At 33.0% G+C, this 71170-nt stretch overlaps 7 protein-coding genes and 1 non-coding gene across 8 annotated transcripts; 6 read left to right on the top strand and 2 right to left on the bottom strand.

The window, feature by feature from the left end:
• Nucleotides 1–10259: 10259 nt before the first annotated feature.
• Nucleotides 10260–17548, top strand: LOC125814979 (eukaryotic translation initiation factor 4B1-like). The gene is made up of 3 exons (XM_049494411.1): nt 10260–11487; nt 15354–15857; nt 17094–17548. Exons 1-3 carry the CDS (start codon nt 10307–10309, stop codon nt 17116–17118), a joined length of 1710 nt encoding a protein of 569 aa, XP_049350368.1. The 5' UTR covers nt 10260–10306; the 3' UTR covers nt 17119–17548.
• A 3602-nt stretch (nt 17549–21150) lies between these two features.
• On the bottom strand, nt 21151–21223 carry TRNAR-ACG (transfer RNA arginine (anticodon ACG)). Its single transcript has one exon. It is a non-coding gene; the product is annotated as a tRNA-Arg (tRNA).
• A 7642-nt stretch (nt 21224–28865) lies between these two features.
• LOC125815204 (GDSL esterase/lipase At3g26430-like) lies at nt 28866–32004 on the top strand. Its single transcript, XM_049494621.1, has 5 exons — nt 28866–29184; nt 30789–30998; nt 31080–31249; nt 31359–31629; nt 31725–32004. Exons 1-5 carry the CDS (start codon nt 28938–28940, stop codon nt 31982–31984), a joined length of 1158 nt encoding a protein of 385 aa, XP_049350578.1. The 5' UTR covers nt 28866–28937; the 3' UTR covers nt 31985–32004.
• Nucleotides 32005–33444: 1440 nt separating this feature from the next.
• On the top strand, nt 33445–36068 carry LOC125815492 (GDSL esterase/lipase At3g26430-like). Its single transcript, XM_049494975.1, has 5 exons — nt 33445–33758; nt 34602–34827; nt 34875–35064; nt 35145–35415; nt 35763–36068. The coding sequence occupies exons 1-5, from the start codon at nt 33536–33538 to the stop codon at nt 36026–36028; spliced, it is 1176 nt and encodes a 391-aa protein (XP_049350932.1). The 5' UTR covers nt 33445–33535; the 3' UTR covers nt 36029–36068.
• A 1661-nt stretch (nt 36069–37729) lies between these two features.
• Nucleotides 37730–44387, top strand: LOC125814928 (chloroplast sensor kinase, chloroplastic). The gene is made up of 9 exons (XM_049494368.1): nt 37730–38186; nt 40197–40358; nt 40437–40733; nt 41171–41236; nt 41349–41417; nt 41566–41658; nt 42094–42287; nt 43324–43597; nt 43785–44387. The coding sequence occupies exons 1-9, from the start codon at nt 37755–37757 to the stop codon at nt 44037–44039; spliced, it is 1842 nt and encodes a 613-aa protein (XP_049350325.1). The 5' UTR covers nt 37730–37754; the 3' UTR covers nt 44040–44387.
• Nucleotides 44388–53910: 9523 nt separating this feature from the next.
• Nucleotides 53911–59795, top strand: LOC125815183 (uncharacterized). Its single transcript, XM_049494601.1, has 15 exons — nt 53911–54168; nt 55435–55607; nt 55716–55827; nt 55929–56051; nt 57223–57327; nt 57904–57987; nt 58075–58190; nt 58291–58392; nt 58475–58588; nt 58724–58780; nt 58859–58925; nt 59014–59067; nt 59177–59251; nt 59382–59417; nt 59538–59795. Exons 2-15 carry the CDS (start codon nt 55588–55590, stop codon nt 59649–59651), a joined length of 1179 nt encoding a protein of 392 aa, XP_049350558.1. The 5' UTR covers nt 53911–54168; nt 55435–55587; the 3' UTR covers nt 59652–59795.
• Nucleotides 59796–59832: 37 nt separating this feature from the next.
• On the bottom strand, nt 59833–60391 carry LOC125814418 (B3 domain-containing protein REM5-like). The gene is made up of 2 exons (XM_049493868.1): nt 60326–60391; nt 59833–60153 (listed from the first exon to the last, which is right to left on the bottom strand). The coding sequence occupies exons 1-2, from the start codon at nt 60389–60391 to the stop codon at nt 59833–59835; spliced, it is 387 nt and encodes a 128-aa protein (XP_049349825.1).
• A 1631-nt stretch (nt 60392–62022) lies between these two features.
• Nucleotides 62023–64470, top strand: LOC125815502 (uncharacterized). Its single transcript, XM_049494986.1, has 14 exons — nt 62023–62084; nt 62177–62288; nt 62389–62511; nt 62628–62732; nt 62826–62909; nt 62977–63092; nt 63172–63273; nt 63362–63475; nt 63558–63614; nt 63700–63766; nt 63852–63905; nt 64013–64087; nt 64183–64218; nt 64302–64470. Exons 1-14 carry the CDS (start codon nt 62065–62067, stop codon nt 64449–64451), a joined length of 1215 nt encoding a protein of 404 aa, XP_049350943.1. The 5' UTR covers nt 62023–62064; the 3' UTR covers nt 64452–64470.
• Nucleotides 64471–71170: the final 6700 nt, after the last annotated feature.

Here is a 71170-nt window from a genome sequence, read left to right as displayed (position 1 = left end):
AATTGACTCTCATATGAAATAGGCAAACCTATTATTGGAACTTAAAGAGATGAAGTAAATATGCTATGATAAAATTACGAGTGTTACAAGTTTTATAATTTAAGTAACTTTAAAAAAATGAGGTGGGTGTAACATTCCGGAAACTAGTAGACTAAACTAAAGTTTTACGTGAAGGTTTTAGAGTTTGACGTGGATCGTAAATATAACTTCTCGTACTTAGAGTGAAGGTTTTAGGGTTAGGGCGTCAAGGTACGACCTCCCAAGGACCAACCATGGGTCCTTGAGGGGGACCCAAAACGGTCCCTAGAAACTGCCCAAAAAGGGGCCACCTACGGTTGGGACTCCCGCCCCGTGGGAAGGGTTCGTGAGTCAAGACCTCTAAAGTAGACCCTTAGTACCCCACCCGCGAAGGAACATTATGGTCCGTAGACCCACCCACGGTCCGTGGGTCGGAGTCTCGTGAGTTGGGACAGTTTTGGTGTTAAGTTGTTTAAGTTAGGGACTTAAGGAATATTCTAGAATTAGTTAGTGGTTAAGTAGGGTCAGTTTATTAGTAATTAGGACACCTATATAAAGCTAATAGACCCTTAATTAGATGATTCCAAAATCATTATTTTAGATTCACCAAAGAACCCAAATTCCCTCAAGAAATTCTCTCTCTAGAAGTAAAGAAAAAGAAGAGAAGAAAACTAGGGCAAATTCCTCCATTGACGCAAGCTTTGTGAGGGATTTATTATAAATATATGATAGCTTATTCATCCTTGGATTCTTCCATCCATGGATCCTTCTAGATTTCCCCCAATTGTGAAGAAAAAAACCCCAATTCTAACTAGGGTTTCTTTATATATTGTGGGTAGTGTTGAGTATGATTCCAATTGAGTGGATAATACTTGTTTATCATTGATTTAACATTGAATTATGTTATTATGAAGATATTATATGTTTTCCATGGCTAACCCTAGTTTAATTGATGAAATTGATATCTTGTGGATTTGTGCCATGAAAGTGAAATTGAGAATTCATAGATGATCTTCTAGAATTGATGACTTGCATAGAAATTGTTCATGAATGAAAGCTTGTACACATGAATTGAATAAGATTATAGTATATATGATGGATCATGACTAGTAAAGCTTGATGTTGAACCATTATGATGGATTATGACTAGAATCACTTAATAATGAAGAATGTGATTAGAATGCCTTGAAATCTGGGTATGAAAGATGATGGTAAGAAGTAAAGCTTTGTGGGTAAGGCTAGTAGTCATGAGTATTGATTGTTAAGGCTTTGAGAGTAAAGCTAATATGTTGAATTAAGAGTGTTTAAATGCACAAAGTGATGGAATCACTAGAATCTTGGATTGGTTGTCAAGGGCATCCCTCCAAGAGTCATGCATCAAGTAAGAACTTAATAAACTATCTTGTGGGATGTATGCCTAGCACCGAGTGGATATTATAATGAGATGGAAGTTTTAACCTAGTTGAGTCCGATTTCCAAGATGGGAACTCTCACAAGTAAAGTCTGGGTTTCCCTCAAAGTATATCTCATGAGATGGAGTTCCTCACAAGTTGAGTTCGGGTTTCCTAGTAGAATCTCGTTATCCCATAACTACATGCCTTGTAGGAAAGTTAGATAGTGGGTCCAACTAAGGTAACAAACTAGTTCTACCCTAGGCAAGTAGACCAACCTTTCTTGGTGTGGGTAACATCGGAAGGGATCATGTGAAAGCTCATATGGTCCCATGTCAGTTAAGGCTATTTTCCCAATTAGTACAAGATTAGTATAGAACTAAGACATATTTCAAGGAAGTATCTCAAATTGTTCCAAGTTAATAATGAACTTATACATGCTTAAGAAAGTATCTCATAGTGTTCAAAAGTAAAGAAGAAGGGCTAAGATGTACTTAAAGAAGTATCTCCTAGAGTTCTAATGTCTTAAAGAGAGGGATGAGTTTCCAAATCAAGAAGTATGAGTACGAGGACTTAAAAGTGACACTTAGCATGGGTAGGATTATGTGGTCTTATTCATACATTGCACAAGTATAAATTAAGGTTATTCAAGAAAGTGTTCTCTTATATGATGTATGTTTAGATATGATTGTGCTATAGTTGCCTTCCTTGTTATGATTGACTAAAGATGGGAGATTCCCTTGGTTATGAGAATTAAACTAAGGATGAGATCTTAAGATAGTAAGTATGTATGATGGCCTAAGGGGCTACTTAATGTGATTGGAATTATGGGGTCTTACTCATACATTGCACAAGTATGACTTGAAACTACTTATGAAAGTCTAAGACTTGACTATGTATATGGACTATGTTTATGATGACCAAAAGAGATACTTAGCTTGGATGGGATTATTGGGTCTTGTCCATGCCTTGCACAAGTATGTTTTGAGGTTACTTGAAATGGTTCTCTTATGATATGAAGGACTAAGGGTTGAATAATGTTTATATTACGCTTATGTTAGAGACTTTGCTTATGATTATGATATTGTCTCTTATGCTGATGTTTTGTGAAGTATTTCTTATGTTTATGGATTATGTCTTATGTTGACTAACCCTTATGATATTATGCTCGTATGATGTTAATATAATGAATTCGATAAGGGTAGAATAGGCCCTATGGTCGATCAAAGGTGTTGTGTCACTTGAACTCAAATTTATCTGACCTTCAATCCATTTTTGTCTAGCCAACTCATAACAAAATGTTAGACCAAGACTGACACAATCGAATTGGTTGAGAATAGGGCTTCGATGAGCCCTAGATGTAAAGAGGTTCTTGAACCCTTCTACTTCTAAGCAATTAGAAGAGCGCAGAATTAGACCTTCCTCAAATAGATGGATCTGGGATTGATTGTGGAACCGAGCATAGGTTACTGAGGGGGGCAGGAAGATAGGCTAGGCGGAGTAGTTGCTCTGGAGCAGGTTCTTCGATTGGATCCATGCATGTATGAACCGAGTAATTCATGTATCACTTGATACATACGACTTCTATTTTTTCGCCGAACCACAGTCTTGACCTCCGATCGAGCTACGAACACGAGTAGATAGGCGGTTAGGGGGGAGAGGGTCGACTAGGCCTGCCTTTTCAATCAACCTCCGGTCGCTCAGTGCTGCGATTGGTGCGAGTTGTAAGGAGTCTTGGTCTCGAGTCAAGCTGGGGCGTCATTTCATTCTCTTAACGGGAATGAGTGCACCGCAAGACCATACATGTTGCTCCTTCGACTCGCAGCGGTGACATCTGTCTTTTAAGTTAAGTCATTTCCTAACACGGCTCCTCTTATTCTATGATAATCCAAGTTGCAGCGGCATCTCACAAACTTCTTACTGGGAAAATAGATTTTATGGTATAAACACTTATGATCTCCCCCTCTATGCCTTGCGATAATGATTACTCTGGCATTACGACCTCTCCGACCGCCCGAAGAGTCATCTACTTAAAATGACCCTTCTCGTAGTCCGCCCTTCCTTGAATTATTCGGTCATGCAATACTTATTGAATACAAAGAAGAAATACATTTTGACCCCGTCGTAGTTCTCAATCATTTCGTGGCACTAGGCGTGGCTGAACCATCTATGATGGGGGGAGCTAATGCACAGGGAAGAAACTTAGATAAAATAATACGTTCTTGCATCGCTTTTTTTTGTAGAAAGCTCGACCAACGAGAAAAAGTGTTTGGCCAAAGCCAAAAAGATAGCTATCATATTTAGTAATTTTGTACTAACTCATACTTTGCCTACATTCTCATCAAATGTAGGGTTCAGAGATTTCAGTTCTATTCTTGAGGAAGGGTTTCTAAGGAGCAAAAAGTTGAAGATTTGGTGAGTCCTGTTGGATATTATTTGTTTGGAAGACGACGGGCACAATTCATTTCTCACAACTTGAATTTTATTATATCAAAGTAAGGACCCGCTTCGGTCTTACAATCTTGATCACACTTGTTGCTTGCTTCAGCAACACTCTTTATTTGAGCACTCACTCTTGTTTGCTCTCTTACTTTCTTACTTACTTGGTTGCCTTTTTTTTTTAGTTACTTACTTTGTTTCTTGGTTACGTAAAACTCAAATAGACCACCTCTATTTATAGGAGGTGATGGAAAAATCTAAAGAGATACATACTACTCTATTCTAGAATATTCCTAACTATCTTTTTCTAGAACTATTCTTTCTAGAACATTTCTAGACTATTCTTTCTAGAATACTCATTCTAGAGATATTCTTTCAATTCTCTACACTTTCGGAATATTCTAGATTTTTCTTGATTTATCTTAAGTAAATAATTAAGTTGGTGATGAATTCTTAACACTCCCCCTCAACACCAACTTAATTTTTTTCTTTGCATATGTTATGAGAGATTCCTAAAACTTTGTAAGCATCATGTTGTCCATACCTTTGAGGATCTCCACCTTCGTCGAATTATTTCGATCCCTACTCTTTGAAGCTTTTTCAAAGGTAGTAGCCTCTTTGATGCTAACCACCTCGGTTAATGTTGCATCTATGTACTTGGTATTTGGACGCTTCAGTCGTGTAGACTTCCTCAGTTGCGATTGTGACTCTTCTTGGACTTCTTCTGGCAACTCATTTGGTGTTTCACAAACTCTAGTTTGCCATAAGTTTTTCTTTTCCTTTTGTGGAGATACCTCCTAGTTAGATTATATCTTGTTCCCTTGTTATACTTCGTTGAGCTTATCTTGTAGCTTTTGCTCAAGAGTTATTGAGTCCGATAGGGAGACTTCTTTTGGACCACCAAGATGACGCTTCGTCAAATACGACATTTGACACATATGTCCGATTTGTGATAGGGTCACAACACTTCCATCCTTTTCTTTGTTCATCGTATCCAACAAAGATACAAAGAACAACTTTCTTATCAGACTTGCTGCAGAGATGATCTGGCACGAACATATAGCAAGCACACAACCAAAAACTCGAAAGTGGCTTACGGTAGGAATTATCTCTTTAAGTTTCTCAAATGGTGAGATGAACCTCAATCTTGCTTGCGGCAGCCTGTTGGTGATGTGGACAACAGTCTTCATGCATTATGCCCAAAACCTTGCTGGTACATTCATACTATGCAACATACTTTTGCATATCTGATGTCTATTTTTTCTTTCAGCCACTCCATTTTGTTGTGGCGTATTTGGACAAGTTAGTTGTCGTCTTATCAACTTCTCTTTAAGATATTCATTGAACTCTCGTGATGTCTATTCTCCCCCATTGTCCTACGGAGACATTTGATTTTTCTTCCAATATCATTTTCCACTAGGACTGGGTATAAACACCGAAAAATCGAACCGAACCAAATTATTTTGGTATTTCGGTTTTCGGTTCGGTATTCGGTATATGTTTTTGTATTTTTCGGTATTTCGGTTCAATTTTTTATATGTAATTTTTGTCTTATTCGGTATTTTGATTTACCGAAATATATTATATTATTAATATATATTAATATTATATTAATTTTTAATATTAAATAATAAATATTATAATTTAAAATTAAAAACATATTAGGTCAAAAAGTTAATCTTTTCAGTTTTCAAACTTTTCTTACTTTTTCACTGACCAGTCCGTCACTTCCGTCGTTCCCACTTCCCAAAGGTCAAAAGTGACCGTTCCCAGTTTTCACGTCTACAGCAGCAGCGACCATTCCCACTTCTGAGTTTCGGCGACCGGCGTTGACCAACAACAGCACGCAGCGGCCACCAGTCGACCAGTAGGCAGCCGCAGCACAGCAGCGACCGGCGTCAATCAGCATGCAGCAGCACGCAGCAGCCTCTAGTCGACCTGGCGTCAGCTGACCTTTCCAGTTTCCACATAGCCAGATGTCGACCACCGACCTCTTTCCACTTCCAACAACCACCATCAGGTATAAATAAAATAAACAAACAAAAAAATTACAAAATTTTAAAAAATCCATAACAAAAAACCGAACTAACAAAAATCGAACCAAATTAACAAAAACCGAACCAAAATAATAAAAACCGAACTGAACCAAATTATTTCGGTTCGATGTTCGGTACACGTACAAAAATCGAAAAAACCAAAAAAAAAATCCAAAACCGAACCGAAATATCGAATGCCCACCCCTATTCTCCACAGTATATTGGAACTCTTTAAACTTCTCAAATACTTAAAATTTTTCTTTTAAGAAGTAAATCCATACGTACCTTGAGAAGTCATCAATGAATGTTACCATGTAAAGATAACCGCTGATGGAGGACTGCTTCACTGGTCCAAACACGTCTGAGTGTACTAGCTTAAATGGCTCCTTCGCTTGATACTTTGATTCTCCATAGGGAAGTTGATGTGCTTTCCCATATTGACATCCAACACATGTAGTGTCTCATCTTATCTCAAGCTTGGGAAGACCTTTTAATTTTGATTGTTGCATCATGATTTTTAGTTTGCTATAGCTCACGTGCCCAAGACGTGCATGCCATAGATCAACTGTTTTATTACTCCGCATTTTCTCAACATAAGTTGTCTCTGCTGACATGACGTAGATTGATTCTAATCTTCTCCCTTCCATGATTGGTGTGCTTGTAACTTTTAAGTTTCGATATAATTTTACGTCATTTGGTCCAAACAAGACATAGTTACCAGAATCTGTTAGTTGCGATACAGATACTAAGTTTTTCTTCATACCTGGAACATGGTAGATATTTTGAAGTTCCACTTGTCTTGAGCTGTGATGAGGCACAAACACCGTCTTGCCAATATGAACTATTGGCATTTTTGAATTATTTGCAGTCACCACAACTCGACCCCCTTTATATTCACTCATGTTAATGAGCTTTTTCTCATCACCAGTCATGTGATTGGAGCATCCTGAATCAACGATCCAATCATGTTCATAATCGACCAATTTCTCGATCACACTTCCAAGTGCGATTTCCTCTTCTTTGTTAGAGTGACAGGTGACAAGCTCCTTTTGTTGATTAGTTTCTTCAACTGCATAAGAGGTCTCAAAATTCCAAACTTCGTCTTCATCTTTCTTATTTTGAGTAGAAGTAGCTACATTACCTTCAGTTTTCTTGTACCAGCAGTCTCTCGCATAGTGTCCTTTCTTTCCACAATTGTAGCACTTCTGCATTTGCCGGTTGTTGAAGCCTTTCGCCTGTTTGTTTTGTCGTTGAGTTCTTTGATGTTGATTCTCTTGGTCTCCCCCTGGCCATAAGCTTCTCTCCGTTTCTCATTTTTGATAGGTTTGCCTTTTGCCGAAGAGCGTCTTATTTTTGTCTTTTATAATAAGACTTGATAATGGCTTCTCCAAATCTTCTTCATTGGCCAACAGATTTTCCAACTCAGATAAAGTTGGCTCTGTGGCCCACCCTCGCGTGGCTGTAATTATGCCTCTGTACTCCGGCCTCAGACCATGAACAATGATTCTTCTCATTCTTGTCTCTGTGATAACATTCTCTGGATCTAATTTTGATATTTCATCAGATAAAGATTTTACCTTTGAGAAGTATTGACTAATTGTCATATTCCGTTGAGAGATTGACAAAAGCTCATTTTCAAGCCTTTGCAATCTCGCATAATTCTTCTTTGTAAAAATCGTTGTCAATATGTCCCAAGCTTCTTTGGGTGTCTTGGCATTCTTAATTCGTTGTAGGAACTCATCCTCGATGGTTACAGTAAGAGGATACATGGCCTTTCCAGCTTTGACCTTTCACCTTTTTGCTGCTTCAGCATCTGTTGGTGGTGTGGTGTTTGATCCACCGATGATATCCCATAATTCTTGGCCGAGAAAGTAATATTGCATTCTCGTGCTCCATGATCCGTAGTTGTTTGCGTTGAGCTTCTCAACACTATTGAGAGTGCTTGCAAAATCCATCATTAATTAGTGCCTCACGATTTGTAGCCTCTGACGGTAGCTTGTAGGATCTTCTTTGAGTTACTACCTCGCTCTTATCCACCAGGCTCTGATACCACTTGTTGGATATTATTTGTTTGGAAGACGACGGGCACAATTGATTTCTCACAACTTGAATTTTATTATATCAAAGTAAGAACCCGATTCGGTCTTACAATCTTAATCACACTTGTTGTTTGCTTCAGCAACACTCTTTACTTGAGCACTCACTCTTGTTTGCTCTCTTACTTTCTTACTTACTTGGTTACTTGCTTGGTTGCTTTCTTGGTTACTTTTTTTTTTTTTTTGGTTACTTACTTTGTTTCTTGGTTACATACAACTCAAATGGACCATCTCTATTTATAAGAGGTGATGGAAGAATCTAGAGAGATACATACTACTCTATTCTAGAATATTCCTAACTAACTTTTTCTAGAACTATTCTTTCTAGAACATTTCTAGACTATTCTTTCTAGAATACTCATTCTAGAGATATTCCTTTAATTCTCTATACTTTCGGAATATTCTATATTTTTCTTGATTTATCTTAAGTAAATAATAAGTTGGTGATGAAGTCTTAACAAGTCCTCATAGCTTCGGGGACAAAGCCAGCATTTCCTTTATGTCTTTTATTTTCATGTCATGAGACTATTGTATGGGCTGTGTCCCAAAGATTCTATTCAAAGTTGAGTTTAGATGGTTTGAGACAAAGTGTAGTAAGACTTCCGCTTGCTTTTATAAAGATTTCGATTGTATGGATAAAGTTTTAAAATTTCCGTACTTTTCTATTATCTTATGTTATGATATGCTAAGGACTTGTATGAGACCCCCTTCGGGGTTAAGTACGCCATGTTACTTCTAGGTTATACCCCTGGGTCGTGACAGTAGGAGACCTCCAAATAGTCCTACTCGGCTACTCTTATAGATATATATTTGAGATTGGGTTTCATCCTCTTGAAAGACTCAAAGATGTTGTCTTTGTTTCTTTTATTAGATGTGCATATTAATGGTAAACTTCATCTGTCGATATTCTCGAGGTCTTTAATTATTCATGACAAATTTGCAAACACGCTAAAGGGCTGAGGTTGCTCAAAAGTGTGACTTAAGTAAGTAAATTTGTCCGCTGCTTGATTTGTTTTTCTAAAACAATGGTTAAGATCAAAATTGGTTTTTTTTTTTAAGCTTTTTCACTTCATCCCAAATATTCCATGGGGATTTGGAAACTCCATTGATAGTATCGACGAACAGTTTTGAGTCACTTTCAGCTTGAAATTTGTCATCTTTTACTGTTTTGATTTATACATATTCATACCACAAAAAAACCATTTCATTTTGTCCATATTAAAGGAGTTCAAACGTGAAAATGATGAATTTTTTACCTATTCAAATTCTTCGACAAAAAGGTCCTAACATACTTCTCAATTTGTTATTGCGAGTTTAAATTATTTTCATGTTTGAGTTCCATTAGGGGTCATTGGTAGCTAGATAGAGTTATGCAAGTATTAATAATGTGTGTATTAGTTATACATATATTAGTTATGCAGGGTTTAGTTATACATGTATTAGTTATGCAATGTTTAGTTATACATGTATTAGTTATGTAGAGATTACAATATATTAGTAAGCTAATTTTTATTTTTTAATTTCAAATGTAATTAGTGAGCTAACAGTTATTATAACCATTACAATAAGCAATTATATAAATAACACATTAAAATTAAATACATACCAATAGCTAAAAATAACAAATAACTAAAAGTAATGATAAGTAATTTGTATTAGATATGATTAAGCGATTAAGTAATATGTAATTTAAAATAAAATAAATAACAGATAACTAAAAAAAACTATTTTTAAGCAAAAAACATTAACCTTATTTTTAACTAAAAAGAAAACAATTAACAAGAATTCAAACAAAAAAAAAAAAAAGTAATTAAGCAATTAACAAGACAAAAAACTCAAAGAAAAAAATTGATAGTGATTTTTTTAACATGTATTAATTATTTGATTTGTTGTAAATTAATATACATTTAAGAGTAAATTAATAGGAGTGAATGTGTAATTTACCATATTAATACATGTATAACTAATACTCACATAACTAATATCCACTTTCTATCCCGCATAATTATACATAGATTCCTCATAAATTATACAAGTATTGTTATGTAGGATTACAACAAAGGTAAGCAAACACCGTATAAAAATAATATATCAATAACTTTTATACAATATTTGAAAACCTAGCAACTAAAAATTATATAAAATTAATACAGAAATATTGAGGTAATAAGAAAAGAAAAAATGAATTATAATAAAGTGGGTGGTCCGGATATCTCAATTGGTGCCCCGACCTGTTAAGAGTAAATAGAGGTTTGTTTTATAAGTTGAAAAAAAAGAAAAGGAAAGTATCTCATTTTAGAATTGAATTCATTTCCTCTCTTCGAAAATGTCGAAATCTCCATGGGGAAATATCGGCGCTTGGGCCGCCGAAGCCGAAAGGGCCGAAGCCGAGGAAAAGGAACAAGCCGCTGCCGAAGCTGCTGCTGCTGCCGCTGCGCCAACCGGCGCCGGCGCCGGGAAAGATACCCAGAGTTACCCTAGCCTAAAGGAAGCCGCTAACACCAAGCAGAAGAAGAAAACCAAGATGAGCTTACAAGAGTTCACGATGCAGAGCACCTACACCCCTGCCGGAGGCTATGGCTCCGGATCCACTAGCCGCTTAACTCCCGAAGAGATGCTCCGCCTTCCCACCGGTCCAAAGGAACGATCCGCTGATGAAATGCAATATGGTCGTCTTGGTGGTGGGTTTTCTAACTATGGGTCCCGTGGTATGGGCCCACCATCCGGTCGGGGACGAGATCGAGAGGCTGATGGTGACGGTTCCTGGGGTGGTAATCGGAGGTCGTATGGTGGATTTGATGATGATCGACGAGGTCCACCTTCTAGGGGTTCCGATTTTGATCAACCATCTAGAGCTGACGAGGTTGATAATTGGGCTTCATCGAAGAAATCGTTACCCATGCAATCACTGGATTCCGGTTCCGCCCGTTCCAATAGGTATGGTTCTCTCGGATCCGGAGATGGAATTTCTAGGGCTGATGGTGATGACAATTGGGGTGCTTCGAAAAAGTCCAATGTCGCTCCACCACCACAAGGGAGGTCTTGGTTCCCTGATTCGAGGCCTGAACCAGAGCGTTGGTCTCGTGAGGCAAACCATGAAAGGCAGAGATTGGTTCTGGATCCGCCCAAGATGGAGGTGGGAAGTGAAAATGTGAACGAGACTGTGGTGAAAGTGAACAAGCCTAATCCATTTGGGGCGGCGAGGCCACGAGAGGAGGTGTTGGCGGAGAAGGGATTAGACTGGAAGAAAATGGATAAGGAAATTGAGGTGAAGAAGGGAATTGGAAGTAGGCCAACAAGCTCACACTCAAGTAGGCCTGGGAGTTCACAGTCGGTCCGTTCTGAAGGCACAACATTGCAAGGGGGAATGGTGGAAGGTGGTGGAGTTAAACCTAAGCCAAAGGTTAATCCTTTTGGAGATGCAAAGCCTAGGGAAGTTTTGCTTGAAGAAAAAGGTTTAGACTGGAGAAAGATTGATTTGGATTTGGAGCATCGACGTGTTGACAGGTTTGGTTTCTTTTCCTACGATTAACACTTCTGAATTGGCATTTGTTTTGATGCTTTCTAAATTGTTAAACTAAAATGGTCGTTGATTGGTGTGAGGTTTGGTATTTTTGGTGACTTGGTGCTATATCCATAGTTCCATACTGTGCAGTTGAGTTACTATCTTGGCTAGTAAGTTGGTAACTATAGTAGTGGCCATATTGGTATGTTCTTTTTTTGGTAAATAAAAGATTTTGTTACCAAACTGGAGTATTACAACATAACAAAAAAACTTTAACTGTATAGTACACCTTCAGCAGAACAAGCCAGTAACCTACCACCTAAATACCCTCCCAGATTAAGTACACAGTAGTACTTCAAGGATTCAGCTTTAGTTCTAGTTTGGTGTTTGAATTTCCTCTGTAGAACACCTCTTGAATGGCATCTTTTAGAATGCCCTCAGCATTTCTTTTTTATTCTGAAACATTCTCATATCTCTCTTGTGCCAGATATGATACACACATCCCACCACAGCCATTCTAAAAATGCTGGCACTACCAGATTTACCCTTAATATTAGCATTCATCCAACCCAGCTCCTCTTGCCAGCCCATAATCTGTCTTCTGATCCCTTGCCATAGCAGTATCCTTCTCCAGATATAGGCGGAAAGTGCACACCAAAAAAAAAAGATGAGAAATGCTTTCAAATCCTGTTAACACAAGGAGCAAGCTTGGCTGACACGCCAATTAACATGTTTATCTATTGTGTACAGCTTCCCCAGAGCAGCTACTCTCATGATGAAAATCCATTTAGGTGCTTCATAGCTATTACAAAGTATTCTCCTCCAGGGTACTTTCTGGAAGTCACCTAGTAGTTTTTAATTAATACAACAGTTTAATAGAAAGCAACTCCAGATATCACTAAGCTCACACAATTTTTCTTGCAACGCCCATGAAGTTTGAAGGTATGTCATTTCCCATGTCTTAAATCTGTTTTATCTTTTATTTTGAGAAATCAAATTCTCAATTTCCCCCCAAAATTTGTTCATGGAATCTAGTCAAAGTATTCGATGTGGGTTGACCAAATCCCGCACTCGCACCTGTGTCGTGTTGACATGGGTTTTAAAGCAACAATGAAGAGGCCGCACAACTTAGACCTTATTAGATACATTTTTTGGGGGAGGGAATTTTTCTCAATATTTCTTTTGATGACCGATAAATCCATCTGGCCCCCAACCCTTAGGACCAGTATTGTGAAAGGCGCTCGCCTTTCGCCTTTGGCGATAAGGCGAGGCGAGGCACTTTTGCCTATTTGCCTCGAGGCGAGGCGAGTTGAAAATGGCGACCTTTTGCGACAAGGCTGGCGTCGCCTTTTTTTTCTTTTTTTTTAAAGGTCTGATTTATAATTAAAAGCCAAAATTAGGTTTTTTTTTCGGGTATTTTTGCAAACATTCCACATTTGCGATTGCCTCCTCTTCTCCTCAGTCGCGAACCCTTCATGTTTGCCTCCTTTTTGCAAACACTGACTTCGCGACCTTCTTCTTCAACTGACTTCGCGACTGCTGCTCCTTCGCCGGTTCGCGACTTCTTCTTCTTCAGTTCTCTTCTTCTTCTTCTTCTCTTCTTTTCTTCTTCCTCTTCTTCACTACTCTGTTTTTCACTCACTACTGTGCTCTGTTTTCAGTGTGGTAGTGAAAAATGTTGTTCACTCACTCAGTGCTCTGTTCACTGTTAGTTTTTAAATTAAAATATTTGCTAATATATGTTATTGCTATTAAGATTTTGGATATTTATATGTGCAATTAAATTTTTTAATTTTTGGTATTAATTGGCGCCTTGATTCAAAAAGGAGAGCGCCTCGCGGCTCGCCTTGCCTCGTGGCGAGGCAGGCCCTTGTCGCCTTTCGCCGTTCAAAACACTGCTTAGGACCAACCACAAACTTCGAAACTTGGAGATAATGGGACCACCCTCTGCCCTTGTCCATATTACTCCCCCTGTCCCAATTTATATGACTCACTTTCCTTTTTAGTCAGTCCCAAAAAGAATGACACATGTCTATATTTAGTAACTATTTATCTTTTAAATGTTCATTTTACCCTCAATGAAATGACTAATAAACACACAAACATCTAACTTATTTTAGTCCACAAGTTTCGAATGTTCTTAAACTCTTTGCCAAGTCAAACTAACTCATATATATTGGGACGGAGGGAGTAATTGAGAAATAAATGGTTTTCTTGTAGCCAACTAACTGGTACTTTTACTACCCATTTTGTTTAGAGTTCCTGATCAACCTGATTTATAGTTAAATATTTTACCTTTGTTCCATAAAATGGAATGATAATTAGTGTTCGTTAAGTTGGTGATAGAAGATTGATACATATTAGTAGTTCTATTTCTCCTTTTGTTTTATATCACGTGTTTGCATAGTACTTGTATATCTGTTTTTGTTATGTCATGTGTTCTCTTCCTTCTATGTGTTGGTTGGAGGAGGTATCGTTGTCTTCCCCTATGTAAAAGGGCATTAAATGGTTTTTTCATTATCTGTACATGCCTGCTATTGCTGTCGAGTCTTTTTGATGCAAAATAAGGGTGACACCTAGGATTTGATTTATGTGAAGGCTACATGAAAACTTCCCACTCCCTCTGCTAGGCATTGCTATCTTGTACGAGTATATATCACACCATAAATATGTCAGGAAAAAAACAATGTCATGCAAACGTAAGTCCAAAAAAATAAAAATTCAGCCTCCTTATGGGAGCATTACTCCTTCACCTGACCTTGTAAATTTCTTAATTGTACCACATTAAATCAGTCCTTTCAAATGACAGGACATATGTAGGATGTGGAAAGATAAAGTTAAGTTCATACTCTTTGATATTAATATCCATCTTATATTCAAGTCAGCACGCCCGGATGGAAATTGTCATTTTGCAATATTTGTTAGAGAATGTTGTTACTCATTGTGCAAGTTGAAGAGCTTGCCTGGTTATATATTAGATATATTAGAGAGTACACCTGTTCCAATAACAACACATAACTTCCTTTTTTGTCTGTCTTAGAAAGGTTAGACAATATTTTCTCTCTTCTTTTGTTCAAACATTACAATCTGACATTATTCATTATTCAAATTTGATGTGATATCCTTTAACTATTGTAAATTTATTACTCGGTACCTGTAATGGTGTGTACTCTCTTGGAATTAGTTGAGGTATGCTTAAGCTGACCCGAACAACACAGTTATAAAAAAAAGAAACTACTACAATTTTTGTCACATTCCAAAACTAACTCCTTATTGAAGAACTCATCGCATTTCAAATTAATACCTGAAAAACTTGTCTGTCAAACTCAATAGTTGAATATTGTGCTCTTGATTGCCGCGCTGGTCAAATTTAGGGATGGAGTGAGTATATTTTAGTGTCCATAAGAACTAGTGGTTTCAGTTCGTGGATGAAGCAGGAAATAGGTCCCTTCACTCCTGAAAGGGTTCTACAATTGTTGGAAATTAGAAAGAATATGGGCTGGGCTGAGTGCTCTATTTGTACCATTTACCTATCAAACATCCAAGAAAAAAAAAGAAGAAAACGTCTGATTGCACTCATACCCAATAAGCAGGAGTCTCCTAAAGGAATTCTTTCAGCTGTAACCTATTCATGTTTAAGTCATCTTTGTAGAATTTGAAGTACGAGGTTAGGCGATGTTTACTGTATTAAGAAATACTCAAAAATGAGATGCATCTGTATTGGTTATTTAGGGCTTCTGAAGTTTATCTAATCATTTATTATGGTCATTCCTTTTGGTAATTGCTTGAGCAAAAAATAAAGAAAGAAATTAAAGAAAACGAAGAGAGTTTAACCATATTTCTTTTCTTGATCACTTAAACATTTCAGACCAGAGACGGAGGAGGAAAAGAATCTGAAAGAAGAATTAGAGCAGCTCAGAAAGGAAGCTACAGAGTGTTCAGAGGAGGACAAGACTAATTTACAGAATGTGATTAATCAGAAAGAGAAGGACTTGGAACTGCTGATCCGTGATTTGGATGACAAAGTCCGTTTCAGTCAGAAACCCATTCAAAGGCCAGGCTCTGGATCAGGCAGGGGTGCTGGACATCCTGATAGGAGCCTTTCTCATCAAGCGTCTTATGAGGACCGTAGAGCTGGTGATCAGATGGACAGGCCTAGATCACGCGGTGGAGGAGATGCATGGGCAAGACCAAGTGACCAAATGGAGAGGCCTCGATCACGTAGTGGTGCAGATGCATGGGCCAGGCAAAATGAACAGGTGGAGAGGCCTCGATCACGGGGTGGTGGAGATGCATGGGCAAGGCCAGGTGATGAGAGAAGATCTTTCCAAGGAGGTAGAGGAGGATATTTTGGCAGCCGGGAGTCTGATAGGTAGAACTCTCTCTCTCTCTCTCTCTTTCCAGACACATTCACCAACACTTCACATGCTTATTTTTCCTTGCAGCTATAAGTTTGTTTCTACTTGCCTACTTATTGATGGCACTTGTGTCTAATATTTTTCTCGACTTGAACTGTCTTTCTGTCTCAGAAATCTGCCATGCATAGCATTCCAGAAATCATTTTGGCCTTCTTGTTTTCTCTATATTTTATTCATTTTGGGTCTGTCAAGGGTATAGGATTTTGCAGTACTGTTTTAAGTGGCGATTGCAAATTCAAATATGGTTCAGTCTAAAAGTAAGTAGGAGTTCGTTATTCAAGACGGGATGGATGGATCAAAAAGGATTGTTGTTTTCAAGATGAATCTGTTTTCTGTGATAAATTCTATTTTTAAAGCATCTGTTATCTCATTGATTCTCCAACCACATAGTGTTCTGGTGTTTCAAGATCTTACGTGGAATTGTCTTGCGGATAGTTTACTTTCAGGATTTGGTTTTCTGTGGGGTTTTTTCCTCGTCATTTTAGGATTCTTTATGTTCTGAATTTTGGGGGGAAATTGTTGAGTCAGGTGGAAACATTTTCTCTTCTTTTGATGTCTGTTTATAGCATTTTTTTGGCATAGCTTGTTTTTGCAAAGAATTGAAATTACAGTAATATCAAGTGATTGATATACCACAGTGAAGGTGTGACGAGAATTGCAGCTAGTGACATCCCTTTACCATTCCCTGAGAAATTGTGAAAAGAAAAGGACAGCACAAAATGTAAAATGCCCGTGTATGTGATTTATTCTTTTATTAGTACTGTTGACTGAATGTCTAAGATATTGCTGAAAGTGGACACAAGGATGAGCAGTGAGTTTTGAACCTGTGGGAGTAACGTATTTTCTCAAACACTGGAATTTCTTTCTGAGAATTTCCAGATGTGATGTTTACTTGTCCAAAAAAATAATAATCTTGATGTGATGTGAGTTGCTAATGATTCCTGCGGGCAAAGATATTCCAGTCTTGTCCTCCAGGGACTGTGTTGCGAGTATCGAATTCCCACTAAGGGAAGAAATGATATGTGAGATGTCATGAGTTACTATGCACTCTACTCATCCGTTTTGGTACCTCAAGGTAGATGTGGCAGATATATGCTATCCGGGAAGTGGTTAATTTATTTTTCATGGTTTGATGCTTTCTGTTTCTCAGATGTACGATGTTGCTATTAATATCTTGCGTAATTTGGCAGGACAAGATCCGGGGACAAATGGTGATCTTCAAGTACTGTGGATTCTTTGGCCTCTATCGCCTGCTTTTTTTGTCCTCTGACAAATTAGAACAGAATAATATCTTTCGAGTTCCATCTTTTTTGGGTTTTAGTTTTGCTGCAAGGATGATGCTAGAATTACCGAGTGTTGATACGAGCGTTTTTGCAGTGGTTAATTGTCCCATCTCAAAGTTGTGTAAAAGTGCATTTTTCCTCCATTTCTCTTTGGAGGCAGGGTACCTGTTTTGTTTATTGCTCCAAACAACTAATGTAACGTGGAATTGTGGTCATACTTTTGGTTCTCTTTTTTATCCTAATCTTTTTAGTAGGGAGATACCTTTTAAAAGCTTTGCTTATTTATTTAAAAACAATGGTTCCCATGTATTCAATTTTTTGTGCTTGATGTTCTATGAATGAGCCATTTAAGCATTTACCTACCTGCTGCCATTAAGTACTGCATGTAATCTTTTTCTTTTTAAATGGGAAGGCTTTTGGAGAACCCTGTCTTTTGATGCAAAGATTGTAAGGTGAAGTGTATCTTTGAATTTCGAAATTCGATAAGTGCTTCCTTAAAGTATGAGGCATCTGGTGTCCTTTTTATTTCTGCTTTGTGGGTTTTACTGTTTAAGGGTGAACAGGGTGCTGATTCCATATGTTTCAGGGGTAAATGTAGCCTTTCGATTAGATCATGAACTCGTAACTTTTTGATACATGATACAAAATATAGATATATTTGTTAAAATCTATCAAAATTTCAACAAATATTAGATCTGAACCCATAATTTGATGTTTCCATATGAGTTCAATGTTGAGAATCTGAAAATTTTAATCCGAGGCCTATTTTGGTCTTAACTTGGACGGGTTAGAATTGATCGAAGCAATAAATGAGCATGGCTCAATCACTTCAACTCGCTCAAAGTTAACCATTGTGGAAGACTGATAGGTTTATTTGTCTATGAATAGGATAAAAATCGAGTCCACTAAAAAATATTTGTTTTACTAGGAAAAAATTGAGCCTACTGAATTGTGTCCTTAAAGAAAATTATTCTCCTCTATGTATTCAAGGGTATGGAATATATCCTCTCTGGCATAGGCATATCTAGGAGGAAGTCATCGGGTTCACGTGAACCCATGCTTCCCTCCTGAAATCATATGTAGCAATGTTATATTTTTTTAAAATATATTTAAATATAGATGTGTGAATCCACACTTGAAGTATCATATAATGTTGTGCGATAATGATTGGGTGCACCTCTCTAAGTAAGTTTAGAAATTTGAATCTTTTATTTATCTTGTTTTATTTTCCTTTCTAAAATTGGGTATCACCTCTCTAAGTGGTTTGGATAGATAAAAAATATTTTTGGACCTATAATTTTAATGGTTTTTAGTGATAAGAACCTAAATGTTAAACTAATTAAATTATATCTTAGATCCACCTTTTCGTTATAGTGTACCCATCATCTCAAAATCCTGGATACACCTCTGCTCTCTAAATAAAAAGATTAACTCACCAGTGTAGCGATACCGCAAACTTTGATGAACAACGAACTCACTCGACAATAGTAAATCAAACAAGAATTTTTAAAGTGTAAGAAGAAGAGTAGTAGATCAAAAAAGAATTGTAGTTTAATTCGAAGATAGGAGGAAAGTATGAACATGTGTTTATGGTGTCTTATCACAAAAGTCACAATCCATAAAAAAAAGTCGTAAGATTTACAACTTATAGAAAAAATCACAATCCATTTAATGTGAAAAGGTGTTATTCAAATTGTATTGTTTCTCTTAGTGTCTTTTTTTCGAAAAAAAACACTTTATTTTCCATGCACATCTTTTTAAACCCACCAGTAGGATCATCGTCGTAGAATTAACTGTTACACCTACTTGTTCAACACAATACACCCTTTTGAAAAGAATATCGGCTCTAACAATTCCATTTCCCCTACACGATAGTTCCCTTGAAATTTCCTTAATTACCTTTGTCGTATCAATTGAGCTCTTAGATTTATATAGAGTTATTTAAATATGGTCAGTATATGAATATATGTGCGTTATCTGGTCTTGAGACATCTAACTTCTGAGTTCAAGTTTGATATATTCTAAATGTGCAATTATCATTTTTATGAATGTGATGGAAGTCCTAAATTCCGTTGAATTGAGTGGCCATTTCGTTTAAAAGTTTTGATAGATATGATTCATTTTAATTGTTTAATTATATCTACAACGTGTTAGATTAAACTGTAAATACAATGACAATAATCGCATAAACCAAGAACGCCTATATAATATAGTGAAATATGTGACAAGAAGGTGCGTACCTTTATCATCTATAGCAATGAACAACTAAAGACGAATTAGGACGAGTCTTCCTTTCCTTTGGCTTATGACGGCTGACACCTTAAGGGAATGCGTGTTAGGTTAAGGCAGGAGAAGGGACCTAACCTCATAAGTCATATTTATACGATTAAAAGTCTTAACCTAGTGTGTCTCCCCAGAGGCGTATCCACGATTTCGGCTAGATGGGTGCACGATTATGAAAAAATGTATCTTAAATATAAATTTGATCAATTTGACTTTTTGATTATTAATATGAACCATTAAATTTTAAAACTTATAGGTTCAAAATATATAATACTACTAGTTTTAAATTTTAATATACACATTTGATTTAATTATATAAAAAATTTACAGTGCTACATTTTTTAGGAATTTGCAATGTAACACACTTGAAAATTTTGAAAGATTAAAGGGGAAAAAAAGCAAAATTAGTTGAAACGTCAAAAGTATAACTGAGAACCACTTGAAGAGGTGTTACTCAAAAAGACAACATAGATATAAAATTTAAATTTCAATCCTTACATAGAGATAGGTGCACCCAATCATCATCATCGTATTATTATATGATACTTTGAACATGAGTTTACACATCTATATTTAAATATTTTTAAAAAAATATGACACTACTATATATGATCTAGAGAGGGGAGCATGGATTCACGTGAACCCACGGCACCCCCTCTAGATATGCCTCTGTGTCTCCCTTATTACAAGCTCACTGATCTCCAACAGGCTTACACTATTACCTGCCTATACATATTAGGAAAAATTACTTAAATACACAACACTCCATTACCTATTCTCAATATTTCCCTACTCTTTTACTAAAATACAAAAATCCCTTATTTTCTTCCAATTCAACTTAACTGGATACTTTATTAGTTTAAGTATCCGCCCGTTATTAATTAAAGTATCCACGCTGCTATATTATGCATCCGCCCATTAATTAAGTATCCGTGCTGCTAACAACTTAATAATTTAAGTATCCGCCCGTTATTAATTAAAGTATCCGCGCTGCTATATTATGCATCCGCCCGTTAATTAAGTATCCGTGATGCTAACAACTTAATAATTTAAGTATCCGCCCGTTATTAATTAAAGTATCCGCGCTGCTATATTAAGTATCCACACTGCTATATTATGTATCCGAAAAACACTAAAAAAAAAAGATTTTTGGTAATTAATGAAAGAGTAGGGAAAGGAAGTAGTGTATTTCTTATACTATGTCATTTGCCTAATTTTTACCATTTAATAAATAATTCTAATACAACAACCCTCTATGTGTGGGTTTAATTTTTTTTTATAGGACAAATATGTTAATTTGCACGGACTCTTCACTTTCGATGTCACATCCATATCGAGTTCCTAAAATATACTTTTGGAGAATCTAAAACGCATTCATTGACATTTTTGAAGAGTCTGAGCAGTATAACAAATACGTGAAAATTCTTTTAATAAATAATTCTAATACAACAACCCTCTATGTGTGGGTTTAATTTTTTTTTATAGGACAAATATGTTAATTTGCACGGACTCTTCACTTTCGATGTCACATCCATATCGAATTCCTAAAATATACTTTTGGAGAATCTAAAACGCATTCATTGACATTTTTGAAGAGTCTGAGCAGTATAACAAATACGTGAAAATTCTTTTTGACAATAATGAAAGAGTGTCATGGATGATTTTTTCCAAAAAGAAGAAACGACTTCACTGGGGATCGAACCCAGAATCTCTGGTTTCGTAGACCAGCGCCTTATCCATTGGGCCATGAAGTCAACTTATGGTAGTGAAGTACAAACAATTATATTTGAAATAAAACGGATATTACTATTTCAGATGCCAAATAAATCACTCCCTCCGTCTCAATTTATGTGACACTTTTCGGATTTCATGATTCAAACAAGACTATATTTGACCATAAATTTTTTATATATCTTTTAATTATTTTGAATTGCCAATTATTGTGACTTATAGTTTTTTTTTTACGTAGTTTGCAAATATATAAATTTCATTTCAAAAAAATTTAAAGATTCCATGCAAAAATTTCTAGTCAAACTTAAATTGTTTGAATCTCGAAAAACGAAAAATGCCACATAAATTGAGACATAGAAAATACTTCTTTGCTTTCTTTCTTCTTATTATAGAGTAAAAGGAATACGACCTTCTATTAGTATTGTGGAGATTTCTTGTGGTCACTAACAAATTGAATAGAAGAAGAAATTACCTTTAAATTTTTAATGTGTAAAAAAAAAAAAAAAAATCTAGTTTAAAAGGACATAAAATTAAAAACAAATTTATAAGAAATTACGAAACAAAATCTCAGATGCTTGCTATTTGCATTTGTTAATTAGATGCGAAATGAGTACATTTTAACTTAGGTGTATTTACTCTTAATGTGAATAATCCACCCTTTTGATTAAATTTCTCCCTTCATTCAAAAACTTGATTATACAATTTTTTTGATTAATCATTCGAAAATTTGATTAAATTAATATTGTTTGCTCCTTTGATGATTCAAACTCATAGGAATTTATACGAAAAAAATGGTACATAGAGAGAGGTGTCAACCATACCCCACGAATTCTATGAGAAGATACAAAGTACAAGCATACAAATTTCTCAACATGCCTTTGTTTCTGCGTGTCCAAATAACTTTGACAAACTAATTAATCAAATTATTTTTCTCTAGCAACACAATCCTTTTAGTCAATAAATAAAATCACAAAAATTTTAAAATAAATACAAACATTCAGATGAGTTTATTCTATCTATATAAGTAAAGGGATTTTTTTAAAAATAGATAGTTAGTCGATTAATTTTTTTTAACTCACTTAATTGTAATCTTTTGTAGTGCTGTGTTCTCAATGTATAAAACGTATATAATAAATTTATAACAAATATAAATTATATACATATTATACAGTGGTTATATATGCTATGCATAACTCCTTGGTAATTTCTAGTTTCATCTGGAAAATCATAAAAAATGGAACTGTTACAAATTCGATGAAAGGAGATTATACACGGTATACTAACTAAACATAAAAATATTTTTTGGGGCTAATGTATAGTGTAACAATTTCCAATTTTGATTGACACGATTATCGGGTACTAATAAAAATACCTACACAATTAATTAAGGTGAGAGGAAATTATCTTAAACACTATTGTTTTTTGGCATCATATATAAATATGTTATATATAAATAGACACTTAAATTAGTATAGAGTTGAACAAATAGACAAATATCTTAAGTGACAATTTTATATCTTACATGTCGTTCTATGTGTATTATGTTACATAGAATATGTGTGTCTACTTGTTCAATTTAATATAAATTTAATTATATTTGTACACATCTAAAATTGAAGAACATATATGTCAACTGAAATCAAATTAAATATCATATATATTATGAAAATAAAATAGAAGGAAACCAATTAGCTAGGGAGGAGTGCAAGACAGTTGTTCAGAATTCACATGCTAAACAATCCACAGCCCCCCCCCCCCCCCACCCCACCCCGCCCCACGGCTTATGGCTCGTTTTGGAAATAAATTATTTCAAGATTGATTATTTTAGAATTGTTACGTTTATTTTAATGAGGATAAAAAAATACTATAATTTTGTAATAATTGATCTTGAGATAAATATAATTTATTGTGCGATTTATCTCAATCAACCATGACATAAAATCATTTTTAAATTAATCATAGATTAAATTATCTTTTATCCCTCATGCGATACGGCTAATTCTTTGTTTTCTCAAATCGACGTTTTGTTTTATCTTTCTTTTTCACTTTCTGCGCATGCAAATGGTGTGGTACCATTGCTTTTCCACACACTACCAAATTGGATATTACAAAGTGATATTGACTTTATATTTGTTAGGATATATACTATTAATCATATGTTAAGATATAATATTAGTATAAAATAAATATTTATTCAGTTTTAATAAATCATATATTTATTTATGGTGTCTGTTTACTTATATAGTAAATGATTTAGTGTATAGAGTTTTAGCTTATACACAGAGGATTAATTAATCATCGGTTCTTATAAGTATAAAGTTTTTTGTTCACAATTTAGGATAGAAATTGGACATGACATCGGTACGATTGTAGCACAAGATTCTATATAATTTATCTTGATTGTGGGAACGGTATAGTTCCAACTTCTTGTGCTAGTGCATTTTGTATGTATTGAACGGGACCGAGTAGAGATAGTTGCTTTAGACTAACTGACAAAAGAATATTCTCTAAACTGTAATTAAATGTACTTATATATTCTTAATCCTGATATAACTATTATGATCTGTATATATTAATTATCGTTTTGATTTATTAAAAGGTGAGATTCTGAGATGAGTCAATATGTCTGGTAGATTGGATGATAATAATATATATTGGTGAAATAATAAGTTAGTTGATGGAATCCATGTCTCATTATAGAGATTGATTGATATGCCTTTTGAGAAGCTTATAAATTTTCATCGTGTCAAACCTTGCAAGTGAATTTATGAATCCGACACATGAAATAAGTTAAGTAATGCTCTAAAGGAAATTAATCATTGAATTAAATTCGTCAGTAAATTAATTTATTGATTAGTATATGTAATCTTAACATGGGAAATTACACAAGTGTTTAATGAGGAATTTTGAATTATAAATAGAGGAGTGCAATTACGAATTTATAGTGGAATGATTTGTAATTTATAATGGTAAGAATAATTCAAATTAATTATTTGAAATTATTTCCATAATAGGAAGTCTCAGTAATTAATTTTGTGATCCCTACAATGTCCATATTTAACTAGAACTCAGAAAAAATAGAGGAAGAGCGTTAGTTTTGGTTCAACAAAAACGAACGTGTGTTTTTCTTCTTTTCAAGAAAAACTGGGTTTTCTTCTCCTTTTCGGATTGGGAAGAAATTTCTATAAGTAGGGATTCTCCTAACCTAGAAGATGAATCAGTTTTCTAACATACTTGCCCACCCAAGTATTGAGAGAGTTCGAAGGTGAACTTGGGATCATTGTAGAAGACTACATAGCTGCTGTCTATCTTGTGGATTCGCTTGAAGATCTGCCGGAATTCGTTGAAGGTATCTGCTCACGCTTCAAGAGGTAATTCTTGAATTAAATTTCAGCAAGTTTATGTATTCTAGCATAATTATATATGTTCTAATATAAACGATTTAATTATCTATTATTCATATAAAAAGTATGATTTTGGGTATGCTTTCGATGTGCATATAATTTTTCAACAATATTATGTTCCACAAAGTTAATTATAATATGTACTTCCTAGTTTATGTGCACGTTTAAGTGTACATGAACTGTAGCGCAATGTGTAATTTCTTGCTAGAATATATTCTTTCCCTTTTAAGTCAGAGAAATTGAATTCACTTTAATGGATAATTTCTCAGAATAATGCGTCTAAAACATAATTGATTTATTGACGATTTTCATCATCATACGTAAGATTTCGAGGTTTACTAGATCAAATTTAATTATTTTATTTTTTAAAGAAAGTGGTGCAAAAAATCTGCTACTTATATTTAAGATTTTTTAATTTTTTTATTCATAGTAAATTAATTTTTTTTTTTATATACGCATTCTTTTTGAAAATTTCAAGATGCGGATCTTATATTATACTAATTCTATAATCCTTTCATCTAAAGTTTATGTAGTCAAAAAATTTGCCTTTGAAATCTACCAAATCCTTTAACCTAAAACTCCTTTTTTTTTTTCATTGCATTAGGCACAAATTATAAAATTGTATATTTGGACCCAAATTGTGTATATATATATATATATTAAAAATTTACTAAAACAAAAGTATCAAATATGAATTTATAATATTAAAATTCGAAATCCACGTCCAGAAAACTAACCCGGAAAACTATTACCAAATGATGTAGTGTTGCTCCTCTTTTAACCAACATGAAAATATCTTTGGTAGGGAACACTTCCTCCACAATAGGACTCTATGTGGTGTAAATTCAAAATAATCCGAGTTCACTATGAATATCGAACCCTAGATAAAAAAAATTAGCTCGAAAACTGATTTCAGGTGATCATTATCGTGAAGAATGTCTTTTTGTGCTCAAGTGGAATGTGTAACAAAAAGTTTCTATAAAGGCTGAAGCACTGCAAGTTGCCAACTAAAGTGTTTGATTTTTTAGGTTTACAATTCTAAAAATAGAGATAACAAATACCAATAAGCTTATCTCAACCCTACAATAATCACTTGTCACCCAATCACATCTTACGCAAGTAGTAGTTATAATTTACGTATTTCGTAAATTTTAATATACTATATTTTATATATGTATTAAAAATATTCACTAAATGTGTATACAAATTAAATTTAGAATCAATAAATAATCATTGTTTATCAAAGTATGTAAGGAATTGAATATATATTTAGAATAGATCCGTTGAAGATGGTTCAAATATAATCTTACTGCATTTTTTTGTTGGTATACTTTTATATTAACATATTCAATTGTTATTAATGTATTTCGAATCCCAAATAAAAATTAACGAATTACATTTCCTTTTTTAGGAAATAAATCAAGAATATGATTCCTTAATAGTTTAGAATTTATTATTTATGGTAATTTAATTATAGAATTTCTAATTAGTTTAGGATTTGTTATTTATACTATTTAGTTAATTGTGTTTAATTAGGATTTGTTAGTTGTAATTTAATTTGGTTTTGTTAGTATTATAAATAGAAGAGGCCTTTATTACATATTTTCAATCTAAGTCTCTTACCTCTTATTTAATTTGTTCACTACATAGCTCATATACAGAATCATGGCACCAACAACAAGACGTCTTGATGGTGATTTTGGGTATGAAAAAGTATTCTCTTCTCATCTTCTTGATGATGATTTTGGGAATGGAAAAGTATTCTCTCAAAACAATGAAAATAATGGAAAGTTGGAGGGAAAGAAGAATGAATTAGGGGAGGAACTTGAGGAGAAAGACAAAAAGAAGAAAGAGAAGAAGAGTCGTGCGGAGCAATCTTGGGAGAGACGGAAGATGATTCGTGCGGAGCGATCTACGAAGGAGAGGCAGAACATGCAGTTTTAATCATAGTTATCGAGTTTAATAAAACTATTAGTTTTTTTAATTTTTTTTCGCTTTTTTGCTTGCTGTTTTTAGTGTGTTTAGTTTGTTGCAGTTAATCGCTTTTTGGTTGCTATTTTTTGATTCGTTAGGTTTACAATTCTAAAAATAGAGATAACAAATATCAATAAGCTTATCTCACCCTATGATGATCACTTGTCACCCAATCACATCTTACGCAAGTAGTAGTTATAATCGTATTTCGTAAATTTTAATATACTATATTTTATATATGTATTAAAAATATTCATTAAATGTGTATACAAATTATATTTAGAATCAATTACTAATCAATGTTTATCAAAGATATTGGATTAAATTCTTAAGCAAGCATAAGGAATTGAGTATATTGAGAATAGACCAGTTGAAGATGGTTTAAATATAATCAACTGTTTTTTTTTTTTTTGTGGTATACTTTTGTATCAACATATTCAGTTGTTATCAATGTATTAACTATTCAACTGATACATTTATATCAATATATTCAAGTGTATCAGTTGATCGTTATATTTTTTAGGTCAATGTATTCAATTGTATTGTTTCTTGTTATGCATTTGTATTCATATGTTTTTCCTATTGAAAGGCAAGTACCAAATGCACTTCAATAGTTATAAATCCCTTAAATTGTTAAATATTTATATTTGCATCAAATTTTGTATTTTGTATTCTTATGTGTTTGTGTTGAAAGATAAGTACCAAATATATATTTTGTATTGTATTCATATGTTTTTTGAATTGAATGATAAGTACTAACTGCATTCCACATGTGTATACTTTTCAAGAGTTAGAATTTTTATATTTTCTTGTATTTGGATTCAGCTGTTAAATAATTATATTTATATGCATTTTACACAGTTAGGTATTAAAAAAAATGATAATTTTTACGAATACAACAACACGTTTGACTCAAATGAAAATAATAAAATCACACGCAAATAAATACATCAAGAGATTTTAATGCATTAGATATATAAAAAGACTTGATAATTTTTTACGAACAAAAATGAAAGCAATATACATTGACCATAAATAAATATAATAAGAAAATTGAATACATACTTAGCTTATTGGTATTGAATATAAGAAAAATTATCAATATTTATGATCACACACGAATATAACAACGTGTTAGAATAAAAATGAAGATACAAGAAATTTGGTAACATTTGAATACAAGTAAGTCACAATGAATACAACTATGGCACAAAATGAATAAAAGAAATTTGACAGATTTTATATTTAGATTTTGAATTCTTCAGAATATCAATGAAACATATACATTTTAGAGTCCAATTTGAAATAAGAATATTTTTAAGGAGTAATTTATTTTAATTCATACATCTTTTACTTAATTTAATATATTCGTATTTTTGTAGAAAATCACAAAAAAATATAATTGGATATAACAAATAGCAAACTAAAAATATAACTGCAAATTATAAATATTGAAAATATAGTTAAGAATTGTTAATTAAAATCTAATGTTACCTATTTTTTTTATAAAAAAATAATCCTTTTTTTAACATATTCAAAGTGGTAAAAGGCAAGTACTACACTAATTCTAACCTGACCAAATTTGTCCTATCATAATAATCTCAAACCTCGTGAACTTGAAGCCCTACAATAGTTCTTTTCCATAATAACCTCATCATATTTATCTATTTATCGTTATTTTCTATGTGTTCGTTTTTATAACTTTAGTATTTCCTCCACTAATTACTTGTCTAATTTCTTTTTATTTGTCTTTTTTTATTTATCAATTTTGATAAATCAAGAAAGAACAATTTCTTTGTACATAATATACTCTCAATTAATTACTTTGAAAAAGGAAGAACATTTTGAAAATGTTTAATTTTTAATTCATCCACTTCATAATTAATAAGGGTAAAATGATAAATTCATTATGTCAATCTTTATTTTTCTTAATAAGTGTGTCAATTTAAAAATGAACAAATAATTAGGAACAGATGGAGTGTTTAGACCAACTTGCATATATCAACTAATTTTATTTGATAATTATTGCCTTCTATCGGCAACAAAATAATAACTTTAGTATTTAGGTCCATTTATATATTTATCACCTTTATTAGTAACAATTTGCACTTGTCTTAATTAATTTTACGTGATATTTATCATTTTGTATGAGCAACAAATATGAAGTAACTTTATCTAAAAAAAAATTACATAAAATTAAACCATAGTACTCGACCCACGTCATTTTTATTTTTTTTAACTTTTTCCCCTTCATATATATATAAATAATGATAATCTCATCATATCCATTTACCAACTTCAACTTCTTTCTTTTTCTTCTTTGTTTTATAGAATATACTTAATAAATACAATTTCTCTTATGGAGCTTACTAATTACTCAAAAAATGTGGTTCTTCTAGTGTTGCTAATTGTATTTCCATTTTCAATTGCTGCTAAGAGCAAGTCACCGTGTGATTTTCCGGCGGTCTTCAACTTCGGCGACTCAAACTCCGACACCGGTGGATTGTCGGCGGCATTTGGTCAGGCTGGTCCACCCGCCGGAGAGACATATTTTGGTGCCCCTGCCGGACGGTACTGTGATGGTCGTCTTGTTATTGATTTCATTGGTAATTATTATAATCTCACTTAAATCTCAATGTTGATTATTGTTTTGATATGCTTGAACGTTTTTCTAAAATACTCTTTTTAATTTTAAAAGATAGTGATAAAATTTGCATCGTTTTCAGATTTCACTGAAATTGTTATTTCTCAATATTGACTAATTACAACAAATTAAAGTTTTTCTTTAAAATTATTTTACTATGAAGTTCTTCTTACTATTTTATGTTATGCTTGGAATTTCGAAAATCAATTAAATGTCTTTTACCAATTTTTTCTAAATGATTATTAAATATTTTAAATTTTTATTTACTATAGTTTATAGTATTTTTTTTACTTAATTTTTATATTATATAAATTTTTTAGTTAAAAATGGAAAAATATTATGTCAAAATTCATGATAATAGTTTAAAATTTAACTCTGCAAATTTTAACTATATCATATAATTCAAAATTTAAAAAATAATATTCTTGCAATAGTGAAATCATCTTTAGAAACTTGTATTGCTATTAACGTTTAGAGTGAGTTTTTTTGTTTTATACAAAAAATTGATTAATTCAAATTCATTATTTCTAAAATCTATTAAAGAAGAATAATACTCTTAAATATTTTTAATTTTTAAATCTCAAACTCGAGACGAACCATTAAAATTATAGTCAGAGTAGCGGTGGGAAAGGTAAAATGTGACATTTTTTTGTTTGTATTAGGAAGGTTTATTTTAAAGGCTGAATAAAGAATCCACCGACGCTAATAGCTTCTCATGTATTTGAATTGTACTGTTAAATCAAACTGAATCTTTCTTGTGATGAGTGTGTGGATTTGATTTAAGAGCCTTTATTTTTTGGCGTGGGGGGGGTGGGGGCGGGGTGTTATTTTGGGCTTTTTGAGTAAAATTTGTTTTTATTTTTAGAAAAACAGAAGTAGCATTAAAACATACTAACACTGTGTCAAAAATGATCTTTAGCATTAATTAGTAACAATGATTGTCAAATATATACTCCCTCCGTCTAATAATAGTTGTCCATTATACTATTTTGAGATGTCCAACAATACTTGTCCACTTTATAAAATTAATGAATAATTTTATACTTAGTTTCTAATTTACCCTTATCATTAATTATAGTTATTTCCCTATAACATTTTTCAAGACATTGTATTTATTATATTTAAAAGGTGATATAGTAAAATTACACTTCTATTTATAGTTTCCTAAGAAGTGTGCAAAGTTAATAGTGGACAACTGTTGTTGGACAGATTGAGTATTTGTAGCAGCAATTATTACTCATTGTAAACCAATGTAGGTAAAGAATTTATCACTCTTTATTAATGTATATATTTATTATCACTAAAAATTATTTTTGTTATAGTGTAACTAGTTTTGATACTGGATTTGTTTGGTATGGATGAAGATTTTAAAAAAAAATCATGTTCAATTGGTAAAATATTTTGAATAATATTTTCTGTATGAAAATAGGTTCCATTAAAGTAGCTTCTCTTGAAAGTAGAAAAAATAAGTTGCTATAGAAAGTTTTCTACTCTTGGTTTACTAGTTCCACTTATATATTTAAAAAACTATATACTACTAAGCAATATTGATGTGGATTTTTTCAGCTGAAAGCTTAGGAATACCACATCTAAGTGCATTCTTAGATGCATTGGGTTCAAATTTTAGTCATGGAGCCAACTTTGCCACAGCTGGTTCAACAATCAGACCACAAAACACAACTCTTCATCAAAGTGGTTTTAGCCCCATTTCATTAAACGTTCAGAGTTACGAATTCAACGATTTCCTTCACAGGTCTCAGATTATTCGTAACAAAGGTAATAAAAATCTATAGTTCATACTTTGTTCTGTAGTCTAATATTCTTGTTTCTGATTTTTTTTTATAATAATGTGTACAGGGGATGTGTTTAGTAAGTTGATGCCTAAGGAGAAACATTTTTCTCAGGGGTTATACACATTTGACATTGGACAAAATGATTTAACTGCTGGTTACTTCAATAACATGTCCACTGATCAAGTTAGAGCTTATGTTCCTGATGTGATCGATCAATTCAAAACGGTTATTCAGGTACATATGTAATAAGAAATTTAATTTTACATAGTATCAGAGCAGTATTCATCTCACTCAATGTTGAGCACCAGAATGATCATAACGGTTTTTCATTGGTGACTTGCAGGGTATATATAGCCGCGGTGGTAGATATTTTTGGATACATAACACAGGTCCAGTTGGTTGTCTACCATACGTATTAGATCGTCTGTTAATAACAGCAGGGCAAGTTGATAAGGCAGGTTGTGCTTCTCCTTTCAATGAAGTGGCTCAATATTTCAATGCTAAGTTGAAGGAATCAGTGATTCAACTAAGAAAGGATCTTCCATTGGCTGCTCTTACCTATGTTGATGTTTATTCCGTCAAGTATGAACTCATCTATCGCGCTAACAAGCACGGTATGTAAACCAATCATACATCTCATGATCTCTTGTAACACAAATTATTGAATTCTGTTGAACCCGTAATTTACCCCTGGTTGGTGAGTTTATAGGGTTTGAGCATCCATTACAAGCTTGTTGTGGGCATGGAGGAAAGTACAACTTCAACATAAATCATGGATGTGGAAGCAAGATAAAGGTGAAAGGCAAAGAAGTAATATTGGGAAAATCATGCAAAAATCCATCAGAAAGAATTAATTGGGATGGTGTACATTTCACAGAGGCTGCTAATAAATGGGTGTTTGAACAAATTGTGAATGGTTTATATTCAGACCCACCACTTCCCTTGAATATGGCATGTCATAAAAAATAAGATAAGTAATTCAATCAAGATTGTACCAATTGGATAAATTAGTTAACCACTTTTTATCTTTATGGATAAAAAAATCCTAGATCAAATGGATATTGAGCTATTTTGTGGGTGTATTATTAGATTAGATCGATCTGGGAACTAAATAATATTTCAATTTCAAGTAAAAATCTTACTTTGATTCTAATAAACCGATTTCGATTTATGCAAATGTACCTTTTTATATCATTAGGTAGATTTTGTTTCTATTTTTTAAAATTTGTGCAACTATAATTTTTGATAAATTACTCTCAGTTGTAAGACTCCGTGTATTGTTTTTTCTTTAAAATAAAAATAAAAATTGTTTAGTTGTAGTGTCCATGTTTATATGGAATATAAAATAAATTATTTTGTCAAACGTAATTGAGTTATTATCTTAAGTTAAGTAATTATATTGATAAAAAATAAAATTCAATGAATTTACTAGATAAATTATCAAAATTCAATATTGTGATTTAAATATTTTCCTATAACATATTTTTAAACGGTGATCTAAAAGATCTACTAGTCAAAAGAGGATCTTCTATTAAAAAAAAATATTGCAAAAAAAAAAAAGGACCACAAACGAAAATCATGACTTGCTAGGTTGCTTTAATTAGTCTCTTGATTTTTCGTTGTTATTTTCATTTTCAACTATAAAATTGAGTCGCTGGAAAATGAGTTATTGAATGACGGAAGTAAAGTTGTGTGGACATTCAGTATCATTTTGTTTGCCTTTTTTTCCAATTTTTTTTTTATAATCTCTCGTTGATACAGATAAGTCTTGTTTCATAAACTAACCTTATTAGGAGAATAAAACGACTTATAAATTGAATAGAATAAAATATATTTTTAATTTTTCATATATAAAAATAAAAATCTTTTATAAAAAACACAAAAATAATATAACAAATTTGTAAACAACTACAAAACTATATCTCCCATCAAGATATGTTTGTAAATAACAGATCAAAATTGACTGCATAATTTGAGGACCATATGGTCAATTTAAATAGTAGGTAACTGGGTTAGTACAGGTCGAATCCCATGTACATATATTATGTCAATTTAAATTTTTAAAAAAAATCAAGTCACCATTTCCTTGAATTTAGAGTCCGTTTGGATTGACTTAAAAAAAATAGTTTTTAAGTTAAAAATAAAAAGTCAAACTGAAATGACTTTTATGTCAAAAAATAAAAAGTAGGGGGAAAACCTACTTTTAGTTTTTGACTTATTTTAAGTCATTTTTTACCTTGTCAAACACTTTTCAACTTATTTTAAGTAATTTTTGATTTATTTTTAATTATTTTTCATATTTGTCAAACACTTCTAAAAATTTAAAAACTAACTTAAAAGTAGATTTGATCAACCTTTAAGCCAATTTAAAACCTCTTAGTAGAATCAGATAGTCTTTCAAGCAATAATTTAAAAAAGACTACATATTTGTCTCAATTTTGAAAAATGGAACAATCAATCAAAAAAAAAAAAAAAAAAACCTTTTATATGTTTGGCATCTAATGTAACAGAATATTTGTTATGACCATGGTAACACAAATCTTGATTGTATTTTTGTGTTTAGTGCCAACCCAAATCGTAGGCAATTGCAATTTTGCAGCCATTTTCAACTTTGGTGACTCAAACTCAGATACTGGTGGCCTTTCAGCAGCATTTGGACAAGCTCCTTATCCCAATGGTGAAACTTCCTTTCATGCCCCTGCTGGTCGATTCTCCGATGGCCGTCTCCTTATTGATTTCATTGGTAATCTAAAATCTCCTCTTATTACTAATGGATTATTACATAGTTTGTACCATTAAATTGAATAGACACATACGTTCGTGAAATAACGATGAGTGTGTAGTCCTTTTTTAAGATTTATAAATATATGAACTCTCCTGAAGTAACATAAGGAAAATATGTAGGTATAAACATATATGAACTTTGTTGTATCCCTCCTAAAGGGAATTGCTTGTATTGTATTTTTCCCAATCTGTATACGGGCTATTTTTTTATTTTTTTTGGGGAAAGTTGATTTACTACACTTCAAAGTCATTTCTTCTTCGATTATGTTTCCTATTTTATTAACAACCAACTGCAACGAATGCCTTAGTTCTTGCGTTTGGTATGATTTCATTTTCCAAAAACTATTTTCCAGTGTTTGATCAGATAGTCAAAAAGTTTAAAGATGAATAATGATAATTAGCAAACATGATATTGCCTTGATGAAATGTTTGAGTATTAGAGATTGATTATAATGTCTAAATAATTGTGTAAGCGGTGATATGAAGTTAAGAGTTGAGATAACTGAGAAGGAAAATGACTCTCCCCGATAAAGTAAGGGTAGTCATTTTTTTTATAACAAGGGAAACCGCAGCCGCTACCCTTTTGGAGTGCACAGGTTAAAACCCCAGCTCCTACATTTTTTTCTCTTTTGGTGGAAAATGTTTTCCTCAAAAAATATATTAAGGTGTTTGGTTACTAGGAAAGATTTTTTGTCATACTTAACACAACTTTGAGACAGAGGACAAGTTTTTGTTTTCTTGTTATGATTTGTTTGATCAGCTTCTGATGTTTTTTTGTGTTCCTGATTTTTGAATTTGCCAGCTGAAGGCTTAGATTTGCCTTATCTTAGCGCGTTTCTTGATTCGATTGGTTCCAACTTCAGCCATGGAGCTAATTTTGCCACAGCAGGATCAACAATTAGACCTCAAAACACAACCATGGGCCAGAGTGGATACAGTCCAATTTCACTGGACGTACAAGGTGTTCAGTTCACAGATTTTCATACAAGATCTCAGATAATTCGCCAGAAAGGTACTAGCTTTATTGCGTATACTGCAGATGAGAATAGTATGCTTTTATTTTGGAACAGGCTAGAGTTTTGTTGTTCTTCACAGGAAATATCTTTGGCCAATTGCTTCCCAAGGAGGAAGACTTTTCTCAAGCATTGTACACGTTTGATATCGGACAAAATGATCTCACCGCTGGCTACAAGCTTAATATGTCCACTGATCAAGTAAAGGCTTATGTTCCTGATTTGCTCTTTCAGTTATCCAATGTTATAAAGGTCAGTAAAAGTAAACCAATCTATATTAGTTATTTACTTATTTTTTCTCTACGAGTTTTGTTCATTTTCTATAAATGCAGAAAGTATATGCAAAAGGTGGTAGATCATTTTGGATTCACAATACTGGACCAGTAGGTTGTCTACCATACGTTATGGACCGCTTTATGATCACAACAGCACAAGTCGATAAGTATGGTTGTGCTAATCCCTTCAATGAAGTGTCAAAGTACTTCAACCTTCTGTTGAAGAAAAGTGTTGTTCAGCTCAGGAAAGAACTTCCTTTAGCTGCATTCACTTATGTTGATGTCTACTCGGTTAAATACTCGCTCATCGGTCATGCAAAGAAGCTAGGTAATCTTATGATCTAACATTTTTATCTTGAACTTGAATTCATTTTAATCTTTTTCATGGCATTAGCTTCTAGATTTTGAAGTCTTATGTAAATAAAAGACTTGCAGACTGTAGTACTAGTTATTCTTGGATCAAAATTTTCATAGGTTATGCGGCATGTTTAAGACCACAAGATTAAAGGACATTTTGTTACATTTTATGTATCTTTATTTCAAGACCACAAGATTTAGAAGTCTTCTTTACTTTCTTAAACTCCGTGTCAAATCAAAACCAAACAAACGAGTAACGAATTGAGACGGAAGGAGTAACTAGAAATGCATATTTAAAGGTTCTATGTGAAATGACAGGATTTGAGAACCCATTCCTAGCTTGTTGTGGCCATGGTGGGAAGTACAATTACAACAGATTCATAAAATGTGGAAGCAAGAAAGTGGTGAACGGAAAAGAGATAGTGATTGCTTCTTCATGCAAGGATCCATCAGTTCGGATTAGTTGGGATGGAACTCACTTCACAGAAGCAGCTAATAAGTGGATATTTGATCAGATTGTTAACGGCTCGTTCTCAGATCCTCCAATTCCTCTGAGTTTGGCCTGCAACAGAGTTAACCATTGAATGTTTACTCTTTTACATACTGTCTTATGTTTCTTTCCTATTTGGTTTCTATAGGATTGACTAATCTCCTCTGGTTCATTAACTACATATAGTTTAATGAGTGTCATTTGACTGAAATACAACCTGATTCATTCACTAATAGCTGAGAAAAGGTTTGAGGATACAAATGTTCAACTTTTCACCTTACTTTTTCTTTCAATACTATGACGATTCATTTCACCTTGAGACTGCTCTGGCGTCATGCATTTTTGTGTTTTATATGTAATAGCATCTTGATTTCTTAAGTCCGTGGTTTTAAAGGACGTAATAAGGAGGTATAAAGATGGTAACGCCCTGAATCAGTCAAAAAGCTTATTGATTTGATTCATTCTATTGCATTTTTTTGGGCGAGAAGGAGACTGTGTCACCCCGGCATTGGATTTTCCGTTGGTTGATTCTTGAAATCACCTCAGGCCAAACGGAGATTGACCCTAGAGTGCAAAGGCAGAGGAAACTACCAACATTGTAATATCATTCGCCTCCCTTGAGCTAGCTTTTGGGTGTGAGTTAGACTCAAAACCAAATTTAACAAAATTCATATCATTTTCAAGTCACACAAACCTTTGTTTACTTTCTGTACTCCCCATTTTACCGATGTGGGACTTTTTACAATAGGATCATAACACAACCCAACTAATACTTAATCAATGGATCCTAAAACTGAATATTAAAACTGCAATTCATAATACCTACTAGGAAAGTCGTTGGTCTCTAAAAATATTGAAGACAAAACTGTTTACGGGGTATTCCCACAGATACTAATAAAACTAAATGTGGGATCCCACAGGATGATAGGCGGATAAGCTGGACTACAGGCAGAGCAAGGCTTTCTGTGATAAAGGCAGTATAAGCATGGAAATACATTTCACAAATAAACATGAAAATCATATAAAGTTTGAAAATAAACATAAGTTGATAACTGAAACTATAAGCTGTAAATCATGAAGTTGAAGCTAACACTTCAGTTATGTTAAAATAAAAAATACTTTTCAAAGTACACAGAGTTACACATATTGACTCGCGTATGTGTAAGATCTAGCAGCACGTATAGGGGAGTGTATGCCTATCTCCCCAACAAACAATAGCCCCAATGAGCTTGGGGTAGCTAACACTAGCCCTCATGGCACTCACACAGGGAGAGATCTTTTCTGAGGCTGGAGGTAATCACATCAATAGTTGAACAAGAACTGAGAATAAATATTGAAGGTAACAATTAGTGAGCGACGTGAACATATATATATATTTTCAAAAACTAAGCCAAGTAACACACAAGTCACATATACTATCACATACTACATGTCTATTATTTCATTTCTTTAAGTTTGTAAATTATAAAAAATGTGATGAACTAAGCACTCTCTTGCTTCTACAAGAACTTAGTCATAAAAGTCGTTCTCTTTTTTAGTCATTTCATCGAGAACATAAAAGGACATAAAGTTCACTTTCAGATGTATCATATATATATATATATATAATGTTTAAATGTATTTCACAAAATAAATAAAAAAATTAAGATGTATTCACGTTGAAAAATGAATGTAAAAAAAAAAAGAGATAAGGAAAGAGAAATAAAATTAGTTACTAGTTGGACCCACATTTATAAGACCCTCGTGGACCAATTGAACGACGGCATTGGACCGTTTTCCTCTCAAACAGGCATTCGCATTGAAATCCGATCATAAAGAAAATGCTGCTCTCTGCATTTCCTCCGCAGAATCCATTATCCAATCCCACCCCACCCCCTCACTACCCCCCTACCCTCCTCTTTTCCCCCTCTACCTTCTACAAAACTACAACTGTTCACGCGTCTTCCCAGAGGCTATCACCACTCACTCTCACCAACGCCGCCGCTACTTCCTCCACTACTCTCCGGCACGTGAGTGGCACCTGCTCCGAAGACGATGGAGACGGCGACGGAGACAGTATGGTTACTTCAGCGTCAGCTGTTGCTGCGGCGATACGGAATGCGTCGACGTCGCCGGTGGAGTTCGTTCAGACGATTGAAAAGGATGATGGTAAAAATAGAGGTTTGGTGCTACCTAGTGTTGATTTTCAGAGACTCTGCCTTGAACAATTGGAGCTGTTTTGCCGTATAGTTCATCCTGACTCTGTTCTTTCCGTAAGAAACGTTTACCTTGTCCTTCAATTAATGATTTGATCGAAAGAACATTTCTATATTACAAGTTAGTTTCATTAGCTTAAGCATCTTTATGTTTATGTCTATTATTGCTGGGTGTAATGCTTTGGATCATGAATTTAAGCAGTTCCTACCTACTGTACGAAACTCTGCTTGCTTTTCTACTTTTTGAGTTGAGATAATTTTCTACATTCTTCCAGCTATAGTCTTCAGCAATCTGTACTGCTTTAGCCCTTATTAAGTTCATTGTGCCTTTTATTAGGTCTCCTATTTCCTGAATTGAGTGCAAGAAGGTCTAATACAGTGAAATTTTCAGTTTAGTTTCTGTGCTGCGCTTGCCTATTAGTGCTTGTACTTTTGTTTTCTCTGCTCTTCGGCAATTACATTGGTGTTAAGTAGAATATAGTTCATTTTTCTTTCAGGTCGAAGTTGATAAGGGAAGTCTAGTGTTGAGCAATACTATAGCATGCAACATGCTCTACTTTTCCTTTTTAAGAAAACGAGCTTCCACCATGAGCAGTAGGCAATGGTAGTGGAGCTTAAGTGTCTTAAGGAACTTTCATTCTTCTTCCACTATCTGGCAGTATGTGCTGGTAGAGAAGAATGACATGATGCTCTCTTTAGATCTAGAGATACTGTAGAGATTGTAAACCGAAAGACGGCTTTAAATTAACTTTTGTAATCTGTTACATGATTTCTTTCTCTTTTTTTGTTCTATTGTTATTAGACAAGACCTGTAACATGAATTTTCAGCGTAACCACTGAGACATTGGCAGTTTTTATCTTCCACTGCAACAAATTTCTAAAAATCAGTACTAGCAGGTAGACCCAACTGAGTAAAGTCATCTCAAATGGCCAATTGGATGAGTTGCCATCAAGTCGGGAGTAGTGGTTGATCCATTGATAGCCTAGTAGGGAAGACATCTTATGAAACATTTAAAAGGTGAAGTATACTTTTCCTAGGACTACAACCCCTCTTGTGGATATCATCAACTGGTCCTACTTCGGGCAACCTGAATCTGTATCCTCTTCCACACATTATTTTGTTCTTTCATTTTCACCAGTTTTCTTGAACCCATTAGAAATAATCTAAAAGTATGGACAAACTAGAGTCCTCATAAAGGAGTGGTCCAGAATAGTGTTTTTAAAGGTGCACTTAAGCCCTGAAGCAAGCTCAAAACATGTTGAGCGCTTCGCCTCACTTAATGTGCACTTCAATCTCGTCATCTAGCTTCTAAGGTATATTTTTCCTTGCCAATGAGCCTCTTCTGAAAAGGCGATACTAAATAACTGATATTTCACTTTATCGAAATATTTTTCTCATTTCTTTGTTCATATATTTTTATTTTTCTAATTTCTTTGTTCATATATTTTGTCATTCCTGCTTATAATTAATATATATATATATATATATATATATATATTGAACCTTGGAACTTTTTTTGCGCTTTTTGCTTTTATCATTTTCTCCCTTTACGCCTTTTTTCATTAAAGCCCACACTTTATTTATGATTAAGCCCCAATGAACCGTAGGGCTTTTTTGCGCTTTTTTCTTTTGGTGACACTGGTCCAGAAGGTTAGATAAACTTGTGACACTGGATTGGATGCTCAAAAATAAAGTTCTGTTTGGAACAATATAAGTGATTAGATTGAGAAGATAAAGGAATGCTAACCATCTTATTATCCTTTAACAATATAACATTGACAAATCAAATGAAACCAAGTTATTTTATTCTTACTATAGTACTTTGCTTAAACTCTATTTTACTTTGTTTCATTTGATAACTCTCAACATCTCCCATGTTTGGTTGGGTTTCATGTGTTGTGAACAGCGGATTATCTTTGTCCTATTTTCTTTTGGATTTTCTAAATTATAGAAGGTCAAGAACCAAAACCAAAACTAAAGAGGAAAGTCCCCTGGCTCTTGTGGAGATATAGACTTGAAACAATTTTGCCTTTCTACTTTGCTTGTGCTAATCTAGTGAATTGCAGGTTTATGTAAGACCAGCTGGTAGCTATGTAATGGACCGCCTAGAGTTGCAGCGGGTTATTTTACATCCACGTGTTAATGCGACTGATCTAGTGATTCTAATTGGTAACTTTAGCATTCCAGCAGGCTTAAGAATTGCTGAAGCAGCTCTTTCAAGGCAAGAGGTACATCAAATAATTCTTCAAATTTATTTTGCACTGAATTATGACTTTACTGTGTTTGACTAGTCTTATTCATCTTAGGCAGAGTTACTTCCCGAGCTTGGAGCTGTGGTGTTCCCTATGTTGAAACACCCATTTATTGTTGGATTTTTAGTTGCGGAACTCCCAAGCACTACATGGGATAAGGGAGGGCTTAATGTTAAAGGATGGCCTGCCCAGGAGGAGACTTTTCCTTTACCTCCTAGCACAGATTTGAAATCATTGAATATCAAAACTTCAAGTGACCACTCCTTTGAGATGTTAAAATTTACAGCTGAGCAAAGATTAAATGCAATAAATATTTCTCGTTCACTTGCAATGGCTTATGTCATGGATCAGGTACAATACTGATACGACAAAGGTGCTAAAAATATATGATGTCTAGAATTCACTACATTGATCTACATTCTTCTTATATATAATTATTTCTTCTAAAATATGTAATTACTCTAACATCCAAAAACTTGTAATCGTAGTATCTGATTGAACTTAATGAATCTTTGTATATGTTTGTTACCACCATGGAAATAAAAGAGAAGGAACCAAATCTAAACAGATCCTAAATATAACGAAAATATTGACATATATGGCAATAATGTTGACACTATTACATCCTTTTAACTATTTTGTGTTTATTGCCATGAAATGATTTCTTCTTTGAGCATTTTGTTATTTATTATTCTTGTTCTCTTACTTTCCAGTTATGCACAGTAGTTTTGTCATAAATCTATCTTTGATATATTTTTGTCTAAAACTAACTAACGCGACCCTTTCAGAAATCAATTCTGCTCCAACAGTCCACTTGGCAAAATAATATCAGGATGAGCAACTTGGTTGAGCAAGTAAGATTTGCACTGCAGCTGCACCTATATATGCCAGCAGTTTGAGGTTGTGACAATGTACACTATACAGATTAAGAAAATAATCATTTTTTTATGAATCTTTAATGTGCAGATTCGGGGTTCTCTTTCCAGTATTCGAACTTTGAGTAAGATGTTATCTGTTCAGATTAGAAAGAGTGAGGTATGTGGCTCAAGAAATTTACATCCCCAACTTTTTCTTTATCCTGCTTCACTTTCTTTTGCCCCCAAATAATCGGTTACTTTTTAGTGAATTTTTTTTTAATCATACTTCTAATGAAGAGCTAATCTACTCATATGACCCTATGCAGATTTCATATGACATTGTTCAAGACATTTTGGAGCAAGGTGATTGCTTGAGTGATACTCTTAAGGGACTCCAGGATGCTGTTTCCTTAACAAAGGTATTTCACTAACTGTGCCTCTCTCTCTCACACTGTTCTTCTGTGTGACTCTGACTGAGAAAGGAGGGAGAAAGATTGAGACGAGCCCCCTTATATGTTTAAAACAGCTATGACTTTCCCGGAAACTTGGAAAGGGTACAAATTGAGTTCATTCAATGCTAAGAGCAAGTTGGCAGCTTCAACAGGACGGTGTAAGAGGACGTAAACTCTTGTCATGAACTAAAATATCTAGCTCTGGAGGATATTCATAGTACTAACAGATTGAAGTTATCAAAAATCACTTAGAATAATTGCAAAAGATAAACGTCCAATGATTGTTGAAGGTCCATTTACACTTCGCCAGCTTTGTTTGCCTTAGTTTTTTGTCTTGCCTATTGGTGATTTTGAGAATAACAAAGATGAAATATTGAATATATTGGCTTATACCTTTTTCAGGCTAATATAATGCGCTATAGTGAAGAAACATTGAAAAGGATGCCTAAATCAACTCATCCTGATCATGAGTCGGTGAGGTCACAGTTATCCGATAACTTGTCTCAAAAGCTAGAATCTTTCTCTTTAAAATCCAAGGATCTAGAAATGCCAATGCCACCTATTGCTCTTGCCCCTTTACGCCAGGAAGGAATCAGGTACACTTTTGGCATTCAAACTATTTTCGTTCTAGAGACCTATGGTCTCGAAAGCTATTGCATTATGTCAGCTTCAAATAATGTTTATGTATATGACAGCACGGTACATACTAAATAATTATAATATCTCCTACTCTCGTCCTCCAGCCATCAACTTCCCGAAATTTTTGCTTGACGGTTCTCCTTTCTGTGGTTGCCGGACACTGCAACACAAAATCAGTGTTATTATGGAGTAGATTAGGAGTTCGGGAGATGGTTCTCTTCTTGTAGCCTGTGGTGCTGATTCGTTAAGAGAGGACCTGCAATCTCTCGAGTTAAAGTACTAAAAAACTGGAATAATTTTCTGCACACATTTTATTGAATTCAAACAACTGCCTAAAAATAAGGAAATAACTTCCTAATACTCCCTCTATTCCAATTTATGTACTGGTGTTTGACTGTGCATGGAGTTAAAGAAAGAAAGAAAAACTTTTGAAACTTGCGGTCTAGAATAAGCCATTAATATTTTGTGGCTATATATCATCATTAAGGGTAAAATGGACATTTTAAATTTATATTGTCACTATATGTAGAAATGTGTCTTTTATTTTGGGAACTGACTAAAAAGGAAAGAGTGACAAAAATTGGGATGGAGCAAGTACTATTGGAATGAGTAAGTGGAGGAATAACTCCCTACTGCAAACCACTGCTACAAAGAAATAGGAAACAATAAACATAGCTTACAGACAAGATGAAGTCATCATTTTATTTATTTTTTCAAAATTTGCATGTGTGAACCTTTGGTAGACTTAAGAGGTTGCCAACACTTTCCATCCTGTTTCTCCCTTAAGCTTGCCTATATTGATGCTTCTTGTATTGGGCGACGAGTCCGGGAATACTATGCAGATTGTCCTTTTTTTTCTAGTTTGATGCCATATGATGATTTATGGAGTCTTCGATTGTGTGCTGGCGCCTAGCTTGTGGAACAACACTTCGATTTTGGAGAATGCTGATTATTCCTTTTTTTGTCTTTTCCTGTCATCTCCTTCCTCAAAAGACCATGCAACATTTCTGATGTACTGGTGGATTTGGTGGGAGCAGTGGTGCCTTTAGCACACGAGCAGAAGAGAGCTGTTTTACTTTCTGAGGTTCCAAGATCTTTACAGGTACCCATTGAAGAGCCTGCTCTACGCCAGGCATTGGGTAATTTGATCGAGGGTGCTTTATTGCGTATACAAGCTGGTGGGAAGGTTGAAATCATTGCAACCGGAGCACCTGCAGGGGGTGCTCTTGTTATAATTGACGATGATGGCCTTGATATGCACTATATGGTATGTGTCATGAAATCTATTCAATATCATGATCACCGAGACAATGCCTTATATTAAGATGATAAAATGTGGCACTTAAATGCGAATATGAACTTAATAATAGCAAAGGAGTGTGCTCATGACTAAATTTATCAAGTGGCTTGTGTGTGATAGAATTGAAGTATTGTGTCTTTTTACTTTTGTATAGACACAGATGCACTCTCTAGCACCTTTTGGGGCAGACTTATTTTCTGAAGATAGGGTAGAGGACAACATGACATGGAACTTTGTGGCTGGACTAACTGTTTCTCAAGAAATACTGGAGAGTTATGGATGTGTAGTGCGGGTGATCTCACCAAGAGTAACAGATGCTGCAATTGGAACCGGAGGAACCCGCATAGAACTCTGGTTTCCCTCTTTTTCTGCTTCATCTGTCGTAGATGGCCCTTCTCATGAGGCTTAACAAAGATTGGGGATTCCACTGTCATTTATCTAGTTGTTTAAAGAACAAAAACATACAACAAATTCCTGCTTCATCCTTTGCAGATCCTGAGATGGATAATTTGAAAAGAGCTTGTATTTTAAAGATTCACCTAGTGACACAAATCTGCCAAATGACTATTTCCTCTCCTACTGGGATTGAGCAAAATGAAGGTATAGTTGATAATACCAGAAGGATGGATGCTGCAGGAGAATTTAGGCAATCCTTCTTTTGGCTTCGTCTAACACTTCCTCTTGCTGGTCAAGCCTTCTACAGAAAAACAATGCTAGAAGACTTCTGTATATACTTTAGCATAGTAGTTATTTCCATTATCGGTTTATTATCCGGTGTGTTGCCACAAAATATTGTGATTGATTATGAACTAATTGCATGGGTAGAATCTGCCTATTGTATAAATCAACTTACCTCTACAGATGTTCCAGTTTGAACTATTTGCATTGCTGGGACTTTTATTGGACAGAAACTAGCGGAAGAGTAAACACACAAGCTCACTTTTGAGTCTTAGTTGCCACAAGTTCCTGAAATCCTTCCCTGCTGCTATGTTTTTTGTTTTTTTTAGCAATGTTGGGTATCAGAGTGAAAATATATCAATGCCTTTCATGTAAATTTTAAATGGCAAAAGCTTCTTTATCAGCTTATTCTGTTTTTTCTAATTTATTTTTCAGATTTGTGTAATATCAGTTATTTTGGGAATGACTCATATTTGCTTCTATGCTTTTGACTCTTTATCTCGTGCATAAGCAGTTTGAAATATCACAATTATCATACTACAATGTTGGTCTAAAGTTATACCCTTCCATCTCCAGATGCTTTGCATTTTCTCTACTTTCAGAAATTTGTAGCTTAGTTATGTATAGGAATAATAATGGGGTTACGTGTTCTATAGTTTTGTAGTATCATATAATTTGAATTATTGAAAAAAGTTCCAAGGTAATTTTTTTTGTAGAAGGGTAAAAAATATCTTAAAACTATGCAAAATGAAATAAACATATCATTATAAACATAACAAATGATTGTTATAACGAGATTTGACGGCTAAAACTTCTGAAATAATGTTCTTCGTTACAGATATGGAAGCAGAAATGGGTGCAAATGGAGGACCAGTTTACCAAAAAATGTCACCCATGTTTTTGCCATGGATGAAAATTTGCTTCTTTCGGAACTTGATAAAGAACGTTAGATTCGCTCCAAAACTGTGAGCTTTATTAATCTTATGCTTTGGAGACTCTTTAAATTGAGACATTACATGTTGTTTTTATGTTATATGGTTAAATGGGTCTTAATATTATTGCTTCCTTCAAGTATCTTTAGTTCATAATTCAAGGAGATGAGATGATTAATGTTAATGTTGCATATCGTTATGATCAGTGGCAGAGCTAGGAATTTATCCGAGGAGACGAGACGATTAATGTTAATGTTGCATATCGTTATGATCAGCGGCGGAGGCGGAGCTAGAAATTTCACAAAGGGTGTCCAGAATAGCACAACAAAAGCTCTTTTCAAAATGTAGAACTAGTGAGATTCAAACACGCGCACACTACCTAATTCCAAGCATCTAAAACTACTGGTTGTGTTAAGGGTGTCCAAAATATGTTATTTAATTATTTTATGTATCATTTTACTTGTATATACAATAATATTTTTCAGACGAAAGGTGTCCAATTGGACACTCTAACAATCATGTAGCTACGCCTGGTTATGGTTATATCACACATCATACTGGAATGGAGAAGTGAAATGGAGGCTCGCATTTGGGGTGTTGTGCAATGAGAATATACTGACAAGGTTTAAAGGTAAATTCTACGGAATGGTGGTTAGACCAACACTATTGTATGAGACAGGGTGTTGATCAGTCAAGAGTGTCCATGTTCAGTTGATGAAGATAGCAAAGATGAGGATGCTCAAATATTAAGAGAAGTGAGAATGAGATGGTTCAGATATGTGAAGAGGTGGTGGGAGGATGCGGAGAAAAGGATATGTGAGAGGTTCGGTGTAGAAGTGACCTTAAATAGGAAGATATGAAGGTCGAAAATTATGGTAGAAAGTTAATGGATAGTTGAGTGTTATCATATTTTTTTTTCTTTAATTGGGGGCAGGGAAAAGGGAAATGGAGATCAAAGGGGATTACAAGGTGATGAATCGAACCCTCACCAATATGGTGGGAGTTTAGGTAACCAACCAACTAAGCTACTAAGATTCCCAGTGTTGTCATACTTCCAATGACCAATAGTATGATTTAGGCATTAAGGTTTGCTACATTTTATCCTCCCCAGACTCCACGTGTGAGATTAACTAGGTATGTCATTGTTGTGTATTAATATACTCCTATTTTGTTGTCTTTTTTCCGTTCTTACTTTCCTGCATCGTTTTTTGTTTTTTAGCTAGTGGTTTATCACAAACAACCTATTTACCCCAGAAAGACAAAAGTAAAATTTCCATACCTTTCTATATCTCATGTGTGAAATTATACTGAATATATTATTGTTATGATGTCTGTTTACTAGTTACATTTCTAGATTTAACAAAAGAAAAAAAAAGAACAAATGGTTGGTAATATACTATGTACTTATGATGTAATATACTTATGGTTGGTACATACTATATACTAAATATATAGTTATGATGTAGGGGGAATTTGAAAGAAATATGTGATGGGATGAGCCAACTACCTCATTCTTGAATAGTTGTACATTTCTGTTACAAGTCTAATATCATGCCATATGGACCAAGCTATATCATATAATCAGAGTCAAAAGTCACAATTCTACCAAAACTCCACCAGTGAAACCCAATCCCAACGCCACACATTTCTATTAAATAATAAATAATATTTTTAAGATGAAAAATAAGAAGAAAATACGAATATATAAGTATGACGTTTTATAATGAAATAAATGAATAGAATAAAAAATTAATTAAAATTTTGAATATCTATTTATGCAAATAAAAATAAGGGAAAATTACGTGGTTAAGCAAACTATACTACTTAATTATTCATCATAACTATAGTTTGTTATAAGTACCACTCACGACTAACATTAACTATTAATTACGTGGGCTGACTTCAAGTTTGTATAATTAGTCACACTTGTATATGTATAATTCACCACATTTGTATAATTCGCAACTAGCAATTCTTTGTTTGATTTGTATTTGTATACGATGATTTGTATATGTATATGACAATGATTTCCTTTGGTTTTTTAGTTTTTTCATCATATACATTCAATCTTTTTGTGTATAACTTTTTAATGTTTGTATAAACGTGTAGTTTTCGGATTTTGTATAATATAATTTATATAATGTAATTTGTATAATATATTTTTGTATAATTATTTAAAGTTCATATGTTTATGTTTGTATCAATTCGTTATTTCGAGTTTTATTATATTTGTATAATTCCAGACTTTATATTACTCAATTATACAAAACACGCGAATTATACAAACGTACCTGCGAATTATACAAATTATTGTCCTCTTTCGCTCGCCTCTCTCCTCCCTCTCCCAATCTCGCTCGCCTCTCTCATCTCTCTCTCAATCTCGCTCGCCTCTCTTCTCCCTCTCCCAATCTCGCTAGCCTCTCTCTCTCTCTCAATCTCGCTTGCCTCTCTCCTCCCTCTCCCAATCTCCCTCTCCAGAATATACAAATACATATGTATAATATACAATTATCTAACTGATATACATATACAATTCACATCTCTCCCACTCTCTACCCTCTCTCGCTCTCCTCTCTCCTCCCTCTCCCAATCTCGCTTGCCACTCTCCTCCCTCTAACATATAACTACGAATTGTAATTAGTAAACTATAGCTATAGAGTGTAATTAGGCTATTTTGGGTGACTATATGCTAAAGTTCCTCTAAAAATAATAGGTAATAATTTTTTTATAAATATATTTCAAAGTAGATAATACAAAATAATTAATAAAAATAGATATATATTTTATAACAATTTTAAAAAAAATTGTCTATTTATATTTTAAAAAATATTGCATTATTAACCATCGAAACTCATTTATTACTTATTACTTGCATTTAATACATACTTAATAGTTATTATTACTTGTAAAACTAAAACAACAAACATAGAAAAAAATAACATTAAATTTTGTGAAAAATCCATAAAAGGATTATTCTACTTATAGTATTAAAGAACTCAAATAAAAATTATTAAATACATAGGTTGAGAAAAATAAATTATACAATATAAATATATATTACAGTAAAAACCTCACTAAATTAATATACCATGTAATATTATTATTTTGTAGAGGTATTATTTAATCGATAAATTAATATTTACTAATTTAAAGAATGTTTTGTTACCGCAAAATTCGTTCGGGAATTAAATCTCAGAGAATTTAAATGAACCCACTTGTGAAAACTTCATTCATGAACTTGAGGTCATGATTAATGATCTCGCTTACTGCAATAAAATAGATGTTAATAACCTGTTGGATGGGTAAAAATGATACATGTTCAGAGGTCCAGAGCTTAGAAGAAATTCTGGATGCTATTGAAAAAAATAATGTTGATGATGATAAGATTGAAGATGATACAATACCTTTGGAACCAATTACGCGCAAGGAAACACTGATCACATTTAGAACTCTTCACAATTTTATGGTGCACTTTGAAAAACCAACACCAAAACTTTTGGATGCAATAAGAAACGTTAGATATAAGCTTCAACTATATTTAAATTTTAACAAAAAACAGAATACAATAGAATCATATTTCACTAAATTGTCTTAAATATATTTGTTCTTTTAAAGAATTATTAATTTATAATATTAATAAACCATATATTTATATAGGGGTCTTCTGAAAATATATTATCTTATTATCTTATCGAAACAAGTAATTTTTTCCATTGACCCAAGTCAAAACTGGAAGAAAATATTATGTTAGAGGGGTTTTTAATTAATCAAGTATTAATTTAATAAGATTTTACTGTATATCGATGGAAGATTAAAAATATCAAAAATAAAATAGATGCTGCATAAAATAGAGGGGAAGAATATCTATAATTCATAGTCAAAGGAGGGAACTTGATTTTTAAAGCAAGTTGGCGAGTGTAAATGATATTTTTACCCATTTTAGGAATTAGATAAGTCAATTCTAATAAGAGTCTAGAAGCAGACATTTCTTCATCAATATGTCTACTTCATGTCGAGGTATTTTGGAATTTCAAACCTCTTCATTGTTGTGTTTGATCCATTCCGAGAATATTTTTAAAATTTTAATGTCTATATATACTTTAAAAGCATTTTACAGATGTTTTTTACTAATAGTTTGGTCTCATATCAATAATGATTTTTTTGTTAAATAAATGAGACCTAATATGAGTAAAATATTGATATTTGTTAAATAAGAAAATATGTCTTTTTTTTAGACAGATTAAAAAAAGTCACATAAATTAAGATTAAAAAATGCATAAAATCACTTTTAATATAATTATTAAGTCTATACTGACACGGGACTTTGTATCTAGTTTCAATGCAACCTTCCTATAGTGCTCACTGCTCCGATTATCAATCAATGAAAGGAACATATTAAAATGTCGACATAACCATCTTTTAGAAGATTTTTTCAATTCACGCTTTGTAATCAAGCTAAAAAAAGACTAGACAAATGGTATGCTAAATAAGATGAGGTCAAAGTCTCCTCCCTTATATTCCCAGCCAAATGTTCTGACTTTTCTCCCTTAAGGTCACAACCATGCAATTAAAATCATTTGAATTGTTTCTTTTTAATTATATGTTCTCATTTGATTATTGTTATAATAATTAGTCAACCTTATGATGGTTACGTATCTTACACATGTTATGAATCAATTTAAGTTTCTTTTTTTTTAAACATATTGTAAACAAATAAACAAATAATGAGGCGTGAAATGTCTCGTTAGTTTTCTGTTACAATGTCCATTCAATAAAATTATATAATTTGAATATGTCAAAAAAATAAATAAATTAAATTTAGAGGGGTTGAATTAATTAGTGAAAAGGAAAATAAATTTTGTCCCAAAATTCTTTAAATTAAATCATTTGTGAAAAAATGAAGTCGAGAGAGCAACGATAACGGTGTAAGATGAGACTTTCTTCTCAACTCTTTAAGAGTTAGAAAAAGTATTTCGATAGTATAAAACACAAAATTCTCATCTTCATTACCAATGAAAAAAAAAAGTTTGTATCTAAAGTGAACTTTAACTTCAAATTTTCCCTCCATTTTTCATTCACATTACATTTTATTTTTAAATCTTAATCTTTAAAGATTCAAAACCCAACAATAAATGTGTCTTAATTTGAATTACTCATTACTAATGTAACAATTGACTAATTTAGTAGAGTATTGGCTTAATATAGGTATATAGCTTATGTTTAATTGGTAGGCATAACTTTATATTGTATTTTGTTTTAAATTTAATTAATAGATATGATAATTTAATTTCAGGTTTTATTTCATTTTCTAAAAACACGTACAAAAATGTTATTTTATTTATTTTTTCTCTTCAATGTCTTCGTTCTTCTCCAAGAAGAAAATTACACTTTTCTTCTTATTTGCTTGACTTTTAAACAAATAATACTAACTACTAATTAAACTTGGTCAAATACTATTATTTGCTAAGTATTATTAATTACTTTCACCCTTTAATGAACCATTGGATACTTTTATTAGTCAATATTTATTTGATTCCCCCTCCCCCTCCCCCCCCCCCCCCCATTCTGAAAAAAAGTGGCTTTAAATTTGTTGGAACATTAACTTTTGTATTCTTGAATCTCCATCTTGGCCAAAATGTTTCTTTACTCTAATTATGATTTATGAGAAGTGATTTGCAAATCATATGAAGGAAAGAAAAAACTCTAATTAAAGTTTAAAATAATAATAATAAAATAAGTTTAATGGAAGAATATAAAGTGTGATCTCTAGGCTGTGAGGTAATTTATAAATATATTGATCCTTTGTAATATTGTGAGTTGTGACTTTAGTAATCCCTTACTTTGTCACTCCATCCACCGATCATAGTTAGAAGTTTAGATGATCATTCAATTTTGGATAATTGATCCTAATAGTCACTCGACTTTGTTAAGTCAATTTTTGTGATCATTATTTTAAAAAATATATTTTTCAATAGCTATTTAATAACGTGATAATTGTAAAATTTTAGAATAAAATATTTTGTTCTCAATCTATTTTTCTTTTGTTCTTTAAGTTGTTTTTATTTTTCTTGTTATTCTTCGTTAATTAAATATTAATTTTAAAATTTTAACATATATATTAATTATTTTTTTTATAGTTGTCACATCATTAAATATGTATCGAAAATTATGTTTCTGAAAATATAATGATAATGAAGTAACTTGATAAAGTTGAGTGATCATCCATGCTTCTGACCCCTATCAATAATATATATATATTTCATTTAAAGCTTTATAAAGTTAAGTGATTATTAAATATGTGAGATAAGATTTATCAGAATATCTCATAAAATGAAATATTTCATGAGATTTGTTATTCTTATGCACCCACATACCGAACAATGCCTAAGTAATTAATAATGTTTTATAGTTTACCTAAATTCCTCTAAAATATATGTCCCATCAGGCAAAAATAAAGGAGGAGGAATTGCTATGCAAGTATTGGTTACCTAATATGTATCTATTTTTCTTTATTTACCTAATTAATAGGGCAGTAATCATAGTATCAAAATCATGATACTTATATAAATATATTTGGGAAAATACATAAAAACCCCCTGAACTTAGCACGAAAACTTACTTTAGTACTTAAACTTTACAGGTAATTATTTACCCCCCTTATCTCATTTTGCATGAATTTAATACCATCCTAACGGATGACGTGGCCAAAAAAGAAAAGAATTTTTTTTGAAAGCGCGTTAAGTTATTTTTTTTAAAAAGTAATGATCCCACTTTATATAAATAATGAAAAAAAAAAGAAATCCATCCACCCCATTCTTCTTCTTCTTCAAACCAGCCACCCCGCTTTCTCAAAACCCCACCTACCCCTCCTACCTGCTTGTCTTTTCTTCCTCAAACTCCCCACCACCCTATCCCCACCCCACCCCACCCCATCCTCTTTCTCCTTCTTCAAACTCTACATTCAAAGTATATTTTCTCGTTAAACACATAAACAAAAAGAATCACATTCAAGACCCACATAATTTTTTTACTCTTTACTTTGGAAATTTGATCTTTTTTAAAAAGTTATGAAGTTTTTTGAAAAAGAAAAACTTTGGCATAAAAGAAGATGAGGTTTTGTTAACCGATCTATAATGTTAATGGTTGACAATGGCGATTGAAGCAATGGGTAGAGAAAGTTTTTTTTTTTTTAAAAAAATCACTACAAATAAATGTGTTTTTTCTTGAATTAGTTAAGAATTAGACCTTGATTAGTATATAAAAATAAAAAAAATGAAGAACACCGACAATCGACATGGCAGTAAATGACGTTGAGTATTGAAAAAAAATCACTGCTAATGATTTCAATATTTCTTAAACTAATTAAGAACTAAAGATTAACTAGTATTTAAATATTCTGAAATGGAAAGAAAGAAATGAATTTAAAAAATCAAAAATCAAATTTTAGAGAATTTCCAATGTGGCTATGACGTGGCGCTTATGTGATTCTAATGTGTCAATGACGTGGCGCGTGTGTAATACACTTGCCAACTTGAGATTGGTATTATATTTTTAGGGTGATATTAATTCACTTCAAATATGTTAAGGGGGTAAATAATTACCCGTAAATTTTAAGTAATAAAGTAAATTTTCGTGCCAAGTTCAGGGGATTTTTTATGTATTTTCCCAATATATTTATTGATTGCTCATACAAAAAGTACATTGAAACCTTGGCCCATTGATTCAAAAGTTAAAAGATCTAAGTTGTTAGATATGTTTTCATCATATATTGACACTCTTTCCAACTTATAGTTTGTACTAGAAAATTCTATATTTTGGTACTTAGTGATATAAAAATAATACTACCCCTTTTTCAAAAAAAAATTCTCGATAAAAAAAGGGAATTAGAAGGTGGGAATTAAATCCTAATTATTAAAGTGCAAATATATAAAAATTTTGTGAGTTCAAATATCATTTTCTTAAATTGTCAAAACATCTATTTAAAAAAAAACTATGATTAAAAAATATAAGACTTCTTTTTGTCTACAAAAGAATTAGTTGACTCAATAAATAAATACTATCATAATACTCTTTTGACGTACACATATTCCTTTCCGCCTTAAAAAATAAAAATATTTGTCATCATAAAAGAATATGGTGTTGACTGCTCCTTTTTTATCAGAAATTTTGAATTTGAGTCTTGAATATGATATTTTTTAGTAGGAAACATTTTTCTTCTAATAGAGTCATATGCAGTACGAATCTGAAATAGTCGGACTTTAATACGAATATTGAACCTGAGACACCACCAAAGAAAAAATATTTGTGCAAACGTAAAATAAATAACCAGCCAATAGGAATTGCCTTTTTTCCTCCACGTCATCGAATTAAAAGGCACACACTAATTAAAAAACCAAATTAGAACCAAACACATCATCACCTGAAAATTACTATTTTAATCCCTAATTTAATATTATGTGAAAAAAGTCTCTACTTTAGGACTCAAATTAAACCGTTACTTAACCTAGTCAATTTTAAATGTTCTCCTATATTAAGCTTAAACATTAACTACAAATTTGTAGTTTAACTATAATCCAAAGCAAACACTAAATAATCAAAACCTTAAACAGACTTTTTATTATATAGGAAAAAAAAAGAGAAGTAAATAAAAGCAATTCTACCTCTTTTATGCTTATACTTTTCCCCTTGTTTCTCTGTCAATAAAACACAAGTTTTGTGCTTACTACTTCACAATTTTCTTCACCCTTTCAAAGATTTTTCTTGCTTCTGTTTGGTTATATTTCACCTATTTATAGATACCCACAAGGTTAACATTAGCTAAAAGGTGTTGTATTAGCTAAATCCAACTTCTTTTTTCCTCTGAAAATCAAGAAGTGGGCAAATTTGTTGTTTCTCTTCAAGATTTTTCTGGGGTTTGCTTATTTACAGGTAATTTTCTGAGAAAGCTGTGCTTTTTGCATTTATATGTTTTAAAGGTGTGATCTTTGTGTGTTTTTATGAGTTATATATGTTTAGCTGGCTAGAGTTGGTTTTTTATTTTTATTGTTGTTTTGTGCTTTTGTATTTAGTGTTTGATGGGAATTTTGCTGTGATAATTAATTTGTTTGTCTGTTTATGATATAACTTATGTAGAGGAGAATATATTATTACGTTATATGTACTGCTATTTCGAGTTGATTTCTCGTATGGTCGTTCAATTAATAGGAGTATTATTTTGGAAAATTGGTTTCTTTGTTGAAGAAAATTGGAATCAAGAAAGAAAGGTGACTTTTTGAGATAATAACTATTAGTTGATTGAGCATCTGAGAAATCAATCCTTGCTATGTGTTTTGAAAGATGGGGTGAATTTATTGAATAGCTTTAATGTGAGGAATGAGTCAAATAAGGCACACAGTGTCTTGTTTTTGGGGACACAGAATTGAAGAATTGAAATTAGGCTAGTGCTTGATCTAGGGTGGGTGGGGTGGAGGTAGAGAGGCTATTCAAGCTGCTATAGTCAAAAGGCAGGCACATGACCAATTTTCTAGTTGCTTGTGGATTGTATAGTTAAGTGAGGCACTTGTTTGGTCTTTGCTGGCGTTTAAGGTTTTAGCACGGAGGCAATCTAGTGTACGGGGAATTTTTTTAACAGTTCTTTGTTGGTTACGAAACTTTTACTCTTTGAGTTTGTATTTTATGGAGGAGGATGAGATGCTAAGAGCTTGAGTCAAGGTAGTTAATTTCTAATTTGAAGCTAAGGTTTTGTATCTGTGAAATCCAAGGCTCGTAATCTTGCTCACTCTATTTTTTCTTTTTGAATTCCTTTTTCTCTTATCATTGATTCTTGATTTTATCATCAAAATTATGGTACTTAATGTCAATAATGATTATTGATTCAGGGTTCATGCTTATTATACCACATGGACCCCTTTCTAATCAAAGTTATTTTGAAAACCTTATCGTAGTATTGCATATGCATTAATTTCACAAATAAAGTATGTTCAAGATTTTAAAAAAAGTTTCAAGAAAGTATATTTAGTTTTAAGTGCATTATTTTCAAGAAGTATTTCAAGAAAGTATTATTATCTTTAATTTCAAATGCATTATTTTAGAAGAGTTTGAAGAAAATATAATTTACTTCAAATATATTTGGTGGGTGATGCATTTTAACTTCGTGATTGCCGTGCAGATCATACTTTTCTTTTGATATTTCAGGTTCTTTGTGCCATTGTTATGTTCGCTCCTTACTGAAAGCTGGTTTCTAATAACTTAGTTGGGGTTCAGTAAAGCTAATAAACTTACCTGGGGTTCAGTAAAGTTTCTTTGACTACTTTGGTTGTACTTATCAATTCAGATACTGTATCTAACATGAGGAGTTTTGGACGCGGGTTTGTTAAATTTCAGCTTTTCTTGTGATAAAAAATACTACCAAGTTTGTGACGTTGTTGTCTGTCACATGATAGTAGTTTGTCTAACTATTGAAGCATGTTCTGTAGGTCCAATTCCTTAAAATCTACTGAAACTATGAGGCTTATGCTCTCCGTTTGCTGCGGAATCATTTTTGGCTTAATCATTGGAATTTCATTTCCATCTAGTTCATTAACCAAGGTTTGGCAAATGCCCTCCATTTTCATACCCTCATATAGTGGTCTCATTTGTGCAGTGCTGTAATTTGACATATACAATTTCTTTTGGTTCCAATTTGGCAGCTAAACATAACATCCAGTATTGTAAGCAACTTCCCTATTGCTAGAGACAGAAATAATGTTGTTTCAGACCAAAAGCCTGCAGATCCTTCGATCAAAATTCAGAATGCTACAGATCAGTTGAAGGTATATCCTTCCTTGTCAGCACACACAAAATTGATTTTATGTTTAAGATAATTTTCGGTTTTGGCGAGCAGTATGAACTATTATTTTGCTGCAAATGATATTTATTCTCGTACACCTTCTTTCTGCATTTCTTCCAGAAGTGACAATTTTATAGAAATTTTAACCCGTCATGTTCTTGAGTATGGAATATAGCAAGGAGAATAGGTCTCTTTAAGTAAATGAAGATGTACTTTTGGATACTCACTATTCATGTAATATGCATCTGTTTAAAAGAGTTTGTATGCACATTGAGTGGCAGATGATTTTCCATAGATCCCTGCTTGAGCTGAATATATAGTCATCAACATTTTTTTTTTTTTGGATAACTAAGAATTCCCGAGGGCCAGTGCAATGCAATTCAAAACTCCGTGGATAATGGACCCGACCCTCTACCCTTCTCCACTTAAATACTAGGCTTTTTTGAACCCATGACATGCGCCTAACTAACACATCTTGCACTGCACTGTTAGAGAGCAAGACCAAAGCTCTGGGGACAGTCCTCAACACTGTTGTTGAAGCTATACATTTTAAATTCAAGCCTATCCTTCATAGCAACTGATAACAATGCATAATGATCTTCTAACCTTTTCTTTTCTCAATATAACTTTTAAGTTGCACATCTGGTATATGCTTTTGCTTCATATTTAGGTAAACGGAAGACACATGTTTGTCGTAGTTGACATTTGTAATTGCTGAAAATCAGTCTAGGCTGGATGATTGAAAGAATCTACTCTTTAGTCCTATCTGTATTATTAGTGACGAGTGAGTCTAGGAGTGTTTGAGTTTTCTAGAAAGCTACATTGGCAAGTTCAAGCATTTTGCATGTTTTAATCTATACTTCCTTTCTTCTCTAGCAGAGTTACCTGTGACAGGATTTTTTTCAGCATGTCCTTTTTAATTGATTGTTCTTGATTTAACATATTTGTTTTATCCTCTTTACCTACTGCCCGTTCAATGTTATTCTCACTTTGTTGTCTACACTTTTCTACGACTTTTAAGTGCTGTCGAATAAACCTTCTCCAATTTTATCTTCTTTACTTCTTTATGTATGTGACTGGGTGTTGATGATTGAGATTATGCAAGCTAAGACAAAATCACATTTTAATCTGATAGTCATCTGTGTTCTGATCAGATTTGGGTCCCATCAAACCCAAGGGGAGCAGAAAGATTACCGCCACGGATCGTTGCTTCTGAATCCGACTACTATCCCCGGAGATTGTGGGGAAAACCCAGTGAGGTAAGTGCTCTGTTACAACTTCTGTATGAACTATATAGACCTACACTCTTGGCCTCAGGTGCTGACCCATGAATGATGGGTACTTAAAACTACTTATTTCTTTACTTAGATCCATTCTATTGGTCCAGCTCGTTCAGAATTGCTTGGCAAAAATCGGAAGTATAGAATTTACCTCTGTTCTGCAAATCTAGATATAATACATCTTACGAAATGTTGGATAATTAATATGTTAGGACACGTCACAATTATTTCTTGTCACTTGAGCTTGTAGCATAATACTCTCTTATAAGGTTAAAAAAACTCATCTTTTTGCCTGTTACTTTTAGGATCAAACTTTGTCCTTTGTTACCCACCTCCGTCCTGGGTTGATTTTGATCTAGAAAAAATCTTAGTGTCTTCCTTATCAAAAACTTTATTTTATTTGTTCCCCCCAACCTTAATCCAGATAAAGGCAGTTGCAATTTGCATACCTTAAGAATGAAGAACTTTTTTTTAATAGTTTAATGAAGACATTTTACTGACGAATCCAGGATTTTTTTTGGGAAGAGGCAGCTTCTTATCATATTTTATCTGCAGGACCTACAAAGCAAGCCAAAATATCTGGTAACATTTACTGTCGGTATTAAGCAGAAGTATAACATTGATGCTGCTGTAAAGAAGGTATATCAATCTGTTTTGCTTTCATAGGTTCCTCCTCATCTCTCTTATTCCCAATTCCTCCTCATCCTGACCATTTTCTCTGTGCAGTTCTCAGACGACTTCACAATTCTTCTTTTTCACTATGATGGTAAGACAACTGAATGGGATGAATTTGAGTGGTCAAAAAAAGCCATCCACGTGAGTGTTCGGAAACAAACAAAATGGTAAGTAATATGATAAAAAGTAGCTTTGTACTGGAACTATGATCAACTTTAAGTGCTGCTTTAAACCATGTTAGTGACAAGAACTTTACCTCTTTATAAGGTGGTACGCGAAAAGGTTTCTGCATCCAGACATAGTTGCCCCATATGACTATATTTTTATCTGGGATGAAGATCTAGGAGTTGAGCATTTCGATGCCAAGGAGTAAGTTTCGTGTATTTCCTGTGATTAACAGCCTGATTTGACTCAATGTCTTAGTTTTTCTGAATTGTCTGTCTAACCCCAGGTACATTAAACTTGTCAAGAAGCATGGTTTAGAAATTTCACAGCCAGGTTTGGATCCCAGGAGAGGAACAACATGGCAGATGACAAAGAGAAGAGGTGATCGTGAAGTTCACACGTAAGAGTCAGGAATCCCATGATATTATTTATTCACAAGTCCTCTTTCTTTTTTTCATCCTTTAAACTGTACTGTACTTCTTGATATTTGGGTTTCTCTCTGTTTATTCTTCTTTTTCTTGATTCATCTCATCAGGACAACAGAAGAGAAACCAGGCTGGTGCGCAGATCCCCATTTGCCTCCTTGTGCAGCGTATGAATAGCTCTCCTGTTTGTTATTTTTTTTTCAGTTCTTTACTTGTTCTTATCATCTACTCTTCTCTATTTTCAGATTTGTAGAGATCATGGCTCCAGTCTTTTCCCGAGATGCATGGCGTTGTGTGTGGTATATGATTCAGGTATCACACCTTGCACATTAAACATCGAGAAGGTCTGAGACATTATACATTTTTTGAGATTGACTTTGTGTTGTTTTATCACTTGTAGAATGATTTAGTCCATGGTTGGGGACTTGACTTTGCTCTTCGTAAATGTGTTGACGTAAGTTCAGCTTATCCAATGAATTCAGTCTCTTGGCAACTTTCTTTCACATGCATTTGTCTTAGTACCAAAATTATTCAAAGGCTCTAACTGTATATTCTCTTTGAAGCCTGCTCATAAGAAAATTGGAGTCGTAGATTCCCAATGGATCGTTCATCAGGGTCTCCCTTCTCTTGGAAATGAGGTAAGTGAATGAAGCAAACTATTGATACTACATTCCCCACAAATTATTGAGTACTCATGGGAAACCTTAAGTGATCGTTAATTTAGGCATCTAACATAATTATCGCCCTTTCCTCATTCACTCTATACAGGGAGAAGCAAAAGATGGAAAGGCTCCTTGGAAAGGGGTAAGTAATTCTATGTTAACATTTGTTATATTGGTACTTTGTGTTTCATCCTTTTCCACTTTAAAACGCGAAGCGAATGAATTATTGTGTGATTCATTGATCTTGTGTTTGTTGTGGCAGGTGAGGGATAGATGTAGAAAGGAATGGAAAATGTTTCAAACTAGAATAGCAAATGCAGAGAAAGCCTATTTCAAGTCTATAGGAGTTGATCCTTCTAATTTGACATCTCATTAAGTCAACATGATCAAGTTGACAGTATACAAAGAGTCCTGACAATTTTGCCTAGGATTATAGGTGGCTCCATCTTGTAAAATTGTTAGCTGTTAGTTGTTGTTATGATACACAATAAATTTTTAAAGGAAAGTATATTATAGAGCTTCTTTAATAGTATCATACATAATTACTTTTGGAAAACCTACGACCTTTGTCCTTTGTGTGAGCACTCTATGATGCGCACTTTGTGAGAAAGACAGAGAAGGCATTGTGTTTTTCTTATAGATACTATCTCACAATGAGTCGAATCAAAAATGGAAACATCAAACACCATATCTCCTTCATGTCTAAACACTAAAATATCTCCCAATTGAAGATTAACATCCTCTACAAATATTTTCCAGTTATCTTCTAGTCGTCCGCGCTTCACCTTCACCACCCACCTCTTACCCGCGCTCCTCAGTATTGCATTTTTCATATGCTTGTGTCCCTTCAGATACTTCAAGAAATTTACAGGAATTTTCTGCAATATAACATAATGTAGTATTAATCTTAAAGGTTAACACATCAAATTTAAATCCTGAATCCATCTACTATTTTCTAGCCAAATAATCGATAAAAGAAAAATTCATTTAGTTTATGTTTTTGATCTTTTCTCTGATAAACAAAAAATCAAGGAAAGATGAAATACTTACTAGACTATCCTTGAAACCTGGCAAAATGGGTTTGAAGAAATGAGGTTTCTTGGGAGTGACTTTCATGGCGGACAAAAATAAAAAAGTAACTCCGTTAAAGTTTTGGTAAGGTTTGAATAGTGGTGTCAAATGAGCGAATTGAACAATATTTGAAATCAAAATGTGTTTGGAGTTAATAGATAAAGATTTTTTGGTGTATCAATTGTTAGGACTTTGCAGTAATATAAGAAGATTTTATGGGATCATAATAAATAATTTCAATCCCAATTTTAATGTTGTAACAGAAGCTCTAATACCAATAAATTAAGAATCTTCATCAAATTATGGCGTAAAATAAATCCCAACATTTCTCTCTTCCATAACAAAAAAAATGTTGAATACATCAAAAAAAAATTATCACCTAGTTTTTGCCATCGTTAGGTAACAATAAAATAAAAAGATTCATTGTGTAACCACCGATTTGGTGTGTTCGTGTCGTTACTTTAATATTTTCTTCTCATTTGTCTTTACTTATTATTTAATAATTTTATTTTTTCATTTATCCTACCTTTCATAGTAGCTCTACTCCGTAATCCAACAATTTCTTGTAGGTTAATGATTCATATTCAAATTATGAATTATGATATTTTATAACGATGGAAATCGATATAATCTATCCAAACATTATATTTATTAAAATAATACAGAACGATACAATACAACACAATATAATATAATATAATGCATTATGAAACAATACATAACAACCATCACATTAGTGCCTGCAGGAGAATTTGGAAATAGTAGATTAATCAAACCTCAACTATTTGGATAAACTTGATCAGTGATTACCAAATACCCTATTTGGTTATTGATTTAAGGGAGGTAGAAAATAAATCAAGAATAGAAATTCTAATTTGTTTAGGATTTGTTATTTGGTAAGTATTTATTTAATTCATGTCTAATTAGAACTTATTTGTCCTAATTTATATTGGAACACGTTTTCTATTCCTAATCTAATTTGATTTGTTAGTATTATTATAAATAGAGATTTTGTGTTACATATTTTCTTATAGTAAGGCTCAAGAGCTTTTGAATTATTGAGTAAGCCTATCCTTAGATATCAAACTGCAAGTATTGAACAGGTTTAGGGGCCCACCTGTGTATTTAGCCATTGTGACAACTAAATGTTACTATTGCTACACTAACTTTTAACGTGTGACAAAAGCTTATGATCAACTATGAAATTTTACTATAGCAATAAGTTATATGCATAAAATTGGAGTAAGAATTAAGGAATTGAAATTAGCTAGTGATTGATCTATGGGGGGTGGGGGGTTGTTCAAGTTGCTATAGTCAAAAGCCAGGCACATGGCCAAATTTTTTAGTTGCTTGTGGATTGTAAAAGGTGTAATCTTTGTGTGTTTTTATGGTTATATTTGTTTAGCTAGCAAGAGTTGATTTTTATTTTTTAAACTTAGTTCTTTTATGTCTTGTGTTGATGGTAACTTGCTATAACAATTAAAATATGTTTGCTTGTGGATTGTAAAGTTACATGAGTGTGGATGCAGTGATGTCTTCTTGACTTTGCACAACTGAGCATCCTGTTTTGACTAGTATAAAAATCATCTCTTTTTTTGCTTGATGGTGCAACTTTTCTTTTGATATTTCAGCTTCTTCGTGCCATTGTTAAGTTTGCGCTCTCTACTGAAAATTAACTTACTTGGGGTTCAGTAAAGCTTCTTTGGTTGTACTTATACATGAAGAACTTTGGACGAAGGTTCGTTAAAATCATGTGATCATACCAAGTTTGTGATGTTGTTGTCTGTTCCATGATGTTAGTTTGTCTAACTCTTGAAATATGTTCTGCAGTTCCAGTTCTTTAAAGTCAGCTGAAACTATGAGGCTTATCTTCTCCGTTGCTTGTGGAGTAATGTTTGGTTTATTCATTGGAATTTCATTTTCCACTAGCTCATTAACAAAGGTATGGATGATATAATGTCCCTTTTTATACAATCATATCGTGATTTTACTTGTGTAGTTCTGTATTTTTCCTATGTACAATAATACTACTTCTTTTGCAGCTAAATATAACAGCTAGTATTGTAAGCAACTTCCCAATTGCTAGAGACAGAAATAATATTGTTTCATCTCAAAATCATACGGATTCTTCGATCAAAATTCAGAATGCTACAGAGCAATTGAAGGTATATCTTTCTAGCTATTTTCCTTTGGAAAGAGTTTGTATGCACATTGAGTGACATTGTTTGATGTTTGAGATTATTCACATTTTTCATCTCATAGTCATCCTTGTTCTGAACAGATTTGGGTCCCTTCAAACCCAAAAGGAGCAGAAAGATTACCTCCAGGGCTCGTTGCTTCTGAGTCCGACTACTATCTCCGAAGATTGTGGGGAAACCCCAGTGAGGTAAGTGTTCTGTTTCCATTTCTGAGCCTTAAGAATGAAACATTCAACTGACAAATCAAGAAAATGTAGCTTCTTATCGAATTTCATCTGCAGGATCTACCTAGTAAGCCAAAATGTCTGGTAACATTTACTGTGGGTGTTAAGCAGAAACATAACATTGATGCTGCTGTAAAGAAGGTATATCAGTCTGTTTTGCTTTCATAGGTTCCAATTCCTCGTCATCCTGACCATTTTTCATGTGCAGTTCTCAGACGACTTCACGATTCTTCTTTTTCACTATGATGGTAAGACAACTGAATGGGATGAATTTGAGTGGTCAAAACGAGCCATCCACGTGAGTGCTCTTAAACAAACAAAATGGTAAGTAATATGATAGTGTAGCTTTGGACTGGAAATGTGATCAACTTTGTTAGTGACAAGAACTTTATGTCTTTATTAGGTGGTATGCGAAAAGGTTTCTGCATCCAGACATAGTTGCCCCATATGATTATATTTTTATCTGGGATGAAGACCTAGGAGTTGAGCATTTTGATGCCAACGAGTAAGTTTCGTGTAATTTTCTGTGATTGATTAACAGCCTGATTTGATCCAATATCTTAGTTTTCCTGAATTGATCCGTCCAACCTCAGGTACATTAAACTTGTCAAGAAGCATGGTTTGGAAATTTCACAGCCAGGTTTGGATCCCAGAAAAGGAACAACATGGCCAATGACAATTAGAAGAGGCAATGGTGAAGTTCATACGTAAGAGCCACGAGTTATCTGTTATGTACTTCTTGATGTTTTCTCTATAGTTATTATTCTTATTCTTGCTTCATCTGATCAGGATAACAGAAGAGAAACCAGGCAAATGCTCAGACCCTCATTTGCCTCCGTGTGCAGCGTATGAATAACTCTCCTGTTTTTGCTATTTTGTTTCACTTGTTAAGTTGTCCTTCTAACCCCGGGTGTATGTTCTCTGTTTTCAGATTTGTAGAGATCATGGCTCCTGTCTTTTCTCGAGATGCATGGCGTTGTGTGTGGCATATGATTCAGGTACCTCACCTTGCACATTAAACATAGAGAAGATCATAGACATTCTGTTTTGTTGAGATTGACTGTATTGTTTTGTCACTTGTAGAATGACTTGATCCATGGTTGGGGACTTGACTTTGCCGTTCATAAATGTGTTGAAGTAAGTTCAGCTCATTGAATGAAAATTCGATCTATTGAATACTTTATTTCACATGCATTTTGTCTTAGCACCAAATCATTACATGGTTGTACATTCTCTTTTTGTAGCCTGCTCATGAGAAAATTGGAGTTGTTGATGCTCAATGGATTCTTCATCAAAGTGTCCCTTCCCTTGGAAATGAGGTAACTGGTGGATTGAATGTAGTCGTCTATTGATATGTTAAATTGATCACATCCACAAACCTAAAGCAACCATTTAATTGTCTGTTGTATTTTAGGGGCAAGCAAAAGACGGGAAGGCTGCATGGCGAGGAGTAAGCAATTCTCTTCTCTGTTGCATTTATCCAATTGCGTGTTCAAACAAAACTTTAATCGAGCTTGTGTTTTGTGGTTACAGGTGAGAGAGAGATGTGAAAAGGAATGGTCAATGTTTCAATCTAGGGTAGAAAATGCAGAGAAAGACTATTACATATCAAAGGGAATTGATACTTCAAATTTCACTTTCAAGTCAAATGGAATTGATCCTTCCAATTTCATATCTCATTAAGTCTTTGGCAATTTTCCCTATACTAGTCACACTTGTTAAAATTCATTAAATTTTTTAAACTGAGGAATGTAAAACAGCTTCTTCAATAGAGTATTACATGATTCACAAATGTACTTATCTAAATAAGTTTAAGAAGTAATATAAGGTCAAATTTGATTTTTATGGTTATATATCGCATATAAATTCTCTTTAGAAGCTTAGCTCAGTGGTTAACGTTGCCCAAACGAAAATATAAATTCCATTGTTAATTCCGTCGTGGCCCAAGCTATTATCGTAAAAAATGGATATTAAGAATTCCTTTATATCCCACCAATTTTAGTTTTAAAAAAGAGGATAAAGTTATGATTTGTTTTCTTCCCTTATCGTTTTGGGTATTCCTCATAAATTTAACAAACTTTTTGTGAAGGCTATATGTGAATTTGCAAAATATGTAAATTTGTGAAGGCTATAAATATTGATTAGGAGGCTGCTTTTGCAAATTTACATATTTTTCTAATACATATAATTGGTTTTTTACCTGGTGTCCGATATTGATATTGGAGTCCAACTAATTCAGATTCACACTTGATAAGACCCCACTCGAGGGGTAACACTTCCTATCAAAATTTTTTTCATACTCAGGACTCGAACTCGAAATTTCTGATTATGGAAGGAGCAACCCATCCTATTCTATTCTATCCTAATAGTTCAATAAGTATGTTCGCGATTAAACAAAAATGGTTTCAATACTCTGCTTAAAATTGCGTGCTTTAAATTTTAATTGAGATTAGTTGTACATGTGTCATTTAACATATGAAAGAAAAAACTCCTGTAAAAACTTGAGCCAGTATCAAACACTCAACCATCGAGAGCTTTTGCAGCCCCTTAAACACTGAGCTGAACTATTTACCTTATGTCGAGAGGTGTTAACATTAATATATTTGATCTATCTATACAATGTATTTTTCTAACGAAGGAATGTCCCTTGACACCCTATGTCAAGAGGTGTCAACATTAATATATTTGATCTATCTATACAATGTAATTTTCTAACGAAGGAATGCCGCTTGACACCCCGAACAAGGATAGCTCCGCCCCTGCCTGTCACTTTTCACTAGCATGATAACAAAGATTTAGACACAACGTTAGTTAGTACATAGAGGCACCATAACCCTAGAATTTGTCTTATATTGTGTTAACCGTTAACCTACTCATCCAATCGATCATTAGTAAATTAATCTTTAAATAATGCAAATTAAAAGTAGTAAAATAAATCACTCTCTTGTGAAAATACTTATTCTCTGCGTAGTAATAGTGCTTATAATCGTTGTATTACTTGCGATTATATACACTTGCCGCATTAAGATGGCAAGCCAATAAAATATAAAAAAAAACGATTATTAAATACTAAAAAATAAGTAAAAAATTACTTTTTTTTTCAAAAGAAATGGAAAACATTTTCCTTCCTACCAAATACACTGTAGAAGCAAATGTTTTTTTGGCTTTCTAGTTACTCAACAAATTAGAAAAGATAGATTTAATTTTTGACACACAAACATAAAATCATAAGTCAACGACTATCAATCTTGAGTACAATAGTACTATAAAAGCAAATACAAACACAACCGATTACAAATTATTTAGCTAAAATGCAATCAATATTCAAGCTTAGTTTTTTTATATATATATTTCTTAATCTATAAATAAAAGGGAGTCCCGTATGCCTCATTTTTTATTTATTAATATTCAAGCTTAGTCGTTATATATAATAAGATATATAAGCTTCTAAGTCATCAGTAAAAGGACTCCATGGACATCAATTTAGCACGATTAAACTTATCATGCTCCCATTTGATGAAGTTATTTGCTTCAGCATCAACATCTTCTTCTTCATACGTGATTTTTGCATAGCTATTCTCTTCTCGATTAGCATATCCATTGCTACTCCATCGATACTCTTGCCTTTCCTTCCTTACATTACTTCCATTTTCGGGCCTAAAAGCCTCGAATCCATTCGACGTGTAACTAATACTTGGATATGGAGGAGCATCAATTAGTTTATGCACCTTGAGTTCCTCCTTATTCTTTGAAGAATTCTCTTCCTTAACATGGTGATTTTTTTGTTTGTACATAGTTTTTCTTTTCTTTGGTGTAGCTAAAGAAGTTATAATTTGTTTGTGAATGATGATATGATATTTGTGCATTTTTATCTATAGGATATTTATAGTTTAATTCTAGTCGAAAAGATGAGGGAGAATCTAATACCATTTGTTGTTCAATAGGATGATTTGTCTTTATTTTTGGTGCAAAATGCTCTTTGGGCTCCACTCCTTTATTCCCTTTGCTTTTAGCGTTTGGTACATGTATGTTCGCTCTAGATAAGGATTAATTAACTCATAGCTTAACTTGTTATAATTGATAATTTATTTTATTTTTCACGTTACTAATCTCAATTTTATGGATAAAGTTCATGTTATCTATAGTTACTGGATTCCTCTGTTCAATTTGTTTGTTTTTAATTTGATTCAACATTAAATTTAAAAAATTAAAGAAGATTTTTTAATTTTGTGATCTTAAACTATATAAATGTATATAATGTATTAAGATGTCTTTTGAATTTTGTAATCTTAAATATGTTATTAGGATACTGAGGTTAACGTCAATTTTTTTAAAAAAAAGTAACACAAATAAATTAAAATGGAAGGAGTATCCTTTAGGCGATCGACTAATAATTTCAAAGTTTTTCTAAAGAATACAAGTTAAAATATATTATTCTGTCCTAGATATTGCTTTTCTCGGATCCACGTTTTTCATAGAATTGTTTAAATTAATTATTTGTCAAATGCTTGGTGTAATTAAAGAGCTTTTTGAGGTTAATTCCTTGGTCACTTTGAATTCTTTTGTTTTTTAGGTTTTCAAGAACAAGTGGTACACTTTTCACGTGAAAAATGTTGACAATTAGTGAAGATTCGTTACCGATTCATGAGGAAAAAAAATCAATGATTAGATTCGATTGAAGGACCACTTCCAAGTTGGATTACAAGCTTTTAGAGAAGCCACCAAACGGGTCCTAGGAAATGGTTCTTGGTCAAAAGTTTTGCAAGCTTGTAGTCCACAAAATATCATCAACAAAAATGGATGATTACAAGAATGATCTTAGAGATGACTATCTCGAGTTTAAATTTTTATTTTTCCTATGGGGAAAAATCGAAGTGTAACAAATTTTTATTTAAAAGTTCAATATCATATATTTTCAAGATTATTTAGTGTAATTTTGTGAATCAGAACAAAGTGTATTTTAATTTGGTAGAATGACCTAGAAGACCCTTATATTTGGCTTTGGTTATCAGTTGAACCCTTATACTCACGACTTTGTCAACTGAACCCTTAAACTCACTAAAATACAATAATTTAAACCCCTTTCTTATTCTATGTGTGAGTGTAGCACAATCGTTTACACATGGAATTCCACGTCATTTTATAGAATTACATGTCATTTTTAATGCCACATAAGAAATTAAATGTTAAAAATGAAAAAAATAAAAAAAAGTTTGCACATTAAAATTTTCAATATCACGTTCTTCGTATTTGTTCATAATTGAGCACTGAATTCATGTCAAATTGGTCTAATTCTTCCTATTTGACATGAAATTTTTTACACTAAAAGCTTACCAACACAAACCCAATAATTTTCCATCATAATTTTGAATTAATTTCATAAATTCACAAAACCCATTTGTTATTCTTCAAGCTTTTCATGAAGTTTTTCAACTTTTCAGTATACACCATTACTCTTCCAGATTTCAAAATTATCTAAACTTCAACCTTTCACAAACAAGATTCGAAAACCCAGATTTTAAAAGTGTGTAAATCAATCAAGATTCATAGAGAAGAAATTTGAATTTTAAAATTAAAGAAACTAATGGTTGAGATAAGAGATTTGGTTGGGTGGGGTGAGGGATGGAGGGCAGGTGTTAAGAAGAAAAAGAAGAAGGGGGTGGGGTAGGGTGGGTGGTGGGTGGTTTCAAGGAAGAAGGAGAGGGTGGGAGTGGGGGGCTGAAAGAGAAGAGTTGCGGTGGAGGGAGTGGGGTGGGATAGGGCTGAAGGGTTGATTTTAAATTATTTTTTTAATGATTTTTACTATAAAAAATATATATTCACTCGCTTTAAGGCACGTGCAATCAAGTATTTTCCAACTCAACAATATTAGTGTCACATAAGTTCGATCAATGATCAGATGTGTTTAAAATATTGTGTTTTAGTAAGTTTAAGGGTTTAATTGGCAAAGTCGTGAGTATAAGGGTTCAACTGACAAACGAAGACAAGTAAAGGGCCTTCCAGGTCATTCCACCTTTTAATTTAAATGTCTATAATGTTGTACTGTTGTGGAGTGTTCAAGACATCTTCACTTTAATTAGAAGATTTAATTTGGATTTGAGGCATGAATGTATTGAAAAAATCTTGAAATGAATAGTTTCCCCGTTAATTGGTCTTATCTGACGCGAGTTCAGACTAATTGGACCTTAGTAATGATAACACACAACATTTAGGAAACCAGAAAAAAGAATTAAAACTTTAATAACAGTTCATCCAACTATTAAAGTTAAGAGTAGCCTCGAGATGTTCTTTAATATTCCCTCGGTCCCTAATTACTTGTTCACTTTTGAATTGACACACCTATTAAGAAAACAATTAATGACATAGTGAGTTTACAATTTTACCCCTATTAATTATGAAGTAGATGAAAAGTTCTACATTTTTCAAAATAATTAGTCATTTAATTGAGGGTATAATAGGTAAAAAAAAATCTTCCTTTCTTGATTTGTCAAAATGGACAAGTAATTAGGGATAACTATAAAAGGAAAAGTGAACAAGTAATTAGGGACATAGGGAGTACTCAAAAAAGTGGACAAGTAATTAGGGACAAGGGAGTAGTTATCATTTCACAAAATCAATACATAAATGACACTATTATTTCTATTTTACCCTGGTGAGTTATTAACCTTGAAAATATGAATTTGACCAGGAAAGCTAAATGATTAATTTATGTTCATTGGTCAAATCAATTAATTATTAAATAAATTAATCCACGTTCATTTATTGAAAACTTGATTTCAAGAAAACACTAAATAAGGGTAGGAAAATTTTTCTAATTTCTTAAAGGGCATGAAATTTAAAATGGTGACAACTAAATAAGAATGGTGGGAGTATAATATATGTACACACGGGTGAATTTAAGTGTAAAAAATGGGTCATCGGAACCTGTGGTCATCCGACACAACTCGATATATTATTTGTATAATTTTTCAAATATATTAAATAGAAAATAAAAGAGCCCATGATAACAAATGACTGGATGGTTCACTGGTTCTAGTGTTGCTTTTTGATTGAGAGATTGATGGTTCGATTCCTAGTAATGACCTCTTTTTAAAAATTAATTTAAAAGCATCATTGTTTGTTATCTTTTAAAACAAAATAATTTAAATGCTTGAGAGCTCTTAAGTTTTTTTGAAAATTTATCATTTACTTTTTATGAAGTGTATTTTTAAAATTTCTTGAGATGCAAAATTGCATATATATATTTAAAATGGTTTCTTTTAATAATTCTTTTTAAATTAATAGTTCATATAACCAACATATTTATTTTTTCTTGTGACATAGTATTCGAGATATAACAAACTTCTAATAATTTTTCCTTTAATATTATTGTTCCCCACAAATCGTATTTAATACTTAATTTATGAAAAACCTATAACCTATTGTTGCTAAAATAAATGAGGCTCTTAAATTTGGGAGCCTAAAGTGGTTGCTTTTTCTTAAAGGGACAGAGCCGCCCCTGACAATAGTGCACCCGTCTTTTTAAAATCCTGAATTCGCCTCTGTATGTACATAAAATATACGCATAAATTAAATATAATTATAACCATGTATAATTAACATATTATATATATCTACTAAAAATAGTGAATAGTAAATCTAACCGGCTAACTTTATGTAAAGATCCTAACAATTAATAGTTGGATATCTATACACAGTGAACTTTAAGATGCCTGAATTAGAGCAAAATTTCGGCTCTATGTAGCGTCCCTTTTTACAAACTATAACGATAAAAGAAAGGTATGTAGCAATATTATTTTTTTCATAAGGTAGAAAAATACACTATATTCGTGCAAGTGCAATATATAATCCTAATTGTAATCATACAATAAATGATTTTAATTCGCTCTGCATGTATGTGTCTTCAAAATATAAGCTCGGTATATATATATATGTGTGTATACATATATAAAGATATCAGTTATATGTATGACTAATTGAATCTAATGTATGTGATTTCAAACTGTATGTGCAAATCATATATATGGGAAAAGACAAAAATTCACCCTTGAACTTATCTCGAAAAGTCAGTTACAAGCTTAAACTATCATGACGATCTATTACACACCTTTACTATTTAAAAATGAATTTTTTTTACCCCCTAAAACTGATGTGGCAAAAAAAGAAAAGAAAAAAAAAGCGTGTTTGACAGCAAATAAAGTAAAAAAATAAATTAAAATCTTCTTTTTTACTATCACCCTACCCACCCTCCACCCCCGTCACCCAACACCTCTTCTTCTTCCGAGGCAACCATCTTCTTATTCTTCTTTATTTTTTTCATCATTTTTTCATACCCAATTTTCATCCATCCCACTATGCCTCCACCAAAATCCTCTTCCCACCCCACCCCACCCCCTATCATA

This window comes from Solanum verrucosum, unplaced genomic scaffold (genome assembly GCF_900185275.1).
Source record: "Solanum verrucosum unplaced genomic scaffold, falcon-dt-bn FXZP01000085.1, whole genome shotgun sequence".
In the NCBI taxonomy this organism is placed as follows: Eukaryota; Viridiplantae; Streptophyta; class Magnoliopsida; order Solanales; family Solanaceae; genus Solanum; species Solanum verrucosum.
The sequence above is the reverse complement of the archived record's forward strand: the minus strand, read 5'-3'. Positions and strand labels throughout refer to the sequence as shown.

Bases quoted from the DNA above. Each gene is read 5' to 3' on its own strand.
- LOC125815183 (XM_049494601.1), top strand. From the start codon at position 55,588: ATGAGGAGTTTTGGACGCGG. The intron at 58,191-58,290 runs GTAAGTAATATG...CCTCTTTATAAG, and splicing joins GTTCGGAAACAAACAAAATG to GTGGTACGCGAAAAGGTTTC. The intron at 58,589-58,723 runs GTAAGAGTCAGG...TCATCTCATCAG, and splicing joins GGTGATCGTGAAGTTCACAC to GACAACAGAAGAGAAACCAG.
- LOC125815492 (XM_049494975.1), top strand. From the start codon at position 33,536: ATGACCATGGTAACACAAATCTTGATTGTATTTTTGTGTTTAGTGCCA. The intron at 34,828-34,874 runs GTATACTGCAGA...GGAACAGGCTAG, and splicing joins AAAGGTACTAGCTTTATTGC to AGTTTTGTTGTTCTTCACAG. The intron at 35,065-35,144 runs GTCAGTAAAAGT...CTATAAATGCAG, and splicing joins AGTTATCCAATGTTATAAAG to AAAGTATATGCAAAAGGTGG.
- LOC125814928 (XM_049494368.1), top strand. From the start codon at position 37,755: ATGCTGCTCTCTGCATTTCCTCCGCAGAATCCATTATCCAATCCCACC. The intron at 38,187-40,196 runs GTAAGAAACGTT...AGTGAATTGCAG, and splicing joins ATCCTGACTCTGTTCTTTCC to GTTTATGTAAGACCAGCTGG. The intron at 41,418-41,565 runs GTATGTGGCTCA...GACCCTATGCAG, and splicing joins TTCAGATTAGAAAGAGTGAG to ATTTCATATGACATTGTTCA.
- LOC125814418 (XM_049493868.1), bottom strand. From the start codon at position 60,391: ATGAAAGTCACTCCCAAGAAACCTCATTTCTTCAAACCCATTTTGCCA. The intron at 60,154-60,325 runs GTAAGTATTTCA...GTTATATTGCAG, and splicing joins CAGGTTTCAAGGATAGTCTA to AAAATTCCTGTAAATTTCTT.
- LOC125814979 (XM_049494411.1), top strand. From the start codon at position 10,307: ATGTCGAAATCTCCATGGGGAAATATCGGCGCTTGGGCCGCCGAAGCC. The intron at 11,488-15,353 runs GTTTGGTTTCTT...TAAACATTTCAG, and splicing joins GAGCATCGACGTGTTGACAG to ACCAGAGACGGAGGAGGAAA. The intron at 15,858-17,093 runs GTAGAACTCTCT...GTAATTTGGCAG, and splicing joins GGCAGCCGGGAGTCTGATAG to GACAAGATCCGGGGACAAAT.
- LOC125815204 (XM_049494621.1), top strand. From the start codon at position 28,938: ATGGAGCTTACTAATTACTCAAAAAATGTGGTTCTTCTAGTGTTGCTA. The intron at 29,185-30,788 runs GTAATTATTATA...GGATTTTTTCAG, and splicing joins TCTTGTTATTGATTTCATTG to CTGAAAGCTTAGGAATACCA. The intron at 31,630-31,724 runs GTATGTAAACCA...GTGAGTTTATAG, and splicing joins CTATCGCGCTAACAAGCACG to GGTTTGAGCATCCATTACAA.
- LOC125815502 (XM_049494986.1), top strand. From the start codon at position 62,065: ATGAAGAACTTTGGACGAAG. The intron at 62,512-62,627 runs GTATATCTTTCT...TGTTCTGAACAG, and splicing joins ATGCTACAGAGCAATTGAAG to ATTTGGGTCCCTTCAAACCC. The intron at 62,733-62,825 runs GTAAGTGTTCTG...TTTCATCTGCAG, and splicing joins TGTGGGGAAACCCCAGTGAG to GATCTACCTAGTAAGCCAAA.